Source organism: Trachurus japonicus, unplaced genomic scaffold, assembly GCF_045865225.1.
Source record: "Trachurus japonicus isolate A0001 unplaced genomic scaffold, Traja_1.0 AP029893.1".
NCBI lineage: Eukaryota > Metazoa > Chordata > Actinopteri > Carangiformes > Carangidae > Trachurus > Trachurus japonicus.
The window spans coordinates 1-55,245 of NW_028220026.1; the positions used below are offsets into that span (position 1 = coordinate 1).

The 55,245-nt window shown below is 42.7% G+C and overlaps 3 protein-coding genes, 1 long non-coding RNA gene and 1 pseudogene across 4 annotated transcripts; all 5 read left to right on the forward strand.

Moving 5' to 3' along the window:
- The first annotated feature begins 7,260 nt into the window (after positions 1 to 7,260).
- Positions 7,261 to 9,035, forward strand: LOC146960862 (leucine-rich repeat-containing protein 39 pseudogene; annotated as a pseudogene).
- Positions 9,036 to 10,356: 1,321 nt separating this feature from the next.
- LOC146960863 (lipoamide acyltransferase component of branched-chain alpha-keto acid dehydrogenase complex, mitochondrial-like) lies at positions 10,357 to 12,899 on the forward strand. Its single transcript, XM_085771983.1, has 3 exons — positions 10,357 to 10,569; positions 10,658 to 10,729; positions 12,732 to 12,899. Exons 1-3 carry the CDS (start codon positions 10,402 to 10,404, stop codon positions 12,897 to 12,899), a joined length of 408 nt encoding a protein of 135 aa, XP_085628109.1. The 5' UTR covers positions 10,357 to 10,401.
- A 3,052-nt stretch (positions 12,900 to 15,951) lies between these two features.
- Positions 15,952 to 20,251, forward strand: LOC146960864 (uncharacterized). Its single transcript, XR_015035352.1, has 5 exons — positions 15,952 to 16,163; positions 17,420 to 17,474; positions 17,880 to 17,964; positions 18,227 to 18,319; positions 20,133 to 20,251. It is a non-coding gene; the product is annotated as an uncharacterized LOC146960864 (long non-coding RNA).
- A 4,826-nt stretch (positions 20,252 to 25,077) lies between these two features.
- LOC146960865 (uncharacterized) lies at positions 25,078 to 32,100 on the forward strand. Its single transcript, XM_085771985.1, has 8 exons — positions 25,078 to 25,112; positions 26,558 to 26,795; positions 27,828 to 27,984; positions 28,070 to 28,206; positions 29,568 to 29,758; positions 29,847 to 29,918; positions 30,972 to 30,978; positions 31,933 to 32,100. Exons 1-8 carry the CDS (start codon positions 25,078 to 25,080, stop codon positions 32,098 to 32,100), a joined length of 1,005 nt encoding a protein of 334 aa, XP_085628111.1.
- Positions 32,101 to 39,720: 7,620 nt separating this feature from the next.
- On the forward strand, positions 39,721 to 53,715 carry LOC146960866 (lipoamide acyltransferase component of branched-chain alpha-keto acid dehydrogenase complex, mitochondrial-like). Its single transcript, XM_085771989.1, has 12 exons — positions 39,721 to 39,873; positions 39,957 to 40,093; positions 41,115 to 41,247; positions 43,068 to 43,143; positions 44,695 to 44,876; positions 45,624 to 45,751; positions 46,617 to 46,878; positions 49,896 to 50,062; positions 50,176 to 50,253; positions 52,300 to 52,491; positions 52,580 to 52,651; positions 53,524 to 53,715. Exons 2-12 carry the CDS (start codon positions 39,959 to 39,961, stop codon positions 53,689 to 53,691), a joined length of 1,593 nt encoding a protein of 530 aa, XP_085628115.1. The 5' UTR covers positions 39,721 to 39,873; positions 39,957 to 39,958; the 3' UTR covers positions 53,692 to 53,715.
- The last annotated feature ends 1,530 nt before the right edge of the window (positions 53,716 to 55,245 follow it).

Consider the following 55,245-nt stretch of genomic DNA (forward strand, 5'->3'; position numbering starts at 1 on the left):
CAGGCGCGTAGGCAGGAGTGGGCCTGGCCGGGCCAGTGCCGCCCACACGAATCACTGGCCCGCCCGTCCACGTTTCATAAGAAGAAAAATTTAATTGATTAAATTAAATTAACTGCAGTTAATGATCGTTTTCAATGGGAGTTGTTCTGTGATCTCTGTTTAAAACGTTGGTGCAGCGCACTGAGCACACAAGGGAGAGAGGAGGTGAAAAGAGATGTTACCTGTTGTATAATAGCTACTGGGCTCAGCCATGTAGCACCATCGCTAAAACACCGAGAACAGTGAGTAGGCTATAACGAGTCAAAAAGCTGCAGACACTGAGAACTGATACTGCAGTGAAGTTAGTTTGAAGTTGGATATTTGACAGACATTCGCTCACTCACTCGCTTCTCAATATTTTAAAAATCCATATAAAATATTAGATGTGTTCAAATGCAATAAAAACAGGTGTGCATCATAGAGGAGGCTTAGCACTACCATCCTGTGTTGATTTTTAGCCAACAGGTCACATGACCTGGGAGTTATTGAGCTATAATGCTCATATTTACGGTATAAAATATATAAAGAATTCATATAAAATAGTAAATGTGTTTAAATGCAATAAAAACAGGTGTGTGTCATAGAGGAGGCTTAGCTCTACCATCCTGTGTTGATTTTTAGCCAACAGGTCAGATGACCTGGGAGTTATTGAGCTATAATGCTCATATTTACGGTATAAAATACATTAAAAATCCATATAAAATATTACATTTGTTTAAATGCAATAAAAACAGGTGTGTCTCATAGAGGAGGCTTAGCTCTACCATCCTGTGTTGATTTTGAGCCAACGGGTCACATGACCTGGGAGTTATTGAGCTATAATGCTCATATTTACGGTATAAAATACATTAAAAATTCATATAAAATATTAAATGTGTTTAAATACAATAAAAACAGGTGTGTCTCATAGAGGAGGCTTAGCCCTACCATCCTGTGTTGATTTTGAGCCAACAGGTCACATGACCTGGGAGTTATTGAGCTATAATGCTCATATTTACTGTATAAAATATATAAAGAATTAATATAAAATAGTAAATGTGTTTAAATGCAATAAAAACAGGTGTGTGTCATAGAGGAGGCTTAGCTCTACCATCCTGTGTTGATTTTTAGCCAACAGGTCACATGACCTGGGAGTTATTGAGCTATAATGCTCATATTTACAGTATAAAATACATAATAAATTAATATAAAATAGTAAATGTGTTTAAATGCAATAAAAACAGGTGTGTGTCATAGAGGAGGCTTAGCTCTACCATCCTGTGTTGATTTTGAGTCAACAGGTCACATGACCTGGGAGTTATTGAGCTCTAATGCTCATATTTACAGTATAAAATATATAAAAAATTTAAACAAATGTAATATTTTATATGAATTTTTAATGTATTTTATACTGTAAATATGAGCATTATAGCTCAATAACTCCCAGGTCATGTGACCTGTTGGCTCAAAATCAACACAGGATGGTAGAGCTAAGCCTCCTCTATGATGCACACCTGTTTTTATTGTATTTAAACGAATGTAATAGGCTATTTTATATGAATTCTTTATGTATTTTATACTGTAAATATGAGCATTATAGCTCAATAACTCCCAGGTCATGTGACCTGTTGGCTCAAAATCAACACAGGATGGTAGAGCTAAGCCTCCTCTATGAGACACACCTGTTTTTATTGCATTTAAACACATTTCATATTTTATATGAATTTTTAATATATTTTATAGCCTACTGTAATTATGAGCATTAGAGCTCAATAACTCCCAGGTCATGTGACCTGTTGGCTCAAAATCAACACAGGATGGTAGAGCTAAGCCTCCTCTATGATGCACACCTGTTTTTATTGTATTTAAACGAATGTAATAGGCTATTTTATATGAATTCTTTATGTATTTTATACTGTAAATATGAGTGTTATAGCTCAATAACTCCCAGGTCATGTGACCTGTTGGCTAAAAATCAACACAGGGTGGTAGGGCTAAGCCTCCTCTATGACACACACCTGTTTTTATTGCATTTAAACACATTTACTATTTTATATGAATTTTTTTATATATTTTATACAGTAAATATGAGCATTATAGCTCAATAACTCCCAGGTCATGTGACCTGTTGGCTCAAAATCAACACAGGATGGTAGGGCTAAGCCTCCTCTATGAGACACACCTGTTTTTATTGTATTTAAACGAACGTAATAGGCTATTTTATATGAATTCTTTATGTATTTTATACTGTAAATATGAGTGTTATAGCTCAATAACTCCCAGGTCATGTGACCTGTTGGCTAAAAATCAACACAGGGTGGTAGGGCTAAGCCTCCTCTATGACACACACCTGTTTTTATTGCATTTAAACACATTTACTATTTTATATGAATTTTTTATATATTTTATACTGTAAATATGAGCATTATAGCTCAATAACTCTCAGGTCATGTGACCTGTTGGCTCAAAATCAACACAGATGGTAGAGCTAAGCCTCCTCTATGACACACACCTGTTTTTATTGCATTTAAACACATTTACTATTTTATATTAATTTTTTATATATTTTATACTGTAAATATGAGCATTATAGCTCAATAACTCCCAGGTCATGTGACCTGTTGGCTCAAAATCAACACAGGATGGTAGAGCTAAGCCTCCTCTATGACACACACCTGTTTTTATTGCATTTAAACACATTTACTATTTTATATTAATTTATTATGTATTTTATACTGTAAATATGAGCATTATAGCTCAATAACTCTCAGGTCATGTGACCTGTTGGCTCAAAATCAACACAGGATGGTAGGGCTAAGCCTCCTCTATGAGACACACCTGTTTTTATTGCATTTAAACACATTTACTATTTTATATGAATTTTTAATGTATTTTATACTGTAATTATGAGCATTATAGCTCAATAACTCTCAGGTCATGTGACCTGTTGACTCAAAATCAACACAGGATGGTAGGGCTAAGCCTTCTCTATGAGACACACCTGTTTTTATTGCATTTAAACGAATGTAATATTTTATATGGATTTTTGTTTTATTTTATACTGTAAATATGAGCATTATAGCTCAATAACTCCCGGGTCATGTGACCTGTTGGCTCAAAATCAACACAGGATGGTAGGGCTAAGCCTCCTCTATGACACACACCTGTTTTTATTGCATTTAAACACATTTACTATTTTATATGAATTTTTTATGTATTTTATACTGTAAATATGAGCATTAGAGCTCAATAACTCCCAGGTCATGTGACCTGTTGACTCAAAATCAACACAGGATGGTAGAGCTAAGCCTCCTCTATGACACACACCTGTTTTTTATTGCATTTAAACACATTTACTATTTCATATTAATTTATTATGTATTTTATACTGTAAATATGAGCATTATAGCTCAATAACTCTCAGGTCATGTGACCTGTTGACTCAAAATCAACACAGGATGGTAGAGCTAAGCCTCCTCTATGACACACACCTGTTTTTATTGCATTTAAACACATTTACTATTTTATATGAATTTTTAATGTATTTTATACTGTAATTATGAGCATTATAGCTCAATAACTCTCAGGTCATGTGACCTGTTGACTCAAAATCAACACAGGATGGTAGAGCTAAGCCTCCTCTATGACACACACCTGTTTTTTATTGCATTTAAACACATTTACTATTTTATATGAATTTTTTATGTATTTTATACTGTAAATATGAGCATTATAGCTCAATAACTCTCAGGTCATGTGACCTGTTGACTCAAAATCAACACAGGATGGTAGGGCTAAGCCTTCTCTATGAGACACACCTGTTTTTATTGCATTTAAACAAATGTAATATTTTATATGAATTTTATATGTATTTTATACTGTAAATATGAGCATTATAGCTCAATAACTCCCAGGTCATGTGACCTGTTGGCTCAAAATCAACACAGGATGGTAGAGCTAAGCCTCCTCTATGGGACACACCTGTTTTTATTGCATTTAAATGAATGTAATATTTTATATGAATTTTTTATGTATTTTATACAGTAAATATGAGCATTAGAGCTCAATAACTCCAAGGTCATGTGACCTGTTGACTCAAAATCAACACAGGATGGTAGAGCTAAGCCTCCTCTATGACACACACCTGTTTTTATTGCATTTAAACAAATGTAATATTTTATATGGATTTTTGATTTATTTTATACTGTAAATATGAGCATTATAGCTCAATAACTCCCAGGTCATGTGACCTGTTGGCTCAAAATCAACACAGGATGGTAGAGCTAAGCCTCCTCTATGGGACACACCTGTTTTTATTGTATTTGAACACATGTTATATTTTCTATAATTTTTTAATCTATTGAGAAGGAGCTAATGTCTGTCAAATATCCAACTTAAAACTAACTAGCTCGCAAGATTGATTGTTCCATCTGACTGTCATCCGAATCATGTCCTGTAACATTTCTCCATACCTGATGAGCTCTTGACACATAAGATCTCGGATTTTCTTCTTGTCCTAATGGTTCAAAAAGAATATTATCAGGGTGTACATTTGTTGGAAATGTATCTCTTAACGCTCTATACAGTCGACCTCTATTTGCTCCAAACAGCTCTGAATCGTTCACAGTAGATCCCACATATCGATTATATCCAGCTTTCTGTAAAATCTCTTCCATGGCTGGAACCCCAATAATATTTACCAGAAGTCTCTTAAAGTCTCCCATGGTAGGCTTTGTTTCCACCATAATCTCCTTCAACTTTAAAATCCAAGGATGTGCTCCATCTTGAAGAATGGGTAATTGCTCAAATAAATCTTGCATAACTGTATCATCCCAAGATTTATACACCGGATTCTGTCCTCTGATAACCACTGGACAGATCTTATCAGACTTATCTTCCTCCCTTGCTGATTTTTGGGAGGCTTTTTTCAATAACTTTTTCTTTTGCATTTGCAAGTCCTGTAATTGTTCCTGTAATAATCTCCGGCCTTTTGGTGTGGTGTATTGGTCCAAATATTTAAGGCATTGATCTATACTTTTATCAATCCTACTTAAAGTTTGTCGTCTCTCTTCTTCTTCCCTAGAAACATGTTTTGTCTTGGCATGCCTTCTTGAAAATGAAGGACTCTCATTATCCAAATCTCCATTACTATCCCTATTCTCATTTTCATAGTTTTCCTCCTCCAGCTGAACAGCTGATCTGTGATCTGTGGTGAAGACGTACAGAGACCTGCCACTGTGTCACGGTGCATTAATATAAACTCTGTCCTCAGACTGTCCTGACTGTCCCTGAACACCACACAGAGACAACATGGAGCTGTGTGAGGTTGAGTTTTATTTATCATGATAATTAATACATACTTAGTAACAAGCCTGTAAGTTCAACACATCAGTATGCTACTGTGATTTAACTAGCCTAGTTAAATAAAAAGATGTAGTTTAATACCATAATATCTAGGGCTGACCAAAGGCCAATGTCTTTACTTCATGTGTCAAATATTTATTACTTGTTGCTACGACTCATTTTAGCTTCTTTCACCAAACTCCCATGATGCACTGAGCTCCTACATCCCATCCTTCTTCTGTAGGGCTGCTGTGTGTGGACCAGATGCTGCCGTCACCATGACAACGTCCCAACGTGCAGGAGGACACGCGGTCAGAAACTCCAGAGGTCAGAGAGGAGGTGGGTGGTCCTCCGCTCTGATTGGCTGAGAGACCCCGACTCCTCTCCCTCCCTGGACCAGGACCGGCCCAGTCATGTGACTCTGAGTGGAGGGGGGGGGTAAGAGGGTAAGAGGGGGGGTAAGAGGGTAAGAGGTGGGGGTATCTGTCGGTCACATGACCTGGAGACTCTGACTAAAATTAACCAGCAGCTGATCTGATCTGAGGTCAAATTTCTCAGCAGCATGGACGACGACTGTTGCCGCTGCGCTGAGACAAGGTGAGAGCTGCTACACTGAGACTGTACTACTACAATAATACTGCAATACAATACTACTACACTGTAATACTACTTCACTGTTATACTGGAGTACCACAGTACTGCAATACTACAGAGCTATAGTAATACAACACTAACTACAACATGACACCAGTGTTCACCGACTACAACACTAACACTGTGGTACTGTGTGATACTACTACAACACTGTACAGCTGTACTCTGATAATACAACACTGTAATACTTTGAATACTACAATAACACAGTGGTGCTATGATAATACTACTGTAATTATACTGTAGTTCTACAACACTGTTAGACTACAGTACCACAACACTGTAACACAACAGTCCATTACTGTGATAGAATACTACACAGCAATAACACTACATTGTTATATTACTGCACTGTAATACTACAGCACTAATGAAAATACAACTAACAAGATACACTCAGAGTAAATGTACTTTTTTTTCATTCTGTGTAACTGTCAACGTGAAGATAAATGGAAAATGAAATAAATAACTTGTAATTTCACGAAAATGAGGATTTTCTGTTATCTTGTAAATTTCAATTTTCCTTTATTGTCATCGAGCAACGAAGCACAACAAAATATATGTGAATCTCTCCCTAATAACTTTAAAGAGTAATTTAAGATATAGATATATTCATTATGTAATAATGCAAAAAAAAAATTCACCTCATGATGTAATGATCTGCCACATTTTGTGATAAAATTCTTAAACGCAATAGGTAATAAACCTTGTTGCATTTTGTTACAAGTTGTTACATATTGCATTAGTTACAAAATAAAAGTGTTGCACTTTTTTATATAGAAAATGTAAGAATTTTGTGCAAAATGTAACAATTTATTACAAAATACAGCAAAGTTTATTACATATTGCATTCAAGAAGTTTATTACAAAATGTGGCAGATTTTACAAAATATTACATCATGAGGTGAAATACAGGCCTCAATTAAATAAATAATTTAAAAAAAACTGTTTTCTTTTCAAGTTATTTAGCAAAATAGAAATTAGATTAAATAAATTAAATGTTTTTTATTTGTTCCTCTGGTGATGATCAATAATCTCAGAGCTGAGTTACCATAGTACTATGTGCCGTAAACTGAATTCACTTCCAAGTCTTCGAGTATTTTAGTCTTAAGTGTTGAGAATTTGTGGAATTTAGTCCAACTCTCAAACTTAAGAATAAAAGCTTTTTATCAACTTTCTCAAGTCTAAGAATCACTCATACTCTCCCAGATATTTAAATGATCAATAATCAATAACGACAGGATGATCAGGAGGAGAGCGAGGCTGCAGCTCAGAGGTCAGAGGTCATCTCGCCTGTCCCCCCGTGCGGCGCTGTGACGTCGTCGTCGTCGTGGTGACCATGGTGGGGGGCGTGGTGGTGTGCGGCTCCATCAGCTCGGTCAGAGCTCTGTGGGAGACCCGGATCAAGAGGAGGAGGGAGGAGCAGGACGAGGAGGAGCAGCAGAGGAGGAGGAGCGGCACCGAGCGGCGCTCCAGACTCAGCCTGGGGGTCTGGGAGGACCGGGCCCTTCTGGCTCGACTCAGACAGAAGCTGCAGACCGAGGACGGACGGCTGGTGCTCCGCATCGAGCAGGAGGAGTGGAAGGTATCAGATTATTGTCCTGGTCCAGTCTTCAGTCTGATGCAGGGGCCTAGCTTAGGGTTAAACATTTGGGGGGGAGGTTAAGATCTCTGTCTGTATAGGGATTTTTTAAAGCAAAAAGGTCAGCGTATGCGTGGAAAAGTGCAAAATCATTAACTTTGATAAAAGGACAAGGCTTATTTGCCTCTTTATTTTGTCATTTCCGTATTAGAATATGGGCTAGACCAATCATGACCAGGGAATATCACATCATAAAATAACGGTGTAACTAACGACACTACTTTTTCAGTGACAGGTAATCAAAAAAGTTACCTTTCCCCTGCTATAACGCCGTTACCGTTACTGACAATAAAATGCACCATTACTTGACTCAAGAAGTCCCATCATAAAATAATAATACATCTGTTAAAGTGTACGTTTGACTTTTTTTTTTCAGTCCATAAACCAACTACGGTAGTAGAAAAAAAAAACATGTATCTGGAACGAACCAACTCCAGAGTTGGGAGGGAGGTTACTGGGATGAGTTCAAGTAATTTGACATATTTCAGCATTTTATATTTAAAAAAAGCAACGCAATTGTTACTTTTATTATGTAGTAATTCAGTTACTAACTCAGTTACTTTTTGGTAGGGCTGCAATTAAGGATAATTTTCATTATTGATTAATCTGTCGATTATTTAAACCATTAACCAATTAGTTGTTTGGTCAATAAAATGTTAAAAAAATGTTGAAAAACATCAACCAGTGTTTCCCAAACCACCAGACGACATCGTCCTCAAATGTCTTGTTTTGTCCACAAACCAAAGAGAGACTCAGTTTATTGTCATAAAGGAACAAAGAAACCAGAAATATTCACATTGAAGAAGCTGAAATCAGAGAATTTGGACTTTTGTTCTTAAGAAACTACTCAAACTGATTATTAGATTATCAAAATAGTTGATAATTAATCGATTATTGTTTGATTAATCCAGTAATTTTTTTTTTTTTTTATATCATAAATGACGCCGTTGGTCCTGATGTGAGTGTTTGTCTCTGCAGGTCCTACCGGGCTGTCTGGTCCAGCTCAACCAGGTCCAGGAGTGGCAGCTCCACCGGACCGGACTGCAGAAGATCCCTCACTTCATCTCCAGCTTCCAGAACCTCCTGGTGCTCGATCTGTCCCGCAACGGCGTCTCTGAAATCCCCAAACAGATCGGTCAGTAGCCTACCTCCGACAGGTCAAAGACCGACCCTATAGCCGGTCTCACCATGTGTCCTCCTGGTTCTGGTTCTGGTCTCAGGGATGTTGACGCGGCTCAGAGAGCTGATGCTGAGCTACAACCGAGTGCAGGTGGTTCCCGAGGAGCTGAGCGGCTGTGAGAGTCTGGAGAGACTGGAGCTGGCCATGAACCGGGAGCTGGACCACCTCCCTGACCAGTACGGACCAGGGGCCGGATAGGAGTCGACTTATGAGTAAAACAAATTATTGACTGAAAGATGCACTTAAAGGATAGTAGCATTTTTTTAAAAGTGGGGTTGTATGATCTACAAATAGCCCCTAAAAAAATACACAGTTCCATTGTTCGTTATAATATAATTTTTTCCAGCCCTTCAAAGTGCAGGAAAAACACAGTTTTTATTTGGACCTAACCAACTGCTGATCGGGGGGCGCTAACCCTGGGCGGAGGGATACGTGAATTGGTTAGGTCCAAATAAAAACTGTTGTTTTTCCTGCACTTTGAAGGGCTGGGAAAAATGCAGAGAGTCTTCTACTGCAATTAAAGTACTTAGGGGCTATTTGTAGATCATACAACCCCACTTTAAAAAAAATGCTACTATCCCTTTAAAAGGTAGTTATCAAGTGTCTTAGTCACACCTTTAGTGAACTGAATCTTAAATGCCGGTGTCAGAGCCGAGTTACCATAGTACTATGTGCTGTAAACTGAATTTCCAAGTCGTCCGAGTCTTAGAGAATTTTTAGTGTTGAGAATTTGTGGAATTTAGTCCAACTCTCAAACTTAAGAACTAAAGCTTTTTATCAACTTTCTCAAGTCTAAGAATCACTCCTACTCCCCCAGATATTTAAAGGGACAATTCAACATTTTGGCAAATTGGCCCATTGCCATAATCCCTATAGTCATAGCAGTAGGTTCGTTACCTTTAATTGTCGGTGCAGGCTATCTTCACCACGTTGAGGGATGTTTGATTTGCCACTCACAGTCCGAGCAAAAGGAGCGTTGTCCAGGGCAACGTAACATACAGTAAACGCATACCCTGGCTCACAATGCCTACTAAAAATCATCCAAAGTGTGGAAAATAAATAAAGGTATTTGTTTTACACCTACCATATTTTTGGGGTGTTTTAGCTCTTTTGTTTGAAACGGGAAAAAGTTGCAAATTTGCTGCTATCTAAAAAAAAAAAAAAGGTTTGACGATCAGTCGACTACGGCAAAATCTGACGAATCAGATTGGACTATGAAAATCCTTAGTCGAAAACAGCCCTAGAGACCAGCGCAGAGGCAGAAAATAACCCTTTTTCTCTACATTTCGTATGTTTGTGTCACTGAAAACATCTGGCCCAGATAAAAAAGTTCTTGGTTTGAAAGTCTGTCCCAACTGAATTTGTAGCTGAATATCCCTTTAACAGCAGATCAGACCTGTTATGTGTCAGATAATCATTAATCAGTTGTCATTGATCAGGTTTCCCAGAATCCGATCAGATCACTGGGTCTGGATCAGTCTGACCCGGTTACTTCACATCATTTATATCTAATCACCTTGGTGTGTCTCTTTGCCCTCAGGCGTCCCACAACATCGGGCTGGCGATGGACACGAGTCAGGGTCTGCTGGTGCCCAACGTGAAGAACGTGCAGCTGCTCAGCGTGTTCGACATCGCCCAGGAGCTGAACCGGCTGCAGACGCTCGGCGCCGTGGGGCAGCTGGGAACGTCGGAGCTGACGGGGGGAACGTTCACCCTGTCCAACATCGGATCAGTGAGTCCAGACGCCGCCGCTCTGAGGACGGAGACGGACTCTAGACCCGCTCTAACCACAACCTGTTTCCTCTGTGTGTGTGTTGTAGATCGGAGGGACGTACGCCAAACCAGTCATCCTCCCTCCTGAGGTCGCCATCGGAGCGCTGGGGAAGATGCAGGTGAGTTCCAGACTTTCCAACGACCTATGAACACACCGCAGACATCAAACATCAAAGTACTTAGATAAGCCCCTCCTGCAGGGTAAGAAATTAAGAAAAATTAGGCCATTTTCAAAATGTGTGGGGGCCATTAAAAAAAAGGTAATTAGAGCTAGTGAATTAACACATAATACTGTTGAAATGAACGAGTTTCGGGGCAGATAATGTTATTTAGAGGCTGCATCTCGGTGCTCCCATCACTCCCACTATGTGGATATACACAGCTCTGAATGGATCTAAATATCGTCTAAAGGATCCTAATGACACCAAAGTTATATGTGTTAGTAAACGACCAGATTTTATGTCAGAAATAAGGTCCAGGTTTGGGGCGGTGCGTGGCGCAGTGGGTAGAGCGGCCGCCCCATGTAGAGGCTACAGTCCTCACCGCAGGCGGCCCCGGTTCGAATCCCGCGTCGGGCAGCCCTCTCATTGTCATTCCCCGTCTCTCTGCCTCCCCCTTTCCTGTGTATCTCTACTGTGTGCTATCAATAAAAAGGCAAAAAGCCACCAAAAAAAAACTTAAAATTAAAAAAAAAAAAGAAATATGGTCCAGGTTGTAAAAAACTGCACTTTTCCTTTAAACTTATGGGCTATAATAACATCGGACGTTGTTTATTGATCAACTGAGCGCCGGGTTAAGACACGTTAGATCAGGGGTGCCCAAATTCTTCTCAGTGAAGTGCCAAAAATGAATCGGGGTGGAGGGTCACGGGCCAAAATTAAACATTCAAATTAAATATGCCTATAACATGGGTTAATTGTGCAAAATAAACACTCATGCAAAGTGTTTTTTAAATAACACTATTGATTATTGTGTTTCACTGGTAAACAGGGCTCCAGACATTTTGCCCCTAGAATTTGGGACAGTACAAGTAAATTTTTCATCTACTTGTGCACATGTGCAACCAGTGAAGTTGCCTGTCTTTTGTTTTGTAACGCTGGTGAAACATGAAAGGGGAGACTCAAAAAATCTGATGTTTGTAATTACAGGTGGCAGGTCAATGTGTGTGAGTATTGTGAATACTTGCCCTGCAAATCAATTTACAAGTGTGCGCCCCTAAATTGCCTACTTGCTCTCCTAAAATTTTAAGTTAGGGGCCACTGTGCTCCTAGTGAAAAATGTTAGTCTGGAGCCCTGCTGTTAAAACAAGCAAAGTTACTGGTACTGGTAGGTCTGGTTGAGAAGGGCATCGTCTGCTACTTGTGTCGTCCCCAGAAAAGCAGAGTAGCATGTGAATTTGTTGCCGTTGCCCAGTCAGCTAATGTCCATTCTCCCTGCTCCTCTCACCCACACAGAGCCTTTTTTTTCATTGAATGACTTTTCAATTATTGAAAATAATTGCTCATCCTTAAATCAAAAAATACTAAAAGGCTGAGGAGTTGTGATGTTGTTGAAAAATAAATATTCAAAAGTCAGAATTTTGCCTATTTTCTTTATAGACAAAATAACTTTAATTACCATACACACACACAAAAAGTACCGAAAACCGGAACCGTTGGAAACTGGAGCATGAGTGAAGTGTCCTTTCTCTTCCTCCAACCATAAAAATAAAGTCACTTACACGGTGGCTGATAACACGATGTTGACGCGTGCATATGGGTGCAATTAAAACCAGTCCAAACCAAGGTTTCAATGTTAACTCAAAGTTGATTTATTTCCACAAAATAATAACTCCAGCACTGTCAGGCCATGTCACGGTAAAGAAACGTGTGCTCCATCAACCACACCTGTGCTTTGTTCGTCTCAATCAAAGAACCCCTTGTGACCCGTAGTGCTTGACATCACTTCCTGTATGAGCGGAAGTTACAAACCAAAAATCTACCAAAATAAAACACCAAAAATAAACACCAAAATAAAAGGGCAAAATGGCTCTTACAATGAGTTTTGGGGCGTTCTTGACTAAACTTGGGGCCGAATGCTAATTCCAACGCTGTGTGTGTGTGTGTGTGTGTGTGCTCTCAGGTGCTGCCCCGGTTCGGCGCCGGCGGTCAGGTGGTCCCGGCTCACATCATGGCGGTCAGCTGGTCGGCGGATCACCGCATCATCGACGGCGCCACCATGTGCCGCTTCTCCAACCTGTGGCGGGAATACCTGGAGAACCCGGCCAGCATGGTGCTGGACCTCAAGTGACCGGACCCGACCGGATGGAACCGGATGGAACCGGACCGCCAACACTAACACACCTTCACCTCTCCCCCTTCGCCGCCATCGCCACCGCCGCCGCTGCTGCTGCTGCCTTCATCATCATCATCATCTTCTTATTCTTCTTTTCTCTCATTTCCTTGTTGCCTTTGAGCGAGTTGCGGCGGCGGCGCGATGCGGCGGGGGAGGGGTCAGCCTGTCAATCATGTCGTTTCCATGACAACCACTCATTCACTCACCCACCCCCTTACTCTCTCACTCACTCACTCTCTCTCTCTCTCTCGGTTGGAGGTTTAGAGGTTTTTGTAGTTTTTGGTCCAAGTTGAACCAGGGTTCAGCTCTTCAGGTGCTGGTGGTCTGGGTCTGGATTCTCTTTGCTGGGGGGTCGGGGGGGGGTGTGTGTGTGTGTGTGTGTGTGTGTCATCAATAATTCATCAGTTCATTGATCAGTTTGGACTCTGTTATCCTGGACCGGACCAGTTTTGTTGTTTTTTTTTCTATTTGGAAAATTAATCCTAATAATAATAATTTTAATCGGTGAAACTTTTAATTTGAAAATCACAGGAAGTGAGACTGAACCAGTGTGTGTGTGTGTGTGTGTGTGTGTGTGTGTGTGTGTAAGAGAGATCCAGAACCAGAGTCTGATTGGGGGGGAGGGGGGGGCAGAACTGGGTCCTGAGACCTGAGACCCGGGTTCACCAGAGTCCAGTTCCATCAGTTCGATCCAGATCAGATGAACCCGTCTGGGATCTGGTCCAGTTTAAAGTGGTTTTCTGAGTCCTGAACCAGGACCAACCGCTCTGTGAAAGGTCCACAAAGTCTCCGCTGATCATCAGGACCAGAACTTCACATGGTTCTGGTTCTGGTCCCGGTCCTGGTCCTGGTCCTGGTCCGATCTGGTCCTGACTGACTGAACTGTGTGTAAATGAACCAGTGGACCTGCTGCTGGTTCTGGTTCTGGACCCGTCTGACTGTTACTGCTCCTCCAGCTCCTGAGGGGAAGACCTGGTCCTGGTCCTGGTCCTGGTTCTGGTTCTGGTTCTGGTTCTGGTTCTGGTCCTGGTTCTGGTCCTGGTTCTGGTTCTGGTTCTGGTTCTGTAGCTGCTAAGTGCCCCCCCCCCCCTCTCTCCCCTCTCCCCTCCCCTCCCCCCACCAGCTGCTCCCTGACCTGGTTCTGGCTCTGGTCCTGGTCCTGGTCCCGGTCCCGGTCCCGGTCCCGGTCCCGACGTCTTCCTCTGGGCTGCTGGGTAACGATGGTGTCGTAGTTTTTTTTTTTTTTGATTTTTTTGATCAAATCTTGAAAATGGATCAAACCTTCATCAGTTTGTGTCGTTCAGAACTTTTTAGTCGGATCAGGAAAACGTTGATCCAGAACATCAGGATTATTCTGATCCCAGCAGTTTGGTGGATTCAGGAACAAAATGGGATTTAAATTAAATGTTATCTGGTCAAATAAACAACATTTATAATGTAGAATATATAAAGTTTTGATTATTTAACAATTAAAGAACTTTTTCCCAACAATTAGCAAATTTAATGAGATTTGAAGTTTAAATTTGAAACACATGGGGAAATGTTCCCAATGTATTTGACTGATGTACTGTATATTTGCATTTTTAAAATCTATTTAAACAGCCAGACCAGATGAGATCATTTCTGGCTGTTTAAAAAACACTGAAGAAACAAAAAACCAATCCAACAAAGTCTATAAATGAAACAGTAATCTCTTTCAATGAAAAAAACATTTTTTTAATTGCTTTATATATATATACGGTATATATATATAATTATATACAGAACAATACATTTTTTTGCCAGGGGTAATAGTTACAGGGTATCCGCGGGGTCTTAAAAAGTCAAAAATTTGAAAATCTAAATTTTAGGCCTTAAAATGTCTTAAATTTGTTGAATTATTGTGTTCAAGTCTTAAATAATTTTAGACAGGTCTTAAATGTTCTTATGCCCTCCATGGGCGAGCATTTCACTCGCATTTGCCCCTAAAAAAAAATACATGTGTGAACCGGGAAAATCACAAAAAAGAAAGATCACAACCTGCGATTGGTCAAAAACTACAAATCCCACAATTCTCTGGCCTCAACAATAACAGTAGTTAGTGTAAGTAAGGGAGAGTGGAGCTGTCGGTGAAAAGAGGAAACAACGCCACGTCTGGTCCTGTTCTATGTTGTCCGTTCACACCGTCACCGTTTATTCGTTACGTCCGCGGTGTAAAAGGCCGTGACGCAAAGACGCGATTAGGCGCGAGACGCGATTAGGCGCGCGACGCGGTATACGCGACTTTTTTTTTTTGCGACGCAATACACGCGATTCTTTTATGGCGACGGGACCTTCGCGTCTTCGTCTATTTCATCGTGTTTGGTGGGAAGACCCACAAGGGGCTTCCCACCAAACACGAGGAACGCTTTTTTTTCGCGCGAGCTTTGACGCGCGACCAAACGCGAGATACGCGAGATACGCGATTTGACGCTCGTTTTGACTCGTGTAAAAAAAAAAATCATTTTCACTACAACATTTTTTATTTTTATTTTTTCAAAGGAGGTTAAATCGAAAGCAACTGGACTTAGTTATTTGTCTGAAGACGTTTCACCTTCATCCAAGAGGCTTCATCAGTTCTACGCATCTGACCAGGCTGGGACTGGTCCAACTGGTCTGGAGACTCAGTATAAGTCCGGTTGCTGAGACTTTAGAGTCAAAGAGGAGCAGTGCGTCTGCGTCGCTGTGTCGGACTGTTTGGATTTAATGAAGAAGCTGCACGGTGTCCTCCCGTATTTTACCTGGGTCGCTACCGGAGCTTGATAAATGGAGAGAAAAAACAAACGCCAGGCGCACGTCGCGGTGGAACCGAGAACAGCTGAGTTTTCCTCCTCCAGCTGAACAGCTGATCTGTGATCTGTGGCGAAGACGTACAGAGACCTGCCACTGTGTCACGGTGCATTAATATAAACTTCAACCTCAGAGCTGTCCCACACAGCAGGAGACTCCGACGCGGATCCGCATTCAAGTCACCAAACCCGCGTGACTGTCACATTCGTTTGGCCGCCGCCTAGAGGATCAGCCCCGCCTCCAGGCAGAGCCGTTATTCTACCGTCAAACAGCGGATCCCGGACGGACCCGTGTCGGACGTGTGGACACGGACGCGCCTTTACTGTAACGGTCGACCACAGTAGTCCACACCGAGCCGAGACTAGAGGAGTCATCTTTCTTTGCTGGGACACGGTTGTGCTGAAGCCTCTAGTAAGTTTATTGATTTATTGATGTATTGCGACATTCACAGTAAACATTGGCCTTTGTGTTTTTAATCGTCATGTATATTAATGCTTGTAATGACGTTGTTTGATATTAGCACTGTTAGAACTTTTGTAGTTTTGTGCAACAGGCTAGGTTAGCTTCTAGCTGAGATGTGATGATGCACGTCTGTAGCTATTTTGTTTTAAAATGGGATAGCAATTTCGGGAGAATATGTTGTGGTTGTGTGACTAAAAAAACACACATTGTTGTTTGGTAACGTTATGGTTATCTGTTTTAATGTAACAGTTATCGCAGCTGTTATGCTGTGTAACGTTAGCCTATGCTAGCGGTAACTTAAGTAACTTAGCTGCTATTTCTCCGACCTCGACCTCCCATTTCCTCGATTTAAGTAGGCTATGCCCGGTGTTCCGACACCCAGTAAGTACGAGTCGCCCTCTTCATACACATTACGGTGTTTTTTTTTTTTTTTTAAATAATTATTTTCATTTCTTTAAAACTAACTAGCCGTTAGCGGCTAGTTAGCCGGCTAGTTAGCCGCTAACGGCTAGTTAGCCGCTCGGCTTTTATTAAAAAAATAAAAAACACCGTAATGTTTATGAAGAGGGCAACCAACTCCAACGGTACGGAGTTTAGAATGACTTTTTTAAGCCTCTCTTTGCTCCTCATGTCTTAATTCTCCGTGACTTTTCGCTAGCCGAGCGGCTAACGGCGCTGTTGTACATATCAGCACGGGTGTGAGTCGGTCGTAGGCACGAGGCCGCACACCCGTGCTGATATACAGTACAACAGCACTCCCTCTGCCTTTATTCATCCCACGACGGGGAAATTCACAAGTTACAGCAGCAGTACAAACACACTCACACATGCCATGCACACTGGCAATATTAATGTTTAAGCTTGTCAGTGCTTTATGATGATTAATATATGCTGAGAAACAAGATTGTAAATCAAGCAGGAAAGACCAATAATTTGTGTTTAATGAATCAAATATAATCAGATATTGTTTTGGTCATAAATAGGCTATGTTTAATTCGCTGGGGAGGAGCGGCGGGCACACAGCTTTTCTTTTCTTTTTTTTTTTAACTTTTTTTTTTTAAATAATGAGGGCTGTCATTTTTGCTAAGCTTAAGTCAACTAAAGTTAGCTATTTTGTGTCTTCTATGTCCTGCCTTGAGTTTATGTTGTCTACACACCCACATACTTGACTTTTTTTCAACATTTTTTCTATTTTTACTGTGTAGATAATCCTCCAGCTAGGCCAATATTTGACATGTCTCTGGGTGCTGCTGTGTAGTGGTGAGTATTAGCCTACTATTCAATTGCTTTTGTTGGTTTTAGGGATGCACATTTTGAATTTTTTTTCTGACTGATGATAACCAACGCTTGTTAACCGATATGATTACAATGCTCTCGGGGGCGATCACTTTTTCTCTTTTGCGCAGCTCTGTTGTAACAGGTGATGCAGATCGATGTCCCTGTAGGCTACATTTGTTGTCTGACCTTCTTTTATGATGTTATTCCTTTTTTAATATTGTGAGTAAAGATAATTACTGCAAGTCCTATTGCCTTTAAGATTCTAATGTTCATTTTTTTTGTTGAAACTATTTTGGAGAGATATGTCTAATAATCAGTCTTCATTACAACACAAAATAATATGGCACCACAAACTAAACCAATTTCCATTTGTCTTTCTTTCTCTAGTGAATGTGGCAGTGTAAAGGGTGTTCAGTTGCTGTGCAATATTTGACATGTCTCAGGGTGCTGCGTCAAAGGCTCTGCAGTAGTGGTGAGTATTACTAAATCATTTGTTGTTTTCTGAGTTTATTGTTTTTTTTCATTTATGTATATTATTTTTAAACAATTACTCAGTAATGAAAAAGAAATAGGGGGCATCATTGCACCAATGGATGAAGTAAATATATTCTCTGGGTTGGGGGTGTAACAACTGATTGTCTTCAAGACAAAAATGCCTTTTACCAGGACAAATGAGAATTTTCACAGACATGAACTCAAACAACACAACTTGTGCCTCTGCTTTTCTGCCGTAGGATGACGACGTGGATCTGGGAAGAGAATGCGTCCTAAAGACCCTCTGCGTTTACCTGAATGAGGACCCGGAGAATCTATTGAGAGAGTATGTGGTAAGTAGCTATTACTTAGGTTTAGTATGTTGAGATGTTATCTTTCGTATTTTATATAAACTTTAAAACATCTACTCATTGTAATTACTTTACAGTCAGCTAAGTTGTAGGATAATATGGTAGTGATCTTAATATCAAAGTGTGTGTTTATTTTTCATTAAAGGGATAGTTCGGGTCTTTTGATATCTATCTACTTGTTTTAGCACAGAGCTAAAGGGAGAGCTTTATGAACCTGATGTGATGCTGAACCTCATCAGATGGAGTTCCATAGACTGTAGGAAAGAGGTTAGAGCAGAGAAGAGTGATCGTTGCAGCGCAGTCCATGGTGGAAGATCAGACCAACAAATATACAGACAGCGTGCATCACCTCCAAGGATGGTGCTGCTGGAAAAAAAAAAGAACAGCACTCCTCTGCAGCCAGCTGACGTGTAGCTCACCTGCAGCTGTCAGAGGATCCTCGCTCTTTCTTTAGCCTGGCGTTTGGATGCACTTTGTTCAACATTTGAAGATCTAACCACCATCTGACCACCGGTCAGCTGAGCCAGCTAACAGAGTGGACGTGGCTGGTGTGTAGACTCGCTATTTTATAACGGCAAGAAAAAATAATCGTCCTGATAGTGTGTACATTTGTCGGGCTGATCTTCCATCACAGACTGCGCTGCATTACTGATCATCACCCGGTCACCCTGTCTGTCACAGCTGCAGCTGTGGTCTAACTTCAGCTTGTTGCTTCCCTGTCCCTCCTCTCTCTGTCTGCCCGTTCTAACTCCATCTGATGAGGTTCAGCATCACATCAGGTTCATAAAGGTCTCCCCTTGGCTCTGTGCTAAAACAAGGGATGGCTTCATCACTTGTGTCATAATCAGATATGTTTACGTGAACTATCCGAGCAATAAACTCCATGAAACAGCTGATGGAAATGCGCACAGCCGTCTAGAGGCGGCGGCGCGCAGTGATATGGAGGGAGAGAAAATAGCAGCAAGCGATTGTGAGGTCAGACCTTTTTGTGGACAACGGTTTTGTGATGCAAATGTATCACTCTTTTGAACGCATATTGTTTTGAGAAGTAAAACGCTTTATTTTTGTGACCCCAGCCAACTAACCGGACTACATTCGTCAGCACCGCAAACTCTCAAAGTGTGAGAGAGAGAATTAAACATAGCCTATTTATTATCAGTTACTATGACCAAAACAATATTTGATTCGTTAAACATAAATTGGTCTTCCCTGTAGGATTTGTTTTATTTACAATCTTATTTCTCAGCATATAGGCCTATTAATTATCATGACAACATAAAGCACTGACGAATAAGCCTAAACATTGATACAGGACTCTGTAGCACAACTCATCACACATTCATGCTCTCCCTGTGTGATCATCTAGGAAGCAGACAGTCTGAGGTTGAAGTTTAGATGACACTGTGACAGGTCTCTGTACGTCTTGACCACATGTCAGCTGTTCAGCTGTAGTAGAGGAGAACTCAGCTGTTTTCAGCTCCGCCGCACGTAGCGTTTTTTTTTTGTTTTTTTTAGGAGCTCCGGTATATTGCGGCTTTATGCGGGAGGACACGCGATAAACTACAGCTGATCCAATGTATTTATCTGAGCTTGGTCACCGTGAGAGGCGCTTTGAGCTGCGTTCATATTAAGTTACACCTGACGCAGGACAGGGCATTTTGACAGGTCTGCGCTCACATCAGCTGTGTTTATTTACCCTCACCCTGTCACAACGTTTGATGTCTTTTTTTCTTTTTGCTCGAAATTAAACATGGTATGACCTTGACTCCCTATATATCTGTCTGTTTGATTACAGGTGCTGTAAGAAAAAATATAGTGACAGGTCAGCCACAGATGACGAGGTGACCAAACACGCCATCCACCTTGCGGCAGATTGTGCAGTGAGGAGACGTGTCCCGCCTCCATCCACGCGAGAACCCCAGTAGCATGTACTTTAAAAGAATAAACAATATTTGTATTGAACTTCTTGTCGTTCACCAGTTATTCATTTTCTGATATTTTAGCTTCACATTTCATTGAAGTTGTAGCCTCATTTTGTACAGTAAGTTGATGTCTTGACTTGAACCTTTTCTGTATATTGACAATAGTGCTGGGTTAAAAATGCAAGGCAATGCAGATTTAAGCTTGGTGTAGAAGTCTAGGCTAGGCATAGTTATAGTTTTAGTTTAAGCTATTTTATGGAGATTTTGAAAATGATGAACGGGTCCAAAACGGACCCGGGCCAGAGGTTTTTTTTGCGTCCGTTGCGGATCCGCGGCGGATTTGCGGGTCCCGAACGGACCCGGGCCAGAGGTATTTTATAAGTCCGTTGCGGGTCCCAAACGGATCCGGGCCAGAGGGTTATTATGAGTCCGTTGCGGATCCGCGGCGGATTTGCGGGCCCCGAACGGACCCGCCGCGGAGGTATGATTTAAATCGCGGATGCGGACCGGATGCAGCGCGGATCCAGGACGGGTCCGCGATCCGCCTTCGTAGCGGATCCGTCACGGAGTGCAAGTGGACTCCGACACGGGTCCGTTTCGCGGGTCCGTTCCGGAAGCGGACTCCTTTTGCTATGTGGGGTCTGTCCTCAGACTGTCCTGACTGTCCCTGAACGCCACACAGAGACAACATGGAGCTGTGTGAGGTTGAGTTTTATTTATCATGATAATTAATACTTAGTAACAAGCCTGTAAGTTCAACACATCAGTATGCTACTGTGATTTAACTAGCCTAGTTAAATAAAAAGATGTAGTTTAATACCATAATATCTAGGGCTGACCAAAGGCCAATGTCTTTACTTCATGTGACAAATATTTATTACTTGTTGCTACGACTCATTTTAGCTTCTTTCACCAAACTCCCATGATGCACTGAGCTCCTACATCCCATCCTTCTTCTGTAGGGCTGCTGTGTGTGGACCAGATGCTGCCGTCACCATGACAACGTCCCAACGTGCAGGAGGACACGCGGTCAGAAACTCCAGAGGTCAGAGAGGAGGTGGGTGGTGTGTGTGTGTGTGTGTGTGTGTCATCAATAATTCATCAGTTCATTGATCAGTTTGGACTCTGTTATCCTGGACCGGACCAGTTTTGTTGTTTTTTTTCTATTTGGAAAATTAATCCTAATAATAATAATTTTAATCGGTGAAACTTTTAATTTGAAAATCACAGGAAGTGAGACTGAACCAGTGTGTGTGTGTGTGTGTGTGAGAGAGATCCAGAACCAGAGTCTGGGGGGGTTGGGGGGAGGGGGGGGGGGCAGAACTGGGTCCTGAGACCTGAGACCCGGGTTCACCAGAGTCCAGTTCCATCAGTTCGATCCAGATCAGATGAACCCGTCTGGGATCTGGTCCAGTTTAAAGTGGTTTTCTGAGTCCTGAACCAGGACCAACCGCTCTGTGAAAGGTCCACAAAGTCTCCGCTGATCATCAGGACCAGAACTTCACATGGTTCTGGTTCTGGTCCAGGTCCCGGTCCTGGTCCCGGTCCGATCTGGTCCTGACTGACTGAACTGTGTGTAAATGAACCAGTGGACCTGCTGCTGGTTCTGGTTCTGGACCCGTCTGACTGTTACTGCTCCTCCAGCTCCTGAGGGGAAGACCTGGTCCTGGTCCTGGTTCTGGTTCTGGTTCTGGTTCTGTAGCTGCTAAGTGCCCCCCCCCTCTCTCCTCTCTCCCCTCCCCTCCCCCCACCAGCTGCTCCCTGACCTGGTTCTGGCTCTGGTCCTGGTCCTGGTCCTGGTCCCGGTCCTGGTCCTGGTCCTGGTCCTGGTCCCGGTCCCGACGTCTTCCTCTGGGCTGCTGGGTAACGATGGTGTCGTAGTTTTTTTTTTTTTTTTTGATACTGACCTTTATTTTGTCTATTTTGTTTTGTTTTGTTTTGTTTCATGTGTTGAAATGTTTGTTGTTTGTTGTTGTTGATGCTGTCGTGGTTTTGTGTTGGGATGTGGATCCGGATCAGGACTCTTGGACCTGGTTCTGGTTCTGGTTCTGGTTCTGGTCCGACTCATAAACTGTGAAGTGTCTGAACCCTGGTCAAACGAGAAAAAAGAAAAAAAAAGAAAGAAAAAAAAACTCAATAAAGTTGAAGTGAACCAAGTCTGAGTCGTTTGTGGTGAGTTCAGTTTCCTCAGAGAACGTGGGAGAAGTCACTTTCTGGTCCTGGACCCAGTTGTTACAAAGGGTTAAAAACTGATCGGATTTTGGATCATTGATCAGATCAAATCTTGAAAATGGATCAAACCTTCATCAGTTTGTGTCGTTCAGAGCTTTTTAGTCGGATCAGGAAAACGTTGATCCAGAACATCAGGATTATTCTGATCCCAGCAGTTTGGTGGATTCAGGAACAAAATGGGATTTAAATTAAATGTTATCTGGTCAAATAAACAACATTTATAATGTAGAATATATAAAGTTTTGATTATTTCACAATTAAAGAACTTTTTCCCAACAATTAGCAAATTTAATGAGATTTGAAGTTTAAATTTGAAACACATGGGGAAATGTTCCCAATGTATTTGACTGATGTACTGTATATTTGCATTTTTAAAATCTATTTAAACAGCCAGACCAGATGAGATCATTTCTGGCTGTTTAAAAAACACTGAAGAAACAAAAAACCAATCCAACAAAGTATAAATGAAACAGTAATCTCTTTCAATGAAAAAAACATTTTTTTAATTGCTTTATATATATATACGGTATATATATATAATTATATACAGAACAATACAATTCTCTTTCTCTTTCTTGTTTTTGTTTTGTAGTTTTATTGAGATTTTTGGGGATTATTCTGTTATATGTATTTTAGTGATTATGTATGTAGTTGGTATATTTGTGTTTAATTTTTGTATGTTGTTATTTATTTGAGTCTGATGTAAAGGATTTATATCCTGTATCAGATGTTTTTCATTAAAATTAAATTAAATTTCATTAAATACATTTTTTGCCAGGGGTAATAGTTACAGGGTATCCGCGGGGTCTTAAAAAGTCAAAAATTTGAAAATCTAAATTTTAGGCCTTAAAATGTCTTAAATTTGTTGAATTATTGTGTTCAAGTCTTAAATAATTTTAGACAGGTCTTAAATGTTCTTATGCCCACCATGGGCGAGCATTTCACTCGCATTTGCCCCTAAAAAAAAATACATGTGTGAACCGGGAAAATCACAAAAACAGAAAGAGCACAACCTGCGATTGGTCAAAAACTACAAATCCCACAATTCTCTGGCCTCAACAATAACAGTAGTTAGTGTAAGTAAGGGAGAGTGGAGCTGTCGGTGAAAAGAGGAAACAACGCCACGTCTGGTCCTGTTCTATGTTGTCCGTTCACACCGTCACCGTTTATTCGTTACGTCCGCGGTGTAAAAGGCCGTGACGCAAAGACGCGATTAGGCGCGAGACGCGATTAGGCGCGAGACGCGGTATACGCGACTTTTTTTTTTGCGACGCAATACACGCGATTCTTTTATGGCGACGGGACCATCGCGTCTTCGTCTCTTTCACGAGGAACGCTTTTTTTTCGCGCGAGCTTTGACGCGCGACCAAACGCGAGATACGCGATTTGACGCTCGTTTTGACTCGTGTAAAAAAAAAAAATCATTTTCACTACAACATTTTTTATTTTTATTTTTTCAAAGGAGGTTAAATCGAAAGCAACTGGACTTAGTTATTTGTCTGAAGACGTTTCACCTTCATCCAAGAGGCTTCATCAGTTCTACGCATCTGACCAGGCTGGGACTGGTCCAACTGGTCTGGAGACTCAGTATAAGTCCAGTTGCTGAGACTTTAGAGTCAAAGAGGAGCAGTGCGTCGCTGTGTCGGACTGTTTGGATTTAATGAAGAAGCTGCACAGAGTCAGGTGAGCAGAAGCTGCACAGCGTCCTCCCCTATTTTACCTGGGTCGCTACCGGAGCTTAATATGGAGAAAAAAACAAAACAAACGCCAGGCGCACGTCGCGGTGGAACCGAGAACAGCTGAGTTTTCCTCCTCCAGCTGAACATCTGATCTGTGATCTGTGGTGAAGACGTACAGAGACCTGCCACTGTGTCACGGTGCATTAATATAAACTTCAACCTCAGAGCTGTCTGTCCTCAGACTGTCCTGACTGTCCCTGAACACCACACAGAGACAACATGGAGCTGTGTGAGGTGGAGTTTTATTTATCATGATAATTAATACATACTTAGTAACAAGCCTGTAAGTTCAACACATCAGTATGCTACTGTGATTTAACTAGCCTAGTTAAATAAAAAGATGTAGTTTAATACCATAATATCTAGGGCTGACCAAAGGCCAATGTCTTTACCCCATGTGACAAATATTTATTACTTGTTGCTACGACTCATTTTAGCTTCTTTCACCAAACTCCCATGATGCACTGAGCTCCTACATCCCATCCTTGATCTGGGGCGCTGCTGTGTGTGGACCAGATGCTGCCGTCACCATGACAACGTCCCAACGTGCAGGAGGACACACACAACTCCAGAGGTCAGAGAGGAGGTGGGAGGTCCTCCGCTCTGATTGGCTGAGAGACCCCGACTCCTCTCCCAGGACCCAGGACCGGCCCAGTCATGTGACTCTGAGTGGAGGGGGGGGGTAAGAGGGTAAGAGGGGGGGGTAAGAGGGTAAGAGGGTAGGAGGGGGGGTAAGAGGGTAAGAGGGGGGGTAAGAGGTGGGGGTATCTGTCGGTCACGTGACCTGGAGACTCTGACTAAAATTAACCAGCAGCTGATCTGATCTGAGGTCAAATTTCTCAGCAGCATGGACGACGACTGTTGCCGCTGCGCTGAGACAAGGTGAGAGCTGCTACACTGAGACTGTACTACTACAATAATACTGCAATACAATACTACTACACTGTAATAATACTACCTCACTGTTATACTGGAGTACCACAGTACTGCAATAGCTATACAACTACAGAACTATACAGAACAGAACTAAACTACAACATGACACCAGTGTTCACCGACTACAACACAACACTGTGGTACTGTGTGATACTACTACAACACTGTACAGCTGTACTCTGATAATACAACACTGTAATACTACAGTACTACAATAACACAGTGGTGCTATGATAATACTACTGTAATTATACTGTAGTTCTACAACACTGTTAGATTACAGTACCACAACACTGTAACACAACAGTCCATTACTGTGATACTACACAACAATAACACTACATTGTTATATTACTGCACTGTAATACTACAGCACTAATGAAAATACAACTAACAAGATACACTCAGAGTAAATGTACTTTTTTTTCATTCTGTGTAACTGACAACGTGAAGATAAATGGAAAATAAATCAAATCAAATAAATAACTTGTAATTTCACCAAAATGAGGATTTTCTGTTATATTGTAAATTTCTATTTTCCTTTATTGTCATCGAGCAACGAAGTACAACGAAATATAGGTGAATCTCTCCCTAATCATTTTAAAAAGTAAAAAGGATAAAATAAATATACAAAGACTAATTTAAGATATAGATATATTCATTATGTAATAATGCAAAAAAAAATTCACCTCATGATGTAATGATCTGCCACATTTTGTGATAAAATTCTTAAACGCAATAGGTAATAAACCTTGTTGCATTTTGTTATAAGTTGTTACATATTGCATTAGTTACAAAATAAAAGTGTTGCACTTTTTTATATAGAAAATGTAAGAATTTTGTGCAAAATGCAACAACTTATTACAAAATACAGCAAAGTTTATTACATATTGCATTCAAGAAGTTTATTACAAAATGTGGCAGATTTTACAAAATATTACATCATGAGGTGAAATACAGGCCTCAATTAAATAAATAATTTAAAAAAAACTGTTTTCTTTTCAAGTTATTTAGCAAAATAGAAATTAGATTAAATAAATTAAATGTTTTTTATTTGTTCCTCTGGTGATGATCAATAATCTCAGAGCTGAGTTACCATAGTACTATGTGCCGTAAACTGAATTCACTTCCAAGTCTTCGAGTATTTTAGTCTTAAGTGTTGAGAATTTGTGGAATTTAGTCCAACTCTCAAACTTAAGAATAAAAGCTTTTTATCAACTTTCTCAAGTCTAAGAATCACTCATACTCTCCCAGATATTTAAATGATCAATAATCAATAACGACAGGATGATCAGGAGGAGAGCGAGGCTGCAGCTCAGAGGTCAGAGGTCATCTCGCCTGTCCCCCCGTGCGGCGCTGTGACGTCGTCGTCGTCGTGGTGACCATGGTGGGGGCGTGGCGGTGTGCGGCTCCATCAGCTCGGTCAGAGCTCTGTGGGAGACCCGGATCAAGAGGAGGAGGGAGGAGCAGGACGAGGAGGAGCAGCAGAGGAGGAGGAGCGGCACCGAGCGGCGCTCCAGACTCAGCCTGGGGGTCTGGGAGGACCGGGCCCTTCTGGCTCGACTCAGACAGAAGCTGCAGACCGAGGACGGACGGCTGGTGCTCCGCATCGAGCAGGAGGAGTGGAAGGTATCAGATTATTGTCCTGGTCCAGTCTTCGGTCTGATGCAGGGGCCTAGCTTAGGGTTAAACATTTGGGGGGGAGGTTAAGATATCTGTCTGTATAGGGATTTTTTAAAGCAAAAAAGTCAGCGTATGCGTGGAAAAGTGCAAAATCATTAACTTTGATAAAAGGACAAGGCTTATTTGCCTCTTTATTTTGTCATTTCCGTATTAGAATATGGGCTAGACCAATCATGACCAGGGAATATCACATCATAAAATAACGGTGTAACTAACGACGCTACTTTTTCAGTGACAGTAATCAAAAAAGTTACCTTTCCCCCGCTATAACGCCGTTACCGTTACTGACAATAAAATGCACCATTACTTGACTCAAGAAGTCCCATCATAAAATAATAATACATCTGTTAAAGTGTACGTTTGACTTTTTTTTTTCAGTCCATAAACCAACTACGGTAGTAGAAAAAAAAAACATGTATCTGGAACGAACCAACTCCAGAGTTGGGAGGGAGGTTACTGGGATGAGTTCAAGTAATTTGACATATTTCAGCATTTTATATTTAAAAAAGCAACGCAATTGTTACTTTTATTATGTAGTAATTCAGTTACTAACTCAGTTACTTTTTGGTAGGGCTGCAATTAAGGATAATTTTCATTATTGATTAATCTGTCGATTATTTAAACCATTAACCAATTAGTTGTTTGGTCAATAAAATGTTAAAAAAATGTTGAAAAACATCAACCAGTGTTTCCCAAACCACCAGACGACATCGTCCTCAAATGTCTTGTTTTGTCCACAAACCAAAGAGAGACTCAGTTTATTGTCATAAAGGAACAAAGAAACCAGAAATATTCACATTGAAGAAGCTGAAATCAGAGAATTTGGACTTTTGTTCTTAAGAAACTACTCAAACTGATTATTAGATTATCAAAATAGTTGATAATTAATCGATTATTGTTTGATTAATCCAGTAATTTTTTTTTTTTTTTATATCATAAATGACGCCGTTGGTCTGATGTGAGTGTTTGTCTCTGCAGGTCCTACCGGGCTGTCTGGTCCAGCTCAACCAGGTCCAGGAGTGGCAGCTCCACCGGACCGGACTGCAGAAGATCCCTCACTTCATCTCCAGCTTCCAGAACCTCCTGGTGCTCGATCTGTCCCGCAACGGCGTCTCTGAAATCCCCAAACAGATCGGTCAGTAGCCTACCTCCGACAGGTCAAAGACCGACCCTGTAGCCGGTCTCACCATGTGTCCTCCTGGTTCTGGTTCTGGTCTCAGGGATGTTGACGCGGCTCAGAGAGCTGATGCTGAGCTACAACCGAGTGCAGGTGGTTCCCGAGGAGCTGAGCGGCTGTGAGAGTCTGGAGAGACTGGAGCTGGCCATGAACCGGGAGCTGGACCACCTCCCTGACCAGGTACGGACCAGGGGCCGGATAGGAGTCGACTTATGAGTAAAACAAATTATTGACTGAAAGATGCACTTAAAGGATAGTAGCATTTTTTTAAAAGTGGGGTTGTATGATCTACAAATAGCCCCTAAAAAAATACACAGTTCCATTGTTCGTTATAATATAATTTTTTCCAGCCCTTCAAAGTGCAGGAAAAACACAGTTTTTATTTGGACCTAACCAACTGCTGATCGGGGGGCGCTAACCCTGGCGGAGGGATACGTGAATTGGTTAGGTCCAAATAAAAACTGTGTTTTTCCTGCACTTTGAAGGGCTGGGAAAAATGCAGAGAGTCTTCTACTGCAATTAAAGTACTTAGGGGCTATTTGTAGATCATACAACCCCACTTTAAAAAAAATGCTACTATCCCTTTAAAAGGTAGTTATCAAGTGTCTTAGTCACACCTTTAGTGAACTGAATCTTAAATGCCGGTGTCAGAGCCGAGTTACCATAGTACTATGTGCTGTAAACTGAATTTCCAAGTCGTCCGAGTCTTAGAGAATTTTAGTGTTGAGAATTTGTGGAATTTAGTCCAACTCTCAAACTTAAGAACTAAAGCTTTTTATCAACTTTCTCAAGTCTAAGAATCACTCCTACTCCCCCAGATATTTAAAGGGACAATTCAACATTTTGGCAAATTGGCCCATTGCCATAATCCCTATAGTCATAGCAGTAGGTTCGTTACCTTTAATTGTCGGTGCAGGCTATCTTCACCACGTTGAGGGATGTTTGATTTGCCACTCACAGTCCGAGCAAAAGGAGCGTTGTCCAGGGCAACGTAACATACAGTAAACGCATACCCTGGCTCACAATGCCTACTAAAAATCATCCAAAGTGTGGAAAATAAATAAAGGTATTTGTTTTACACCTACCATATTTTTGGGGTGTTTTAGCTCTTTTGTTTGAAACGGGAAAAAGTTGCAAATTTGCTGCTATCTAAAAAAAAAAAAAAGGTTTGACGATCAGTCGACTACGGCAAAATCTGACGAATCAGATTGGACTATGAAAATCCTTAGTCGAAAACAGCCCTAGAGACCAGCGCAGAGGCAGAAAATAACCCTTTTTCTCTACATTTCGTATGTTTGTGTCACTGAAAACATCTGGCCCAGATAAAAAAGTTCTTGGTTTGAAAGTCTGTCCCAACTGAATTTGTAGCTGAATATCCCTTTAACAGCAGATCAGACCTGTTATGTGTCAGATAATCATTAATCAGTTGTCATTGATCAGGTTTCCCAGAATCCGATCAGATCACTGGGTCTGGATCAGTCTGACCCGGTTACTTGACATCATTTATATCTAATCACCTTGGTGTGTCTCTTTGCCCTCAGGCGTCCCACAACATCGGGCTGGCGATGGACACGAGTCAGGGTCTGCTGGTGCCCAACGTGAAGAACGTGCAGCTGCTCAGCGTGTTCGACATCGCCCAGGAGCTGAACCGGCTGCAGACGCTCGGCGCCGTGGGGCAGCTGGGAACGTCGGAGCTGACGGGGGAACGTTCACCCTGTCCAACATCGGATCAGTGAGTCCAGACGCCGCCGCTCTGAGGACGGAGACGGACTCTAGACCCGCTCTAACCACAACCTGTTTCCTCTGTGTGTGTGTTGTAGATCGGAGGGACGTACGCCAAACCAGTCATCCTCCCTCCTGAGGTCGCCATCGGAGCGCTGGGGAAGATGCAGGTGAGTTCCAGACTTTCCAACGACCTATGAACACACCGCAGACATCAAACATCAAAGTACTTAGATAAGCCCCTCCTGCAGGGTAAGAAATTAAGAAAAATTAGGCCATTTTCAAAATGTGTGGGGGCCATTAAAAAAAAGGTAATTAGAGCTAGTGAATTAACACATAATACTGTTGAAATGAACGAGTTTCGGGGCAGATAATGTTATTTAGAGGCTGCATCTCGGTGCTCCCATCACTCCCACTATGTGGATATACACAGCTCTGAATGGATCTAAATATCGTCTAAAGGATCCTAATGACACCAAAGTTATATGTGTTAGTAAACGACCAGATTTTATGTCAGAAATAAGGTCCAGGTTTGGGGCGGTGCGTGGCGCAGTGGGTAGAGCGGCCGCCCCATGTAGAGGCTACAGTCCTCACCGCAGGCGGCCCCGGTTCGAATCCCGCGTCGGGCAGCCCTCTCATTGTCATTCCCCGTCTCTCTGCCTCCCCCTTTCCTGTGTATCTCTACTGTGTGCTATCAATAAAAAGGCAAAAAGCCACCAAAAAAAAAACTTAAAATTAAAAAAAAAAAAGAAATATGGTCCAGGTTGTAAAAAACTGCACTTTTCCTTTAAACTTATGGGCTATAATAACATCGGACGTTGTTTATTGATCAACTGAGCGCCGGGTTAAGACACGTTAGATCAGGGGTGCCCAAATTCTTCTCAGTGAAGGGCCAAAAATGAATCGGGGTGGAGGGTCGCGGCCCAATATTAAACATTCAAATTAAATATGCCTATAACATAGAGTAGGTTAATTGTGCAAAATAAACACTCATGCAAAGTGTTTTTTAAATAACACTATTGATTATTGTGTTTCACTGGTAAACAGGGCTCCAGACTGCCCCTAAATGGGGGCATTTTGCCCCTAGAATTTGGGACAGTACAAGTAAATTTTTCATCTACTTGTGCCGTATGTGCAACCAGTGAATTTGCCTGTCTTTTGTTTTGTAACGCTGGTGAAACATGAAAGGAGAGACTCAAAAAATCTGATGTTTGTAATTACAGGTGGCAGGTCAATGTGTGTGAGTATTGTGAATACTTGCCCTGCAAATCAATTTACAAGTGTGCGCCCCTAAATTGCCTACTTGCTCTCCTAAAATTTTAAGTTAGGGGCCACTGTGCTCCTAGTGAAAAATGTTAGTCTGGAGCCCTGCTGTTAAAACAAGCAAAGTTACTGGTACTCTGGTTGAGAAGGGCATCGTCTGCTACTTGTGTCGTCCCCAGAAAAGCAGAGTAGCATGTGAATTTGTTGCCGTTGCCCAGTCAGCTAATGTCCATTCTCCCTGCTCCTCTCACCCACACACAGCCTTTTTTTTCATTGAATGACTTTTCAATTATTGAAAATAATTGCTCATCCTTAAATCAAAAAATACTAAAAGGCTGAGGAGTTGTGATGTTGTTGAGAAATAAATATTCAAAAGTCAGAATTTTGCCTATTTTCTTTATAGACAAAATAACTTTAATTACCACACACACACACAAAAAGTACCGAAAACCGGAACCGTTGGAAACTGGAGCATGAGTGAAGTGTCCTTTCTCTTCCTCCAACCATAAAAATAAAGTCACTTACACAGTGGCTGATAACACGATGTTGCGCATATGGGTGCAATTAAAACCAGTCCAAACCAAGGTTTCAATGTTAACTCAAAGTTGATTTATTTCCACAAAATAATAACTCCAGCACTGTCAGGCCATGTCACGGTAAAGAAACGTGTGCTCCATCAACCACACCTGTGCTTTGTTCGTCTCAATCAAAGAACCCCTTGTGACCCGTAGTGCTTGACATCACTTCCTGTATGAGCGGAAGTTACAAACCAAAAATCTACCAAAATAAAACACCAAAAATAAACACCAAAATAAAAGGGCAAAATGGCTCTTAAAATGAGTTTTGGGGCGTTCTTGACTAAACTTGGGGCCGAATGCTAATTCCAACGCTGTGTGTGTGTGTTTGTGTGTGTGCTCTCAGGTGCTGCCCCGGTTCGGCGCCGGCGGTCAGGTGGTCCCGGCTCACATCATGGCGGTCAGCTGGTCGGCGGATCACCGCATCATCGACGGCGCCACCATGTGCCGCTTCTCCAACCTGTGGCGGGAATACCTGGAGAACCCGGCCAGCATGGTGCTGGACCTCAAGTGACCGGACCCGACCGGACGGAACCGGATGGAACCGGATGGAACCGGACCGCCAACACTAACACACCTTCACCTCTCCCCCTTCGCCGCCATCGCCACCGCCACCGCTGCTGCTGCTGCCTTCATCATCATCATCTTCTTCTTATTCTTCTTTTCTCTCATTTCCTTGTTGCCTTTGAGCGAGTTGCGGCGGCGGCGCGATGCGGCGGGGGAGGGGTCAGCCTGTCAATCATGTCGTTTCCATGACAACCACTCATTCACTCACCCACCCACCCCCTTACTCTCTCACTCACTCACTCTCTCTCTCTCGGTTGGAGGTTTAGAGGTTTTTGTAGTTTTTTGGTCCAAGTTGAACCAGGGTTCAGCTCTTCAGGTGCTGGTGGTCTGGGTCTGGATTCTCTTTGCTGGGGGGTCGGGTGTGTGTGTGTGTGTGTGTGTGTGTGTGTGTCATCAATAATTCATCAGTTCATTGATCAGTTTGGACTCTGTTATCCTGGACCGGACCAGTTTTGTTGTTTTTTTTCTATTTGGAAAATTAATCCTAATAATAATAATTTTAATCGGTGAAACTTTTAATTTGAAAATCACAGGAAGTGAGACTGAACCAGTGTGTGTGTGAGAGAGATCCAGAACCAGAGTCTGGGGGGGTTGGGGGGAGGGGGGGGCAGAACTGGGTCCTGAGACCTGAGACCCGGGTTCACCAGAGTCCAGTTCCATCAGTTCGATCCAGATCAGATGAACCCGTCTGGGATCTGGTCCAGTTTAAAGTGGTTTTCTGAGTCCTGAACCAGGACCAACCGCTCTGTGAAAGGTCCACAAAGTCTCCGCTGATCATCAGGACCAGAACTTCACATGGTTCTGGTTCTGGTCCCGGTCCTGGTCCTGGTCCCGGTCCCGGTCCGATCTGGTCCCGACTGACTGAACTGTGTGTAAATGAACCAGTGGACCTGCTGCTGGTTCTGGTTCTGGACCCGTCTGACTGTTACTGTTCCTCCAGCTCCTGAGGGGAAGACCTGGTCCTGGTCCTGGTCCTGGTTCTGGTTCTGGTCCTGGTCCTGGTTCTGGTCCTGGTTCTGTAGCTGCTAAGTGCCCCCCCCCCCCTCTCTCCCCTCTCCCCTCCCCCCACCAGCTGCTCCCTGACCTGGTTCTGGCTCTGGTCCTGGTTCTGGTCCCGGTCCCGGTCCCGGTCCCGACGTCTTCCTCTGGGCTGCTGGGTAACGATGGTGTCGTAGTTTTTTTTTTTTTTTTTGATACTGACCTTTATTTTGTCTATTTTGTTTTGTTTTGTTTTGTTTCATGTGTTGAAATGTTTGTTGTTTGTTGTTTGTTGACGCTGTCGTGGTTTTGTATTGGGATGTGGATCTGGATCAGGACTCTTGGACCTGGTTCCTGGTCCTGGTTCTGGTTCTGGTCCGACTCATAAACTGTGAAGTGTCTGAACCCTGGTCAAACGAGAAAAAAGAAAAAAAAAGAAAAAAAAAAAAACTCAATAAAGTTGAAGTGAACCAAGTCTGAGTCGTTTGTGGTGAGTTCAGGTTTCTCAGATAACGTGGGAGAAGTCACTTTCTGGTCCTGGACCCAGTTGTTACAAAGGGTTAAAAACTGATCGGATTTTGGATCATTGATCAGATCAAATCTTGAAAATGGATCAAACCTTCATCAGTTTGTGTCGTTCAGAGCTTTTTAGTCGGATCAGGAAAACGTTGATCCAGAACATCAGGATTATTCTGATCCCAGCAGTTTGGTGGATTCAGGAACAAAATGGGATTTAAATTAAATGTTATCTGGTCAAATAAACAACATTTATAATGTAGAATATATAAAGTTTTGATTATTTCACAATTAAAGAACTTTTCCCCAACTATTAGCAAATTTAATGAGATTTGAAGTTTAAATTTGAAACACATGGGGAAATGTTCCCAATGTATTTGACTGATGTACTGTATATTTGCATTTTTAAAATCTATTTAAACAGCCAGACCAGATGAGATCATTTCTGGCTGTTTAAAAAACACTGAAGAAACAAAAAACCAATCCAACAAAGTATAAATGAAACAGTAATCTCTTTCAATGAAAAAAACATTTTTTTAATTGCTTTATATATATATACGGTATATATATATAATTATATACAGAACAATACAATTCTCTTTCTCTTTCTTGTTTTTGTTTTGTAGTTTTATTGAGATTTTTGGGGATTATTCTGTTATATGTATTTTAGTGATTATGTATGTAGTTGGTATATTTGTGTTTAATTTTTGTATGTTGTTATTTATTTGAGTCTGATGTAAAGGATTTATATCCTGTATCAGATGTTTTTCATTAAAATTAAATTAAATTTCATTAAATACATTTTTTGCCAGGGGTAATAGTTACAGGGTATCCGCGGGGTCTTAAAAAGTCAAAAATTTGAAAATCTAAATTTTAGGCCTTAAAATGTCTTAAATTTGTTGAATTATTGTGTTCAAGTCTTAAATAATTTTAGACAGGTCTTAAATGTTCTTATGCCCACCATGGGCGAGCATTTCACTCGCATTTGCCCCTAAAAAAAAATACATGTGTGAACCGGGAAAATCACAAAAACAGAAAGATCACAACCTGCGATTGGTCAAAAACTACAAATCCCACAATTCTCTGGCCTCAACAATAACAGTAGTTAGTGTAAGTAAGGGAGAGTGGAGCTGTCGGTGAAAAGAGGAAACAACGCCACGTCTGGTCCTGTTCTATGTTGTCCGTTCACACCGTCACCGTTTATTCGTTACGTCCGCGGTGTAAAAGGCCGTGACGCAAAGACGCGATTAGGCGCGAGACGCGATTAGGCGCGAGACGCGGTATACGCGACTTTTTTTTTTGCGACGCAATACACGCGATTCTTTTATGGCGACGGGACCATCGCGTCTTCGTCTATTTCATCGTGTTTGGTGGGAAGACCCACAAGGGGCTTCCCACCAAACACGAGGAACGCTTTTTTTTCGCGCGAGCTTTGACGCGCGACCTAACGCGAGATACGCGAGATACGCGATTTGACGCTCGTTTTGACTCGTGTAAAAAAAAAAAATCATTTTCACTACAACATTTTTATTTTTATTTTTTCAAAGGAGGTTAAATCGAAAGCAACTGGACTTAGTTATTTGTCTGAAGACGTTTCACCTTCATCCAAGAGGCTTCATCAGTTCTACGCATCTGACCAGGCTGGGACTGGTCCAACTGGTCTGGAGACTCAGTATAAGTCCAGTTGCTGAGACTTTAGAGTCAAAGAGGAGCAGTGCGTTGCTGTGTCGGACTGTTTGGATTTAATGAAGAAGCTGCACGGTGTCCTCCCGTATTTTACCTGGGTCGCTACCGGAGCTAAATATGGAGAAAAAAACAAAACAAACGCCAGGCGCACGTCGCGGTGGAACCGAGAACAGCTGAGTTTTCCTCCTCCAGCTGAACAGCTGATCTGTGATCTGTGGTGAAGACGTACAGAGACCTGCCACTGTGTCACGGTGCATTAATATAAACTCTGTCCTCAGACTGTCCTGACTGTCCCTGAACACCACACAGAGACAACATGGAGCTGTGTGAGGTTGAGTTTTATTTATCATGATAATTAATACATACTTAGTAACAAGCCTGTAAGTTCAACACATCAGTATGCTACTGTGATTTAACTAGCCTAGTTAAATAAAAAGATGTAGTTTAATACCATAATATCTAGGGCTGACCAAAGGCCAATGTCTTTACTTCATGTGACAAATATTTATTACTTGTTGCTACGACTCATTTTAGCTTCTTTCACCAAACTCCCATGATGCACTGAGCTCCTACATCCCATCCTTCTTCTGTAGGGCTGCTGTGTGTGGACCAGATGCTGCCGTCACCATGACAACGTCCCAACGTGCAGGAGGACACACACAACTCCAGAGGTCAGAGAGGAGGTGGGAGGTCCTCCGCTCTGATTGGCTGAGAGACCCCGACTCCTCTCCCAGGACCCAGGACCGGCCCAGTCATGTGACTCTGAGTGGAGGGGGGGGTAAGAGGGTAAGAGGGGGGGGTAAGAGGGTAAGAGGGTAGGAGGGGGGGTAAGAGGGTAAGAGGGGGGGTAAGAGGTGGGGGTATCTGTCGGTCACGTGACCTGGAGACTCTGACTAAAATTAACCAGCAGCTGATCTGATCTGAGGTCAAATTTCTCAGCAGCATGGACGACGACTGTTGCCGCTGCGCTGAGACAAGGTGAGAGCTGCTACACTGAGACTGTGTAGTACTACAGTACTACTACAATAATACTGCAATACAATACTGCTACACTGTAATAATACTACCTCACTGTTATACTGGAGTACCACAGTACTGCAATACTATACAACTATAGAACTATACAGAACAAACTAACTACAACATGACACCAGTGTTCACCGACTACAACACTAACACTGTGGTACTGTGTGATACTACTACAACACTGTACAGCTGTACTCTGATAATACAACACCGTAATACTTTGAATACTACAATAACACAGTGGTGCTATGATAATACTACTGTAATTATACTGTAGTTCTACAACACTGTTAGACTACAGTACCACAACACTGTAACACAACAGTCCATTACTGTGATAGGCTACTACACAACAATAACACTACATTGTTATATTACTGCACTGTAATACTACAGCACTAATGAAAATACAACTAACAATACTTTTAAGATACTACACTGTAAACTAAATGTACTTTTTTTTTAATTCTATGTGTAACTGACAACGTGAAGATAAATGGAAAAATCAAATAAATCACTTGTAATTTCACCAGAACGATGATTTTCTCTTATATTGTAAATTTAAATTTTCCTTTATTGTCATCGAGCAACGAAGCACAACGAAATTTATGTGCATCTCTCCCTAATAACTTTAAAAAGGATAAAAGAAATAGATATATTCATTAATGTAATAATGCAAAAAAAAAATTCACCTCATGATGTAATAATCTGCCACATTTTGTAATGAAATTCTTGAACGCAATATATAATAAACTTTGCCACATTTTGTAATAAGTTGTTACATATTGCATTATTACAAAATACAAGTGTTGCACTTTTTTTTATATAGAAAATGTAATAATTTTGTACAAAATGTAACAACTTATAACAAAATGCGGCAAAGTTTATTACATATTGCGTTTAAGAATTTTATTACAAAATGTGGCAGATTTTACAAAATATTACATCATGAGGTGAAATTAATTACATTATTACAAAATGCGGCCTCAATACAGGCCTCAATTAAATGAATAATTAAAAAAAACAAACAATTTATTTAGTAAAATAGAAATTAAATGAAAGAAATGAAATGTTTTGTATTTGTTCCTACAGGATGATCAGGAGGAGAGCGAGGCTGCAGCTCAGAGGTCAGAGGTCATCTCGCCTGTCCCCCCGTGCGGCGCTGTGACGTCGTCGTCGTCGTGGTGACCATGGTGGGGGGCGTGGCGGTGTGCGGCTCCATCAGCTCGGTCAGAGCTCTGTGGGAGACCCGGATCAAGAGGAGGAGGGAGGAGCAGGACGAGGAGGAGCAGCAGAGGAGGAGGAGCGGCACCGAGCGGCGCTCCAGACTCAGCCTGGGGGTCTGGGAGGACCGGGCCCTTCTGGCTCGACTCAGACAGAAGCTGCAGACCGAGGACGGACGGCTGGTGCTCCGCATCGAGCAGGAGGAGTGGAAGGTATCAGATTATTGTCCTGGTCCAGTCTTCGGTCTGATGCAGGGGCCTAGCTTTGGGTTAAACATTTGGGGGGGGTTAAGATATCGGTCTGTATAGGGATTTTTTAAAGCAAAAAGGTCAGCGTATGCGTGGAAAAGTGCAAAATCATTAACTTTGATAAAACGACAAGGCTTATTTGCCTCTTTATTTTGTCATTTCCGTATGACCAGGGGTACTCAAATACATTTGTCGAAGGGCCAGAAATTTTCTTAACAGACACCTTGGGGGCCGCACATTCAAATAGGCCTAGATTGAAATTAAATTCACCTTTTTCGTCTAATAATTTATTTTTATTTTACTTGTAAGCACATAATTTTTATTTATACACTTCATGGTGTTTTGTATGATATAAAATGAAAAATCTTGACATTGTCATATCATCATTTACATATCATGCTGGAGCTTTACACTGCTGACTTGTATCCTCAGACATGCCCTGTGATTTTCAACTTAAATATGACCTGGCCATCACAGGACGTCTGACTCTGTTCTGAGGATACAAGTCATTGGTCCTGAAATGTGTGTTTCTCTTCTATAACACACATTCTACATCTCGAAGGCGACGTCTTTCCACACATGGGCTTCCTTCACCTTTCAAACGAGGCAGAGCTCAGTGGGAAACAGTAGGAGACACAGACCGATGGAACCGGGACACAACACCGGGGGAGAAGCAGGTCGTGCAGCTGTGCGCCGCAGGTGTGCACGGAAAAACAATTGCGTCTCATCAAATGCGTGCGGCTTCACGCTTCATCTGAACGGCCCCCCATGCATGATGCACACACAGTTGAACCAAGACAGCGGTCAAAATCACCCACGGTCTCTGCAGACAGGCAGGGAAAACCCTGCAGTCCAGCCCGCTCCCCAAACACTCGCGCATGGTGATTTGGGTTCGTCGGCGTTTCTGTATCCCAGTGCAGCGCCTCACAGGCACACACAAACGCTCCGCACGTGTTTCCATGTCCCAGCGCTTTGACTTACAGGCGCACGGAGCCCGAGAAATACAGTATACAGTAATATGTAAACTAGTAGAACTCAGTCGCGGGTCTGATTGGAAGGTTCGGCGGGCCGGATGCGGCCCGCGGGCCGCCTATTGAGTACCGCTGGGCTAGACCAATCATGACCAGGGAATACCACATCATAAAATAACGGTGTAACTAACGACACTACTTTTTCAGTGACAGGTAATCAAAAAAGTTACCTTTCCCCCGCTATAACGCCGTTACTGTTACTGACAATAAAATGCACCGTTACTTGACTCAAGAAGTACCATCATTTTTTTTCAGTCCATTAACCGACTAGTAGAAAAAAAAAACATGTATCTGGAACGAACCAACTCCAGAGTTGGGAGGGAGGTTACTGGGATGAGTTCAAGTAATTTGACATATTTCAGCATTTTATATTAAAAAAAGCAACGCAGTTGTTACTTTTATTACAGTATGTAGTAATTCAGTTACTAACTCAGTTACTTCTTGGTATAGGGCTGCAGCTAACAATTATTTTCATTATCAATTAATCTGTTGATTATGTAAACGATTAATCGATTAGTTGTTTGGTCAATAAAATGTTTTAAAAAATGTTGAAAAATATCAATCAGTGTTTCTCAAACCACCAGACGACGTCCTCACATGTCTTGTTTTGTCCACAAACCAAAGAGAGACTCAGTTTATTGTCATAAAGGAACAAAGAAACCAGAAATATTCACATTGAAGAAGCTGCAATCAGAGAATTTGGACTTTTTTTCTTAAGAAACTACTCAAACTGATTATTAGATTATCAAAATAGTTGATAATTAATCGATTATTGTTTGATTAATCCAGTAATTTTGTTTTTTTTTATATCATAAATTACGGCCTTGGTCTGATGTGAGTGTTTGTCTCTGCAGGTCCTGCCGGGCTGTCTGGTCCAGCTCAACCAGGTCCAGGAGTGGCAGCTCCACCGGACCGGACTGCAGAAGATCCCTCACTTCATCTCCAGCTTCCAGAACCTCCTGGTGCTCGATCTGTCCCGCAACGGCGTCTCTGAAATCCCCAAACAGATCGGTCAGTAGTACCAACGACAGGTCAAAGACCGACCCTGTAGCCGGTCTCACCATGTGTCCTCCTGGTTCTGGTTCTGGTCTCAGGGATGTTGACGCGGCTCCGAGAGCTGATGCTGAGCTACAACCGAGTGCAGGTGGTTCCCGAGGAGCTGAGCGGCTGTGAGAGTCTGGAGAGACTGGAGCTGGCCATGAACCGGGAGCTGGACCACCTCCCTGACCAGGTACGGACCAGGGGCCGGATAGGAGTCGACTTATGAGTAAAACAAATTATTGACTGAAAGATGCATTAAATTAAAAAAAACAAACCGAGTTCACTTCATGCACGCGCACCTGCGTCCGCGTGACGTCACAGCGTCGCACCTGGAACAGCGTGAAGAGAAAGTGAAGCAGCTGAGATTCTGACGTCACTTGAAGTCTCTTTTTTTTGTCTGTAGTGTTGTTGTTGTTGTTGTTGTTGTTTAATTCTTACTGTCTATCCGTTAAAGTTGCGTTATTTAAAGGGATAGTTCAACATTTTGGCAGATTTTCTTATCACCATAACCCTCTATAGTCATAGCAGTAGGTTCATCACCTTTAATTATTCGGTGCATGTTGTTTTGAGATCGGCGGGGCAGAGACGTGAGCTGAGCTGCTCAGTGAACACAGTCAAACTCATCAAATAAATACACAATCCAACAACTCCACAACACAACGCTCTGGAGGACAAGTTGTGAGCTGCACATTCACCACGCTATGAGATAATAACACAACGTTACCACACAGAGTTGTTTTAGAGGGAAATTCATGCAAAACCGCTGATGCGTGTTGCCTTCAGGGACAGTTTTTCATCAACAGTCTCTGTATTTCCCTCTAAAACAACTCTGTGTGGTAACGTTGTGTTATTATCTCATAGCGTGGTGAATGTGCAGGTCACAACTTGTCCACCAGAGCGTTGTGGAGTTGTTGGATTGTGTATTTGATGAGTTTGATGAGGGAAACCAAGAAATCCCATGAGCTCTGAGCAGCTTTATTTAGCATTAGAGGGAAATGCAGCCGGAACTACATTCCAGACACGGCTGCTGGGCGGAGGGATTTCAGAAGAGAAAGTAGTTCAGAGTATTTGCTTCATGTGTCGTAATGTTACATAATTATACATTATTATTTCATAGCTATCCCTTTAATCTCAGGCTACAAAGAGTCCAGGTGTTCAGGTGTCTGACCGTGTGTGTGTGTGTGTGTGTGTGTGTGTTCTCTCCCGGTCAGCTGACTCAGCAGTACCGCCGCCGGTGTTTCCGGCTGCAGAGCTTCAGACCGGTCCGGACCGCTCCGCCGCTTGTCTCCACATGTGACCGGAGCCTCCAGATGTTCAGCAGGAGGACGCTGCACTCCACCGCGGGTGAGTCCAGAACCAGAACCAGAACCAGAACCAGAACCAGACCTGGACCCTGGTGGTCTTCAAACTAAAACCTTTTTTAGTTCATTCTCAGGGTTTTCTATTTTATTATTTTAAAGGGACAACGAGGAGTTTTGGAAAAGCGAAGTGTTTTCACCACCACTAATAATAACAAAATAACGATAGAGACAAAACGATATATTTATTGAAAATGGACCATTAACAAGTGGAAACGTAGATTCATCCACATTAACGTGAGACTTTTTTATATCCAAATAGAAACTCCTCGTTGTCCCTTTAACACGTTTGACAGATCTGGTTCGTCCAGATTCAGGTTTTCAGGAATTGAGGAAGTCGTCCGGTGTCGAGTATCCTCCTGGTTTCTGCTGATGGACTCAGAGAATCCAGACCAGCAGGTTTTTATGACTCGGAAGATTAAAATCTGTGTTTCTGTCGGGCCCTGGTTCTGACTGAGTCGTCAGGCAGTGATGATGATGATTATGGGATGCTTCCCTCCAGCCGATACCGATCATAAACCTGCCCACACCGACACCGACCGCTAACTGGATGAGAGAATAATAACCCTCCATGTCCTGTATTTATGATCTTGTGCATCACTTGAAGAAATAAAACCATTTATACTGAAATAAATAAATACAATCAAGATTTTAAAGGAATAGTTCACCAGAAAATTAAATTCAGTGTATTAGATTAATAGGGCCCGACACAGAAATGTCCATAAAACTACACAAAAACCATTTTATATTCCTCCTTACTGCTTGTTCGCCGCAATCCAAATATCCTGAAGGGAGATAGTCCAGAGTTTACACTAAACTATGTAATTCAGGACATTTTTACAGCCTAAACAGTCCTGGATTGAATTTGCCTGGGGCGCGCTCTTGTGTTCACGCGTTGCACGTGATGCATCCATTTGCGCTACGGAAGCCGCCGCAGACAAAATTTGTCTTATTTCTTTAAAAGTATCAAATTGCAGATCCCTCTTGTTTTTGTGTGTCGCTCAGAAACTCGGCAGGATGTAAAAACCGATGTGTGGTTACTATCCTGCCACTAGGGTTGTTCGGTATACCGGTACTAGAGTGGTACCGGGGTACTGACGCATTTAAAACGGTACCATACTGCGCTTCAATTTCAGAGTCAATTTGGTCTACATATGGGAAACAATAGGTGTGTGTTTGAGTAACATGAACGTTTGTGTTTCATTCTATAAACTACTGATAACAATTTCTCCCAAAAATGACAACTGGTCAAAATAACAAAAAAAGATGCAGTGTTTTCAGACCTCAAATAATACAAAGAAAACAAGTTGATATTCATTTTTAAACAGACCACTAATGTTTTAATTTAGGAAGAGTTCAGATTAATATAGATGGAAATTTAATCCTGCAGCAGCAGTGACTGTTTACTGATTTACTGATTACTGATGCATAGGTTATAGTTCTAAGATTTTCTATTAAAATAAAGCCAATAATGACATTTTTTGTGTTCTCTTTTTATTTGGAAAAGTACCGAAAAGTATCGAAAAACATGTTGGTACCGATACCGGTACCAAAATGTTGGTATCGTGACAACACTACCTGCCACTAAGCAAGTGGCCGTCCGCTACGTAGTGTTTGGGGTTCAGGCAGGTGAAGCTGCTCCCGCTCGGTGGTTGAACGCTGTGTGTTTCCTGATCTGCGCTTTGAGAGCGCGACGATCAACAATCGACCTGTTCAGGCTCCAGATATCGGCCGATTGATCGGAGCATCCCTGATGATGATGATGATGATGATGATGATGATGACGTCGCTGTGTTTCTCCTGCAGTGAGTCGAGGACCCATCGTCCAGTTCAAGCTGTCGGACATCGGGGAGGGGATCATGGAGGTGACGGTGAAGGAGTGGTAGGTACCAACTAAAACTTTAACGAAAACCTTTCGTTCAGTACGTTTACATGCAGAGCTTAATCGAGCTAGGCTCAAAATTCGATTTTGGCGTCAAGTCGGACTTCTGTCCTTGTCTCAATGTACATGCAACTGAGAAGATCTAATAACTGATGGGTCCGCCTCCTCATGCGGCGTCACCTGTTGTTTCAGCAGGTTAATACGCCGCCTGTCCTGTTGACTTCTCTGTCACCTCCTAAAAAACTGAATATAAACAACTTATAAGCTTAATAATAAATTCTCAACTGCAGTTCCCGACCAGACGCGTCAGTCTGGGCCGGATTCACGCTGAGAATAGGATACAGGCTTCCTCTTTTCTCTCTCTCTCTCTCTTTAATAAAACACTCTTGCTGGTGGCGCTGTGTGAAATGATGACTTTATTCCGTGACTAATTGGTAATGAGAACATAAATTTAAGAAGCACTGACAAACAAAAACTAAAACAAAATCTCTGTTCATTATGAAGTAATGAGTAAAAACGTGATGAAAAAGCTGAGGCTGAGCGGCCGGACATTCTGGATTACAACCATCCTCAATGTATCTACAGGAGCCTTAGCGCGTGTTATTCACGCCGTAGATGAGCCAACATATGAGACGTCTTACCGCAGAATAAACGACACGAGCCGCTCCGTTTCTCCTCCACTTTCTGACGTCGGATCTTTTATATACAGGCTATGTTGGATCATAAAACATGACCTGAGACAGGCGACCTGACCGGGCCAAACTCATCTCATGAACCGCTGGCTCCACACGTTCACAATCACTTCATTTACCATCGGCTCCATTTCACCACATTTCCTCCCTCTTTTCTAACTTTCACTTTGTAATTCTTCCCTTTAGCGTTAGCAGCAGCTCAAACTAACTAGGCTCCATGCTGTGTAGCCTGTTAAACGACAGAGAGACAAACCGCTTATTTCTACCGTGTGATATCAAGGAAATATTTTTTTTTTTCACGATCTCGTTTTATCTCCCAGCCGTATTTGCAGCTCAGTGGAAGCTAACTGGCAACCCGGAGTCTGAAACGCCACGGACGCTGTGACAGGGAGAAAGCGCTGGGTGGCGACACATGCCAACCATAGAAATTCAAAACATAAACAATTTTTTAATGCGAATATCTTGGCTGTAGGATTGTTGTTGGTGAGTTCATCATGTTACATGAACATTATTCCTGAGTCTCTGTGACATATTAGGAGGATTTTACAGCCAGTTGCTTTAGATTTCTTACATATTGTACCTTTAACTAAATCCAGTCTTTGGTGAGTGACTCAGACTAAAATGAAAATAAATATTCTTGTAAAAATGAAGACTGGTAGGAACTCAGAACCAGAACTACAGAACATAAACACAAACACTGAGACCAGTGAATTCACCACAGACCCTCTCAGACCAGTTCAGGTCCTGGTCCAGCTGAGACCAGTTCAGGTCCTGGTCCTGAGACCAGTTCAGGTCCTGGTCCTGAGACCAGTTCAGGTCCTGGTCCAGCTGAGCCCGGTGTGTCTGTCCTGTCCCTCAGGTACGTGAAGGAGGGGGACAAGGTGTCCCAGTTCGACAGCATCTGTGAGGTCCAGAGCGACAAGGCGTCCGTCACCATCACCAGCCGCTACGACGGCGTCATCAAGAGGCTCTACTACGACGTGGACGCCACGGCGCTGGTGGGGAAACCGCTGGTCGACATCGAGACCGAGTCCAGCTCAGGTGAGACCGAGTCCAGGTTTATGTTTCTCTTAGCGGATTCACACTGGCACGGTTCTGGTTCTGGCTCTGGTTCGGTTCTGGAGTCTCAGGCCTGGACTACACGTATATGGATATTTTTTTAAGCGGATATTTTCGTCTTCGTTTAAAAAAAAAAACTCTGTCCACACAACAGAAATATCTCTGTCCATATAAAGAGGCAAAACTGGTAAACGATTTCTCCGTTTATGTGGGTGAATTTGCTGTGTTCATTGTGGTTATTTTTAGGAGATAAATGTCGGTCTCATTGATGAAATCTAACAATTGTGGCAGTAGCATTATTTGTTTGAATGAAAAGTGAAGCTTCCCGTGTGGACAGAGCAGTGCTGCCTCTGGGCTCTGTCTGTACGTAAGTTACAGAAATCACCACATTTACATCAATAAATAAATGTTTTACAATGAACCGATCAGTCTGCATTAAGTTTTATTTTACTAAGCTATACTGTATATAACATGGTTACGGTTTCCTGCTGCTTTCCTGCTCGTCTTAAGTGACTTGCCCACTGATGATGTCACGGTTCGCAAGGAAAAACCAACTATTTTTTGGTTCCGCTGCGAACCGACTTTTCAGGTTCCGAACCAATTATTTTTCCAGTCTGAACGCGCCGGCCGGTTCAAAGTTGCGTTCGGGAACCAGTGTGAAACCGCTATCTGTGTTCTGTTTGTGGTTTTGGTTGTGGTTCTGGTTCTGACCGGTCCGTCTGTGTTCAGAGGTGATCCAGGAGGAGGACGTGGTGGAGACGCCGGCGATGGCGCGGGAGGAGCACACACACCAGGAGATCAAAGGTCACAAGACTCAGGCCACGCCGGCCGTCAGACGCCTCGCCATCGAGAACAACGTGAGTCCGTCCACGTCCACGCCGGTCCGGTCGTTAGGACTGAGACTGGTTTTAACCCTTCACCTGCTGGGATGTGCAGAGTATTGATACTGTAACAATGTATGTCTCAGGCTGTCTTTACACTGCATGGTTCAAGTGGCCTAATTCCGATTTTTTCCTCTCATGTGGCTCAGATCGGATCTGTAACATGAACGTGTAAACGGGAAAAATGCGCATGGAATCGGATATTGTCAGATCAGATTCAGGCCCCTGTTATATGTGGGAATAAATCAGATACAAACCGGATATTTGCCAATACGTCTGCAGTCTAAACAGACAGATCGGATCTTTCCTGGCAATGCGTGTCATACGTCATCAATGATAATATTAATTCTCATGCCCACGCGTCTCGCTGAACCTCTGTAGCCCGTGATTGACACATGGGACTGACCTGGACTACCATGGCCAGCTGTGGCCAGCTGTGGCCAGCTGTGTTTCATTTTGATGGTGTCATTTATATGTGGATCGAGGGCAAGAGGGAGTGTGAAAAAAGAGAGCACGCGAGATAAACACCAGATTTCACATTTTCCTGCCGGCAAAATCTGAACCGAGCCGATTAGAAATCAAGAGAGGAAAAACAAACTGTGTCCAAGTCAGAGGCTTTGTCCCGGCTTCACGAGAGTGACGGAGGATCGGGCGGTGGCACAACAAGAAGTTACAGCAGTAACGTCTGCAATTTCATTTTGAAAGGAGGGAAAACAGACAGAGCTCGAGCAGAGAAGTGAAAGATGTAGAGCAGAAAAGACAGTGCGAGAGAAAAATAGTGTGTGTGTTTTAGTGGTCAGCAGCTAAAGGGTTAACTGTGTTTTTACCGGCGTGTCCTCAGATCAAGCTCAGCGAGGTGGTGGGGACGGGACGGGACGGACGCATCCTGAAGGAGGACATCCTGAACTTCCTGGCCCGGCAGACCGGCGCCATCTTACCTCCCACTCCGTTCCAGGAGATCCACACTCCGGGTCCGGGTGCGATTCCCGCTGCTGCCGCCGCCGCCGCCGCCCGGCCCGCCGGCGCTCCGGCCGCCATCAAGCCCCCGCCCGCCATCCCCAGACCCGTGTTCACCGGGAAGGACGTGACCGAGCCCCTCAAAGGTCAGAGGTCATCTCAGCAGTCAGCAACGGGAAACTGTGACATCAGCGTAGGGGTGGGCAATATGGCAAAAATATCATATCATGATTTTTAAAAAATGAAGTCACGATTTCGATTTCATCACGATCTTAAATTGAAAAAAGAAAAACAGACAATTGAGGCCAAAGAACCTTTCTGAACAGATTTTAATCTAAATAGTTGCAGTTTTGCCAACATGTGCAAAAACACACACACTCTGATAAAGTACACTCTTGCAACATAAAAGGTAGCTTTTAATAAACATGAAAGTAAAATATCAATGAAGACATTACTGTTTGTTTTATTCAACACAGTCATTTTAACAGGATTTTAAGTATATCAAAACACTAAATAGCTGATTGAAAAGGGTCAAATAAAAATACAAACTAAAGTAACTGTTGTTATCTCTTTTAGCAAACTTTGAAAATGTCCTTTGTTTGCGCTTTGCAGCATAGAACTGCAATTTATAGAATGTGCCCCAGACGATCCTACGATCTCTGCACTTTGGCGGATCGTCTACACACTCTAATCCTTCATGATCTAATATCGCCATATCGCCCACCCCTACATCAGCGCAGACTTTAGAGACTCTGAGATTATTGACCATGAGCTGATCAATCAATCACTTAGTCGGTTAGTACTGGTTCTTTAAAGGGCGTAGGTTTGACACAGACCCAGATGGTGGTATAAGAATTGCAGAAAAACCTGAACCTTTAGCCTTCAGTAGACTGTGAATACTGTTTTCCTTCTTTATGACTGTAACACTAATAGAAAGAGTAGTGAGTCCGAGGAATAGTATGACACCAATATCTAAGCCCTAAGTTCAGTGGGAGGATTAATAAGCAAAACACAAGTGTTAAATTTTAGACAATAACTGGGTGCATTTATTCACCATAGAAAAATAGAAACACTTCTCTCAATAAGGTCTAATTCACCTCTATGTTATGCTTTGACAAAATGATAAAACCAAATACAGTAGACCAAGTTCAAGTGAAATTAAATGTACCTCTGTTTACCTCAGAGCTCTGTAAGATATCACAAATAAGAAAGAAAACACAATGATTCAATTGGCCAATGTAAAGTACTGTACCCGGGTACTGAAAATAATAAACTTAAATGAAATCACCTCCACTGTAAAGTGGGATCTTCCTCACAAAAGGAAATTAGTCCTTCAGTTCAGTTGCAGTCTTTTCAAGTTCAGTTTAGTCAAGTCAAAAGTTTCAATGTCTCCTTTTCGGTTAGTTCAGTCTCAGTTCAGTTATGTAGGGGCCCCCTTTTTTATGTTGTTTTGTCAAGTTTCTTATCTGGAATCCAGTTGAAGCTGTCCTGTTGTTTCTCGATCCACGGAGTGGCTCCACTTGCAGCTGTAGTAGCGGCCTGGCTGCCGCTCACACCCGCTGAACCCACCGCGAGTCGCCGTTGTCTCCTCTCAGAAGTCAACCATAAAAAAAACCAACCTGCATAGTGCACAGTTTAACCTTAGTTAAAGTCCATATTGATTCTTTAAACTATGCAGCATTAGTAAAACCTAACAGCTCGTTTTTCTCTGATATCTTTTTCATCTTTACTTTTTTTTCACACAGTCACAACAGAATACATATGCCTTCAAGAAAATAAAACTTAAAAGGCTATTTTTCTGTTAGCAGTATTTCTTTTACATCTTGAAATCAACAGCGATATGCATTTTCCAAACACATCACGTTTCTCCGATTGTTTTTTTTCATCATTCACGGTCATTGAAATTAGCTCAGGCTAACACAGTTAAAGCTAACACTGAAAACACAACACACTCACCGGAGAATAGTCATCAAAACACACTAGTTAGTTATCCTCCTTAATCTTCTGGCAACACAACGTCGTCCCGAACAACTTTAACCTTTTCTCGGACAGCAAAAACATAAAACTTAACGGATATATCAACATTCACTCCACGCTGCTCACGAAAAGCTGCATTCACACTTGCATTCATCTTGTTTTTGTTCACTTCCTCCTTCTTCCTCATTTCTACCGCTGATTTCTGGACCCACTGGTGAGCGTAATACGCCACCTTGTGGACATTTATATGCTACTACATGCAAAAATCACAACACTTAAAACCATATACACTATGTTAAATTTATGGGGGCTACATGACCTTGAGGTGCATCTAGGTGACCACAATTTTACTGATTTAAATTCATACGGGAAGCAAGTTGTTGCTAAAACTGGGAGCTTTTAGTTAGGGCCACGGGGCAAACACATCGAGGCACTGTCCTCTGGCTTCTGCAAGACACAAGTCTCGTCTATTGGTGTATTAATCCACGTTTCGATAGGTATTATAGTTTTTGATCAGTCACTGTTTAATGACCATGACCCTATTTGGAGAAGTGTTGAGATTATAATGGGTGTGTATTGGGTGGAATGTTCGTGTCAGAGTGGGAGAAGTTGCCAGAAATTGTCTGAATTTTTCTCTTTCCACGCTGCTCACGGGCACAATTTACACTCTACACACATAATCTTTTCCACAGTTGTAGACAAACTTGTCCTCTCTCTAACAATGTGTTCATCAAAGCAGAGAGACTTACAGAATTTAAACTGTGAGCCTCTCATTGCGGCCAGGTCTCTTCCTGCCGCCCATTGACTCTAATACAAAGATTTTCTGAGAGAAGCAGAGGGGACCCCTGTTTATAACTTGCAAATGTTTCTAAAATATTTACTGTAGAAACACCAAAGTCATATCAAAGTGTTCAGGAAGTCTTTACGACGACCACGGTCTGCTTCTTCTTCTGATAGTAGCTACCGTTTTCTCAGAATCAGCCCAAATGTGAGACCAGCACAGAGGCAGAAAATCACCCTTTTTCTCTACATTTCGTATGTTTGTGTCACTGAAAACGTCTGACCCAGATAAAAAAGTTCTTGGTTTGAAAGTCTGTCCCAACTGAATTTTTAGCTGAATATCCCTTTAACAGTAGATCAGACCTGATATGTCTCAGATAATCAGTAATCAGCTGTCATTGATCAGGTTTCCACAAAGCGATGGTGAAGACGATGACGGCCGCTCTGATGATCCCTCACTTCGGCTACTGTGACGAGGTCGACCTGAGCCGCCTGGTGGCGCTGCGGGCGGAGCTCCGGCCCCTCGCCGAGGGCCGGGGGGTCAAACTCAGCTTCATGCCCTTCTTCATCAAGGTACGGGTCTGAGAGGAGGGGCGAGGGGGCGGGGCTTGGCGGGGGCGACCTTGATGCTGATTGGTCACGTGATGTTTGATGCTGACGTTGATGCTGTGCTCTCATTGGCTCAGGCTGCCTCTCTGGGACTCCTGCACTTCCCCATCCTGAACTCCTCATTGGACCAGAGCTGTCAGAACATCACCTACAAGGTACGACCCGGACTGGACACTTTCTACATTGTAGATTCAAACTTTTTCTTTAAGACCCAGTTGTTTCAATCCGTTGTTTTGCCATCCAGGATCACGTAATCCATCTTTACCTTTACCCCAGTTGTGCAGAGCAGATACAAGCTTCTCTAGATGACCAAATCCAGATAATGAGTGTTTTAAATGTGTAAACAAGAGGTAGAACAGCAGCATGGAGACACTCAGAGTGGATTTATTTGAAAATGGGATGTTTGTGTTGTTTTCTCTGCTGTTTGTTGTTTCTTCAATGTCGTTTAAACAGCCAGACCTCATCTGACAACTAGTGTTGTCACGATACCAACATGTTGGTACCGGTATCGGTACCAAAATGTTTTTCAATACTTTTCGATACTTTTTGGTACTTTTCCAAATAAAAAGAGAACACAGAAAATGTCATTATTGGCTTTATTTTAATAGAAAATCTTAGAACTATAATATATGTATCAGTAAATAATCAGTAAATCAATAAACAATCACTGCTGCAGGATTAAAATTGAAATTTCCATCAATATTAATCTGAACTCTTCCTAAATTAAAACATTAGTGGTCTGTTTAAAAATCAAGGGTTAGGGTCAACTTCTTTGCATTATTTGAGGTATGAAAACACTGCATCTTTTTTTGTTATTTTGACCAGTTGTAATTTTTGGGAGAAATTGTTATCAGTAGTTTATAGAATGAAACACAGACGTTCATGTTACTCAAACACACACACCTATTGTTTCCCATATGTAGACAATGTGTGGCGCAGCGCCACAGAATCAAGACCAAGACACAAATTGATTGAACGCAATATCGTTCCGTTAATTCATCTCCGCATAGCACTCTTTCGCTGTGTTCACACACAACACACACACACAGAGAGAGAGAGAAGCGAGCATGCATGCCAGTGGTGTGCGGTAAAAATGAAACTTACCAACCAGCAGTGTTTCCTATTAATTAACGAGTCTGTGGCGGCCCGTCTCTCACGTGCGCGCTGGTGCACACACACACAAAGACGGGTCAAAGTTTCCTGATCCGACTAAACAGTTCTGATCAACACAAACTGAGGGTTTGATCCAGATTAAAACAGAGACTGGATCACGTGATCTGGTTTTAGTTTTTGCAATAACCCGTTTTCAAGGTTTTATCCGATCAAACTGGGCACTTTTAGTTAGGGCCACGGGGCAAAGACAGCGAGGCTCTGTCCTCTGACTTCTGCAAGACACAACTCTCGTTTATTGGTGTATTAATTCACGTTTTTCGATAGGTATTATAGTTTTTGATCAATCACTGTTTAATGACCATGATCATATTTGGAGAAGTGTTGTGATTATAATGGGTGTGTATTGCGCAGAATGTTCAGGCTAGCGTGGGTGACATCATTTTTCTCTTTCCACGCTGCTTTCAGCCACAAATTACACTCTACACACATGATTTTTTCCACATTTGTACACAAACGTGTCCTCTCTCTAACAATGTGTTCATCGAAGCAGAGAGACTTACAAAATTTAAACTGTGAGCCTCTCATTGCGGCCAGGTCTCTTCCTGCCGCCCATTGACTCTAATACAAAGAGAAGCAGGAGGGACCCCTGTTTATAACTTGCAAGTGTTTCCAAAATATTTACTGTAGAAACACCAAAATCATACCAAAGTGTTCAGGAAATCCTTACGACGACCACGGTCTGCGTCTTTTTCTGATAGGAGCTACCATTTGGTCAGAATAAGCCCAAATGTGAGACCAGCGCAGAGGCAGAAAATAACCCTTTTTCTCTACATTTCGTATGTTTGTGTCACTGAAAACATCTGGCCCCGATAAAAAAGTTCTTGGTTTGAAAGTCTGTCCCAACTGAATTTGTAGCTGAATATCCCTTTAACAGCAGATCAGACCTGTTATGTGTCAGATAATCATTAATCAGTTGTCATTGATCAGGTTTCCCAGAATCCGATCAGATCACTGGGTCTGGATCAGTCTGACCCGGTTACTTCACATCATTTATATCTAATCACCTTGGTGTGTCTCTTTGCCCTCAGGCGTCTCACAACATCGGGCTGGCGATGGACACGAGTCAGGGTCTGCTGGTGCCCAACGTGAAGAACGTGCAGCTGCTCAGCGTGTTCGACATCGCCCAGGAGCTGAACCGGCTGCAGACGCTCGGCGCCGTGGGGCAGCTGGGAACGTCGGAGCTGACGGGGGGAACGTTCACCCTGTCCAACATCGGATCAGTGAGTCCAGACGCCGCCGCTCTGAGGACGGAGACGGACTCTAGACCCGCTCTAACCACAACCTGTTTCCTCTGTGTGTGTGTTGTAGATCGGAGGGACGTACGCCAAACCAGTCATCCTCCCTCCTGAGGTCGCCATCGGAGCGCTGGGGAAAATGCAGGTGAGTTCCAGACTTTCCCACGACCCATGAACACACCACAGAGGTCAAAGTACTTAGATAAGCCAAGCCCCGCCCCCTTCCTGTGTGTGTGTGCAGGGTATATAATAAAAAAAGAAAGAAAGGTAATTAGAGTTTAAAGGGATAGTTCAACATTTTGTCAAATTGGCCCATTGCCATAATCCAGAGCAGAGCTGCGAGCTGCTCAGAGCTACGCTACGGAGGCTCATTATGGGATTTCTTTGGTTTCGCTCATCAAACTCATCAAATACACAATCCAACAACTCCACAACGCTCTGGTGGACAAGTTGTGACCTGCACATTCACCACGCTATGAGATAATAACACAACGTTACCACACAGAGTTGTTTTAGAGGGAAATACAGAGACTGTTGATGAAAAACTGTCCCTGAAGGCAACACGCATCAGCGGTTTTGCATGAATTTCCCTCTAAAACAACTCTGTCTGGTAACGTTGTGTTATTATCTCATAGCGTGGTGAATGTGCAGCTCACAACTTGTCCACCAGAGCGTTGTGGAGTTGTTGGATTGTGTATTTGATGAGTTTGATGAGGGAAACCAAGAAATCCCATAATGAGCCTCCGTAGCGTAGCTCTGAGCAGCTCACGGCTCTGCTCCGCCGTTCTAAAAATAGCTTGCACCGACAACTAAAGGTAACGAACCTACTGCTATGACTATAGGGATTATGGCAATGGGCCAATTTGCCAAAATGTTGAACTATAATGTATATAGCGGGAAAAAAAATCTTCATTTGTTTTGAAAACTTGGGGCCGAATGCTAATTCCAACGCTCTATGTGTGTGTGTGTGTGTGTGTGTGTGTGTGTGTGTGTGTGTGTGTGTGTGTGTGCTCTCAGGTGCTGCCCCGGTTCGGCGCCGGCGGTCAGGTGGTCCCGGCTCACATCATGGCGGTCAGCTGGTCGGCGGATCACCGCATCATCGACGGCGCCACCATGTGCCGCTTCTCCAACCTGTGGCGGGAATACCTGGAGAACCCGGCCAGCATGGTGCTGGACCTCAAGTGACCGGACCCGACCGGACGGAACCGGATGGAACCGGATGGAACCGGATGGAACCGGACCGCCAACACTAACACACCTTCACCTCTCCCCCTTCGCCGCCACCGCCACCGCCGCCGCCGCCGCCGCCGCCGCCGCCGCCGCTGCTGCCTTCATCATCATCATCTTCTTCTCTTTCTTCTTCTTTTCTCTCATTTCCTTGTTGCCTTTGAGCGAGTTGCGGCGGCGGCGCGATGCGGCGGGGGAGGGGCCAGCCTGTCAATCATGTCGTTTCCATGACAACCACTCATTCACTCACCCACCCACCCCCTTACTCTCTCTCTCTCTCTCGGTTGGAGGTTTAGAGGTTTTTGTAGTTTTTTGGTCCAAGTTGAACCAGGGTTCAGCTCTTCAGGTGCTGGTGGTCTGGGTCTGGATTCTCTTTGCTGGGGGGTCGGGGGGGTGTGTGTGTGTGTGTGTGTGTGTGTGTGTCATCAATAATTCATCAGTTCATTGATCAGTTTGGACTCTGTTATCCTGGACCGGACCAGTTTTGTTGTTTTTTTTCTATTTGGAAAATTAATCCTAATAATAATAATTTTAATCGGTGAAACTTTTAATTTGAAAATCACAGGAAGTGAGACTGAACCAGTGTGTGTGTGTGTGTGTGTGTGTAAGAGAGATCCAGAACCAGAGTCTGATTGGGGGGGAGGGGGGGGCAGAACTGGGTCCTGAGACCTGAGACCCGGGTTCACCAGAGTCCAGTTCCATCAGTTCGATCCAGATCAGATGAACCCGTCTGGGATCTGGTCCAGTTTAAAGTGGTTTTCTGAGTCCTGAACCAGGACCAACCGCTCTGTGAAAGGTCCACAAAGTCTCCGCTGATCTCTGGTCCTGGTCCCGGTCCTGGTCCTGGTCCCGGTCCGATCTGGTCCCGACTGACTGAACTGTGTGTAAATGAACCGGTGGACCTGCTGCTGGTTCTGGTTCTGGACCCGTCTGACTGTTACTGCTCCTCCAGCTCCTGAGGGGAAGACCTGGTCCTGGTCCTGGTCCTGGTCCTGGTCCTGGTCCTGGTTCTGGTTCTGGTCCTGGTTCTGGTTCTGGTCCTGGTCCTGGTTCTGGTCCTGGTTCTGTAGCTGCTAAGTGCCCCCCCCCCTCTCTCCCCTCTCCCCTCCCCCCACCAGCTGGTCCCTGACCTGGTTCTGGTCCTGGTCCCGGTCCCGGTCCCGGTCCCGACATCTTCCTCTGGGCTGCTGGGTAACGATGGTGTCGTAGTTTTTTTTTTTTTTTTGATACTGACCTTTATTTTGTCTATTTTGTTTTGTTTTGTTTTGTTTCATGTGTTGAAATGTTTGTTGTTTGTTGTTTGTTGTTGTTGATGCTGTCGTGGTTTTGTGTTGGGATGTGGATCCGGATCAGGACTCTTGGACCTGGTTCTGGTCCTGGTTCTGGTTCTGGTTCTGGTCCGACTCATAAACTGTGAAGTGTCTGAACCCTGGTCAAACAAGAAAAAAGAAAAAAAAAGAAAAAAAAAAACTCAATAAAGTTGAAGTGAACCAAGTCTGAGTCGTTTGTGGT

Coding starts and splice junctions, on each gene's coding strand:
- LOC146960863 (XM_085771983.1), top strand. CDS start 10,402: ATGGACACGAGTCAGGGTCTGCTGGTGCCCAACGTGAAGAACGTGCAG. Junction 10,570..10,657: donor CCCTGTCCAACATCGGATCA/GTGAGTCCAGAC, acceptor TGTGTGTTGTAG/ATCGGAGGGACGTACGCCAA. Junction 10,730..12,731: donor GAGCGCTGGGGAAGATGCAG/GTGAGTTCCAGA, acceptor GTGTGCTCTCAG/GTGCTGCCCCGGTTCGGCGC.
- LOC146960865 (XM_085771985.1), top strand. CDS start 25,078: ATGGACGACGACTGTTGCCGCTGCGCTGAGACAAG. Junction 26,796..27,827: donor TCGAGCAGGAGGAGTGGAAG/GTATCAGATTAT, acceptor TTGTCTCTGCAG/GTCCTACCGGGCTGTCTGGT. Junction 29,759..29,846: donor CCCTGTCCAACATCGGATCA/GTGAGTCCAGAC, acceptor TGTGTGTTGTAG/ATCGGAGGGACGTACGCCAA.
- LOC146960866 (XM_085771989.1), top strand. CDS start 39,959: ATGTTGACGCGGCTCCGAGAGCTGATGCTGAGCTACAACCGAGTGCAG. Junction 41,248..43,067: donor GACGCTGCACTCCACCGCGG/GTGAGTCCAGAA, acceptor TTTCTCCTGCAG/TGAGTCGAGGACCCATCGTC. Junction 43,144..44,694: donor GAGGTGACGGTGAAGGAGTG/GTAGGTACCAAC, acceptor CCTGTCCCTCAG/GTACGTGAAGGAGGGGGACA.